General features: G+C 38.2%; 2 protein-coding genes, 1 long non-coding RNA gene and 2 pseudogenes across 8 annotated transcripts; 3 read left to right on the top strand and 2 right to left on the bottom strand.

Annotated features, from left to right (window-relative positions):
* Window positions 1-15496: 15496 nt before the first annotated feature.
* On the top strand, window positions 15497-27365 carry LOC121794973 (annotated as a pseudogene).
* A 7750-nt stretch (window positions 27366-35115) lies between these two features.
* On the top strand, window positions 35116-41996 carry LOC121794062 (annotated as a pseudogene).
* A 558-nt stretch (window positions 41997-42554) lies between these two features.
* LOC121796099 (serine/arginine-rich splicing factor 11-like) lies at window positions 42555-51132 on the bottom strand. Of its 6 annotated transcripts, none has more exons than XR_006049696.1 (6): window positions 50393-51132; window positions 49036-49467; window positions 47246-47762; window positions 44082-45922; window positions 43782-43870; window positions 42555-42972 (listed from the first exon to the last, which is right to left on the bottom strand). XR_006049696.1 is itself a non-coding variant. In XM_042194835.1 (4 exons), exons 1-4 carry the CDS (start codon window positions 50970-50972, stop codon window positions 44953-44955), a joined length of 2499 nt encoding a protein of 832 aa, XP_042050769.1. In that variant the 5' UTR covers window positions 50973-51132; the 3' UTR covers window positions 42555-44952. The 6 variants fall into 6 exon arrangements, 1 of the variants encoding a protein (XP_042050769.1); XR_006049698.1 differs by having other exon boundaries at window positions 42555-43870; window positions 44082-44156; window positions 44577-45922; XR_006049694.1 differs by having other exon boundaries at window positions 43782-45922.
* A 2550-nt stretch (window positions 51133-53682) lies between these two features.
* LOC121797048 (putative disease resistance RPP13-like protein 3) lies at window positions 53683-55522 on the bottom strand. The gene is made up of 2 exons (XM_042195785.1): window positions 55048-55522; window positions 53683-54476 (listed from the first exon to the last, which is right to left on the bottom strand). The coding sequence occupies exons 1-2, from the start codon at window positions 55520-55522 to the stop codon at window positions 53683-53685; spliced, it is 1269 nt and encodes a 422-aa protein (XP_042051719.1).
* A 788-nt stretch (window positions 55523-56310) lies between these two features.
* Window positions 56311-58134, top strand: LOC121793907. The gene is made up of 2 exons (XR_006049192.1): window positions 56311-57051; window positions 57214-58134. It is a non-coding gene; the product is annotated as an uncharacterized LOC121793907 (long non-coding RNA).
* The last annotated feature ends 13955 nt before the right edge of the window (window positions 58135-72089 follow it).

Raw genomic sequence — 72089 nt, 5'->3', positions numbered from 1 at the left:
TGATACATGGCTCATTACTACTCTACCACCAGACAAGATTCCTATATCTTGTAAATGGGTCTACAAGATAAAATTCAAAGCAGATGCAACAATGGAGAGATATAAGGCACGGCTAGTTGCTAAAGGGTTCACACAACAGGCAGGGGTGGACTTCCATGACACATTCTCACATGTTGCTAAACTCACTATAGTTAAAATGCTGCTAGCTTTAGCTGCTGTGAATTGTTGGCATCTTGCTCATCTGGATATTAATAATGCTTTTTTATATGGTGAGCTTGATGAGGAGATATATATGATATTGCCTCCTGGATTAGAAGTTCAACAACCAACCCCAGAATCTGGAAGACTTGTCTGCCGCTTAAAGAAATCACTTTATGGCTTGAAGCAAGCCTCTGGACAGTGGTATTTGAAGTTCTCTCAGGTGTTATCTGGTTTTGGTTTGTCACAATCCGCATCAGACCATTCTTACTTCTTCAAAAAATCTAAAGATGGGAATTTTTTGGAGTAGTGATTTATGTGGATGACATCCTTATTGCTAGCAGTGACACCACACTCATTAACAGCTTTAAGGAGTTCCTTGCAGCTCATTTTAAGCTCAAGGATCTTGGTCATCCTAAATATTTTTTGGGGATCGAGATTGCAAGAAATAAGAGTGGTATATTCATTTCACAGCATAAATATGCTCTTGATCTTGTCACTGATGCTGGTCTACTTGGATGCAAACCTTCCACTACACATATGGATTCAAGTAAACAACTGCAACAAGAAGATGGTGAGCCTCTTGCTGATCCAACCGCTTACAGAAGACTGATAGGCCGTCTTGTGTATTTGTGTATAACTCGGCCACACATTACCTTTGCGGTTAACAAACTTAGTCAATTCCTATCCAAACCTCACACTGGACATATGCTTGTTGGTGAACAAGTCCTAAAATATTTGAAAGGAACCATTGGTCATGGTCATTATTACTCGGCTAAATCTGATGTATCTGTGAGCATTTTCACTGATGCTGATTGGGCTGCTTGCCCAGATACTAGAAGAAGCATATCTGGTTTTTGCTTGTTTCTAGGAACTCCACTCATATCTTAGCGCTCTAAGAAACAACACACTGTGTCCAGGTCCTCGGCAGAAGCTGAGTATAGAGCCATGGCTCTTGCTTGTTGTGAGGTTGTGTGGATAGTGGCTTTACTTAAGGATTTTGGCATAGAAGTGAAACAACCGGCGCCTCTTTACTGTGATAATCAGGCTGCCGTTTACATTAGCTCCAACCCTGTTTTCCACGAACGCACCAAACACATTGAAATTGATTACCATACTGTTAGAGAGAAGCTTGCCGAAGGAGTGATCAAGCCCTTACATGTGCGCAATGATCTTCAACTTGAAGACATTTTCACAAAGCCTTTGGCAACAAGACCCTTCCGTGACATGTTGTTCAAGATGGACTTCAAATCCGTTTATATTCCATCTTGAAGGGGGGCTATTAGAGAAGAAGACTGAAGCTGACTCAAGCTGCATCAACTAGCTCGCCTAGCTCGAGCCAAGCTGACTCAAGCTGCATCAACTAGCTCGCCTAGCTCGAGCCACCTATACAACCGTCACTGAGCTGTAACTAGCCGTTAGTTACCATTGGTTTGTTAGTTAGGAAGTTGAGTTAGTTAGTTAGTTGCATAGAGTTATTATCATGTGTTCCGGTTGTACATACACCACCATTGTCATAGTATATAGACGAAACATTTTTTTTGGTCCACGAACTTTGCCAAAGTATCATTTTAGGTCTGTGAACTTTGAAAATATCATTTGAGGTCCACCAACTATAGATTAATATCATTTGAAGTACTTTTTACTATTTTCAAGTTTTTTTGGATGAAAATACCCTCAATACCTTAAAGTGTATATATTTTTAATAAATTTATCATATACTCATATTTTTTTTATAAATATCTTTACAATATATTTTTGACAAATTTTCTAAATATAATTTGACCTTATATATTATCACTTAATTTTGTGACATGCAAGTAAAATTGCTACTTCAATTTTTTATATTAATTTTTTATAAATTGAATAAAGAACTTTTCTTTAATAATAAAAAATGGAATAAAGATCTTTTCTTGCATGTCATAAAATTAAATGATAATATTGAAGGTCAAATTATATTTAGAAAATTTGTCAAAAATATATTGTAAAGATATTTATAAAAAAATATGAGTATATGATAAATTTATTTAAAATATACACCTTTTAAGGTATTGAGGGTATTTTCGTCCAAAACAATTTGAAAATAGTAAAAAGCACTTCAAATGATATTAACTCATAGTTGGTGAACCATAAATGATATTTTCAAAGTTCACGGACCTAAAATGATACTTTGGTAAAGTTCGTGGACCCAAAAAGACGTTCCCTCTAGTATATAAGGTGGTGATCTTGGCTGTAATCATTCAATTCAATCAACAAGAAAAGATCCAAAATTCTCCCAAAATATCTTCTTCTTTTTCAAACGCAGCAATGCTGCATTTATAAGTTTCTCAGTAAAACAGATCGAATTTCAAGATTTATCTTCAATAATATATTTATAAAGTTTATGGATCTAATTAGTATGGCAAATAATTACAACACATAATCTTATTTGATTTTCCCCTTTTCATTTTACATTTAGATCTTATGATTTCTTATAGTCCGAATCAAAGTTGTTTTTCCAAAACAAGTACATTAACGATCTCATTAACTAGTTCTTTGGCTATTTTATAATCAATAAAAGTTCTTTATAGTTGATCTCATTCTTGCCTGAATCAAAGACTTTTGAGTTAATCTAACAAACAAAGTTTTTGTAGTTATTCATCATTGCCTCAATACCTTTTAGTTAAACTAACAAACAAAGTGTTTTGTAGTTAACATCCTTGCTGGCCTCAATCAAAGACTTTTTAATTAATCTCATCCTTGGCATGGTTGAATATAATATTTTGAGAGTGTGACAGCTAAATATATATCATTATTTAAATGTCAAGTTGCGCAAGTCACCACGCAATTTGCACATTCTTCCTTAGTTTGTTACAACGAAAATTTCTTATAGTTTAATGGAGGGAATATTTATAAAACTCTTTAAAAACAGCTAGAATTTTTTTTATCATATGCATGTCGGAGCAGTGAAGTTGACGTTTACGAGTAATTTATTTAACATTTCGATGCATAAGAAATAATTGTATTTAAAAATTATTTCCAGATCTCCTAATTAGTTATCAGTATATAGTGAAAACAAATAATGTGATTTTCAGACTTACCTACCCAGAAGTCCAAATACATATAATTAACCTCTCACTAAATTATTAATTCGAGTTTATGATATTTTTGTGTTTGTCTTTTTGTAGACAGGCCGAAAAGAGGAGTAGCGCATTAAAGGGTCGGCCATTCCAACTTAGGCTAAAGATGTTATTTCAGGTTAAAATATTTGTATTTAAATTTAAAGATGTTGTCACGTTTAACTCGAAATTCAAAAAATTCACTTAATTAAGCTTGAATAACTCGGGAGCCATGAAATATTCGAGAAACAAACCAAGCTTGAATACGAGCGACTTTAACGGAAAATTGTCGTTTAGACACCCGACTTCGGCTATCTCTACATCAATAGAGAAAACAGAAAAGTGACTTTCATATTACTCGTATTCTTTAACACGCCAAGAAAAACTTTAATGAACTTACAACGATGTATTTTAATTAAGAATAATACTTGTGTGATGCATAATATTGATTACAGTTGGATCTATAAGTTATTTTGTCTAGCCTGGTTGTATATCATGTGCGATGACAGCGGTGAGTGGACACCCGTCCGTCCGTGCCAGCGGCGCGGCACCGCCTGCTCGCCGCTGCACTCTTGCCGCTGGCACGGCGCTGCTCGATGCATCGAGCACGTCCGTGCCAGTGAGCAGCTGACGTGACGCGTTCTAATTGGCCAATGACATTTCCTTTAGAAATTCATTTTTTTTAAAAAATCAAAAATAATACCAAAAATTAAAAAAAAAAACAGATTCCCAAAAATATGGCCGTTTTTTTACCGTTTTTTGGAATTTTTTTTGATTTTTTATATTTTTTTATTCCCAAAATCATCTATAAATACACACATTTATAATCCATTTTCACATCAAATCATCTCTCATTCATCTCTCATTCATATTTTTTCCGGATATTTTTAATGCATTTTAATTTTGTGAAAATGTTTTTATTTAAATGGAATAATAGAATGATGGGACCCTTGAGTTTGTCCTTGCAGAAGAGCACGGATGTGAGTGTTGTGCTCTTGCCTAAGGGCATGGAGTAAAAGTGGTATCTCCACTAATTTTCTCCATGAATTAAACTACATAATTTGATACTATTATTCTTCTTATTTATTTTCATAACTTGTTAGGATTTGATTTATAATAAGAAATTTTCATACAAGCAAGAACAACGTCATCACATCAATTGATTATTCAAAATCAAAACCAAAAAAAAACTGAAAGCCACCATTTCCCCAAATGGAAGTTACATTTCAGCTCCAAAGTTTTATGTGTTTATATTTATTTTGTCATTTTAATTTATGATTCAATTAATTCAAATTTGTGGTATTTTTTATTTAAGTTATAAATATTAATTATGATTTCATATGATAATTAATTTTTCTATTACAATAAATCAATATAATAATGAAATTAATGTGCATGATGGTGCCAAGATATAATGATAAGTAAGGGATACTAATAATTTACGTTTTGGGTATAAAGCAATGCTTTGGGCCCTTAAAAGTGTTATTTCTGGTCTAAACGACTTGGGTTTGAAACTTCTTCTGGGCTCCAATTATAATTAACTAGTATCGCATATGAGTATCCTCATAAAATATAAAGAGGGAATATCTTTTTTGGTCCAAGAACTTTGCCAAATTATCATTTTAGGTCCGTGAACTTTGAAATTATCATTTGAGGTCCACCAACTATAGATTAATATCATTTGAAGTACTTTTTTTTAAATATCTTTACAATATATTTTGACAAATTTTCTAAATATAATTTGACCTTAAATATTATCACTTAATTTTGTGACATGCAAGTAAAATTGCTTCTTCAATTTTTATATTAATTTTTTTTAAAATTGAATAAAGAATTTTTCTTTAATAATAAAAAATTGAATAAAGATATTTTCTTGCATGTCACAAAATTAAATGATAATATTGAAGGTCAAATTATATTTAGAAAATTTGTCAAAAATATATTGTAAAGATATTTATAAAAAAAAGAGTATATTATAAATTTATTAAAAATATACACCCTTTAAGGTATTGAGGGTATTTTCGTCTAAAAAAACTTGGAAATAGTAAAAAGTACTTCAAATGATATTTACTCATAGTTGGTGAACCTTAAATGATATTTTCAAAGTTCACGGACCTAAAATGATACTTTGATAAAGTTCGTGGACCAAAAAAAATGTTCCCTCAAATATAAAATACTACCGTATCATGTCTATTGTTTTGACTATGTATATAAATTTCACTGGATTATTTGAAATACTAAGGCTTTGTACCATAAACTTAAGTAGTATGTCTGAGGAATGTTTTGAAAAAAATGTAAAATTACACTCTCTCCGTCCCATCACAAGGGCAATTATATTATTTCTCCTATTTTATTCTTTCTTCACTCACCTACTTTATTATCTCTCCTATTAATTCTTTAAACACTATTTCCTTAAATTAATTGCCTAAAAGAAATGACCCACTCATGAACAGAGCTAGGATATTGAGAAAGGGCAAATGCCCCACCTCATGTCTCTATATAACATACATGTAAACATGTATATTATACGCTACTCAGGGACGGAACTAGAATTCTAAAGAAGCCGATGCTGAATTTAAAAATTATACTATTAAAGTATTTAATTTAAAATTAATACTCCATTCGTTCTATAGTAGTAGAGCCGTTTCTTTTTGACACGCGATTTAAGAAAAATTATATTAAGGGAGTTAAGTAAAAGAGAATAAAGTAGAAAATGAAAAATGTAGAGAGATTAAAGTGAGAATAAAGTAAGAGAGCGTAAAGTAAGTGAGAAGAAATGTGTTGACTTTTACTAAAAAGGGTAGGGGTGAGCAAAAAAACCGGAAACCGAATATCCGAACCGAATCAAACCGAAATTTTGAAATTCGGTTCGGTTTTTTCAGTTTTTCGGTTCGGTTCGGTTCGGTTTTAAAATAAAATTTTTTTTGGTTTTTCGGTTCGGTTCGGGCGAAGAAAAAAACCGAAAAACCAAAAAACCGAATTATATATATATTCTATTAATTTAATATATTATATTATATATAATATATATATTCTTTTAATACATTCTACTATATAATATATATTATATGTATTATTAATTTTATATTATATATAAATATTCTATTAGTATATATATAAAATAAAATAAAATACACATATATAAATATATATTTATATTATATTTATTTTTTTCAGGTTTTTCGATTTTTTTTTTCGGGTTTTTCGGTTTTGTTCGGGTTTTTCGATTTTTTAAGTTCGGTTTTCGGTTTTTCGGTTTCGGTTTTTCGGTTTTTCGGGTTCGGTTCGGTTTGGATTTTGAACTAAATTCAGTTTTTCAGTTTTGGTTCGGTTTTGGCAAAAAACCGAACCGAAACCCGAATGCACACCCTTAAAAAAGAGAAATGACTCCACTACTATGGAACGTACCAAAATGACAAAACGACTCCATTACTATGAAACAAAGGGTGTATTGGTTTTCAGGATACTAAATTATAGTAATTCTATTAGACGGAACATCCTGACTTTAAACTATAAATAATACTCTTGTTATCAATCACAACTTACATTATGACATATAATAATATATATAAAAAGAAGTATATATATAAATATTCATAATATTGAAAAAATAGATGAATATAAAAAAGGGACTATAGAGAAATCCTAAATAATGTATACACTATAATATTAAGAAGAAGATCTTAAATTGAAAATGGTGCGCGGAAACTTGGAATATGATAGAATATTTATTATTGCATCTTCTTAATAATGTGAACCTGTATAAATTAGATTTAATATAGTACAATACTAATTAAGTAATTAGATACTTAGAAATTTGGGCTTCCGCCATCCTACTCACTAAACCTTAATGACCCAAGCCCAACATAACATGAAACTAATAGCCCAGTAAGACTATCTTCTTCCCCAACTCAATTTTCACACACGCATAATTAATGCAGAGCGGCGATGGAGGCCAGGGCAACGATGCTGGGTCCGGCACCGGCTAAGCCCCTGTTGGAGCGGCGGCTTGGCCAGTGCTATCTCCGTCCCTGACGCTACTACTTTAATATATATATATATATATATATATATATATATATATATATATATATATATATATATGAGCGTTATTATCTTATTCATCCCTTTAATCCTTTATTCTTCTTAATATGGGCCATTAGATCTCATTCATCAACGGTCCAGATGATCTGCATTATTACACTATAATGGTGCATTATTAGTCGGTGTGCATTATTCAACTGAAAATCTGCATTATTACACTATAATTATGCATTATTAGTCGGTGTGCATTATTCAACTGAAAATCTGCATTATTAAATGACACGTGACACCAATCTAACTGTCGGATGACAAAAGCGTGGGGTTGAGATTAAAAAGAACAAAGAACAAAAGATACAAAAAGGAAATGAATACATCCCTATATATATATATATATATATATATTTATATGGTTGTGATCAAGATAGAACCATTCTTAAATGTAGAACCAATGCCAAATTTGGATTGAAAACATGATTAGTGGGATGGTTATAACCGATGCATTGTGATTATGTATGAAATTTGATCTTGACCATCCTTTTTCCTCATCCAATGGATGAAATGTAGTTCTAGGTTATACACTTTAGATTGTTTTGTATATAAGACAACCCTATATATATATATATATATATATATAGGTTAGTGATCAAGATATAACTAATCTTAAGTGTATAACTAGAGAACAAATCTCAGCCACACATCTTAATGGAACAAATATTATTTATTTTAAGAATACAAAATAGTCCAAGGGTATTTTTGGAAATTATATTATGAAAAATACCAGAATTAAGCGGCGATTGATAAGTAGGGAGGAGGGCTGTTCTCCGGCGATGACGACGTCCTCCGCCGTCAATTCCACATTATTAATCTCTCTCTCTGCCTCCAATTTCATATTTCTCGGATTTTCAACATTCGAATGCTCTACGGACCCACCACCAATTCATATCTCTGTCTTTTCCAGGTGGGGATATCCATCTTTGTTTTGTTATTTTAATTTATTTTTGTTTATTTCTTGGCATGATCATCGTCTCTTTGATTGGCTATGGCATTGATGTTGGACCAAAAAAGGGGAAATTTGGCTTCTTTGTTTTGGTAATTCATGAATTTGATTGATTTCATGTAGGAAAATTATGTGTTTTGATTGATACAGTTTGAATGTGTTTCTTCCCCTAAAGGCGTCCTCCGTCGGGCTGTTCGCGGCGATGACGGCGGTGGTGAACAAGCTCCAACCCTTGCAGCTCGCTGAAGATATGGAGATGCAATGGAGGGTGATAAATTGAATGGCTGAGTCATTTCGTATGTAAAAACGATAGTTGTTGAATATTTGATAATGAGTTTGGAAATTTATTGTTGAACATTTGAATCAAATTGTATATTGTTGAACACATCACTCTTATCATGATCTTACTTCACTCTTGCTTACAAAACACACCACTCTTAGCATGATTTTACTTCACTCTTGTTTACAAAACACATCACTCTTATTATGATTTTACTTCACTCTTGTTTACAATACACATCACTCTTATTATGATTTTACTTCACTCTTGTTCACAAAACACATCACTTTTATTATGATTTTACTTCACTCTTGTTCACAAAACACATCACTCTTATTATGATTTTACTTCACTCTTGTTCACAAAACGCATCACTCTTATTATGATTTTACTTCACTCTTGTTCACAAAACGCATCACTCTTATTATGATTTTACTTCACTCTTGTTCACAAAACGCATCACTCTTATTATGATTTTACTTCACTCTTGTTCACAAAACGCATCACTCTTATTATGATTTTACTTCACTCTTGTTCACAAAACGCATCACTCTTATTGTGATTTTACTTCACTCTTGTTCATAAAACGCATCACTCTTATTATGATTTTACTTCACTCTTGTTCACAAAACGCATCACTCTTATTATGATTTTACTTCACTCTTGTTAACAAAACACATCACTCTTATTGTGATTTTACTTCACTCTTATTAACAAAACACATCACTCTTATTCTGATTTTACTTCACTCTTGTTAACAAAACACATCACTCTTATTGTGATTTTACTTCACTCTTGTTTACAAAACACATCACTCTTATTGTGATTTTACTTCACTCTTGTTTACAAAACACATCACTCTTATTGTGATTTTACTTCACTCTTGTTTACAAAACACATCACTCTTATTGTGATTTTACTTCACTCTTGTTAACAAAACACATCACTCTTATTCTGATTTTACTTCACTTTTGTTAACAAAACACATCACTCTTATTCTGATTTTACTTCACTCTTGTTTACAAAACACATCACTCTTAGCATGATTTTACTCCACTCTTGTTTACAAAACACATCACTCTTAGCATGATTTTACTTCACTCTTGTTAACAAAACACATCACTCTTATTGTGATTTTACTTCACTCTTGTTTACAAAACACATCACTCTTATTGTGATTTTACTTCACTCTTGTTTACAAAACACATCACTCTTATTCTCATTTTACTTCACTCTTGTTAACAAAACACATCACTCTTATTCTGATTTTACTTCACTCTTGTTAACAAAACACATTACTCTTATTGTGATTTTACTTCACTCTTGTTTACAAAACACATCACTCTTATTCTCATTTTACTTCACTCTTGTTTACAAAACACATCACTCTTATTCTGATTTTACTTCACTCTTGTTAACAAAACACATCACTCTTATTCTGATTTTACTTCACTCTTGTTTAGAAAACACATCACTCTTAGCATGATTTTACTTCACTCTTGTTTACAAAACACATCACTCTTAGCATGATTTTACTCCACTCTTGTTAACAAAACACATCACTCTTATTCTGATTTTACTTCACTCTTGTTAACCTAACACATCACTCTTATTCTGATTTTACTTCACTCTTGTTTACAAAACACATCACTCTTATTGTGATTTTACTTCATTCTTGTTTACAAAACACATCACTCTTATTGTGATTTTATTTCACTCTTGTTTACAAAACACATCACTCTTAGCATGATTTTACTTCACTCTTATTTACAAAATATATCACTATCAGCATGGTATCTGAGAGTATAAAAGTTTTGAAAAATTCAATTAACATTCTGCCATGTAATGCAATCTCAACTAGTAATCACCATTCCAAATTCCCGAAACTTGAATATATGAACTTGCAATAGTATAATAATATAGTCCAAAATTCAACACGGTTGGGCATCAACTCAAAGTCAACTTGCAGTACACAACCATTTTCTCAAAAATCAAATCGGCAGTTGAATTGTATCAATCCCCAACCAACAATAGCGGAATACGTCGTATTCTGTGTAATACGCAGCCTCAGCGAGCTCCTAATATACGAAGCATGCCACATCCCCGAGCTCGGGGGCCGAATCGAGGTGATCCAAATGAAGCTCCGGCAGCTGCAATCCATCCTCGAGATCGCCGACGCCAGGCATGAAATCGACAAAGGAAACCACATCTGGATCGCCGAGACCAGAGAAGTCGCCTACGACATCGAAGATCTCCTCCTCGTAGTCCTCTCCCCGCCTAATTTTGCAAAAGAAGGAAGAGGAGAAGATTAGAAGAACGCAGTTTCTTTTTCAAATGCCAATGACGTAGCCTAATTTTGGATGTGCAATGACCATTATATCCCCGCCTTGTTATTGTAGAGTAAATTTGTGATTGAGGGAACTAATTTCTCCTTAAATTAAAAAATGACATGTATTAATACTAGCCCTTGATTTTTTTGATCTTGTGGCTATGATTTGTTCTCTAGTTATTTGATTAAGGGGCATTTGCTCCAGATCACTACTCTATATATATATATATAGGGTAGTGATCTATGGCAAATACCCCTTAACCAAATAACTAGAGAACAAATCATAACCACAAGATCAAAAAATCAAAGGGCTAGTATTAATTTTCAAATTTAAGGAGATATTAGTTCCTTTAATCACAAATTTACTCTATAATAAAAATGCAGGGTATTATGGTCATTGCATACCAATTGAATTAACTCCAAAATCAGGGTAAGTTCGAAAAATTGAATTCAATTGCAAACCGCGTCTTCAACCGAACGTCTTCAACCGAACATTCTCTCTTCTCTGTTCTAGAAATTCACCTGTTTCAGCTCCAGGTGAAGGTCGGAGGAGATCTCCAGCCACTCGCCAGAGGAGGTGGAGGGGAGCACGCTGTTGGGCGAAGGAATCGGACAATCCGTATCTGGATTTCCGGCAGTCGATGCTGCAGATGATTCTGGAGAAGGAGATTTACGCGAAAGAGGAGTTGAAGCACCTCCTAACTGCTTCCTGCACCTCAATCCCCCTTACTATCACTGCACCATTGTCCGCACCTTCGCCAACATCTGGAACGCCCTCTATTCCCTCTCCGCCTAGTCTCTCTTACTTATGCATTCGCTTTTCACAGCCTTTTTGACATCATCACTTGTGCTCTATCAAATTGTAAATTGTTGCTGCCTTGTCAAAATATTTTTTTTACGCCGTACGCCGCACCTGGGGAACTGCTGCTAAATTTTGTTTACTTATTTATGCTTTCTGGAAATTGGATTAATATAGATTATTGACACGTAAGTGATGTATTTTTATAGGCTTTAATTTATTATACTACTATTGATTAGTGAGAAATAAATTATAATGAAGCATGGTTCAATGGATTTGAATACAATTATACAAGTACCAAACCTTGAGAGAAGCAACGGTCATAATATTACAATATTGAAGTAAAATCATACTAAGAGTGATGTGTTTTGTAAACAACAGTGAAGTAACATCATAATAAGAGTGATGTGTTTTGTAAACAATAGTGAAGTAAAATCATGCTAAGAGTGATGTGTTTTGTTAACACCAATGAAGTAAAATCATGCTAAGAGTGATGTGTTTTGTAAACAACAATGAAGTAAAATCATGCTAATAGTGATGTGTTTTGTAAACAATAGTGAAGTAAAATCATGCTAAGAGTGATGTGTTTTGTTAACACCAATGAAGTAAAATCAGAATAAGAGTGATGTGTTTTGTAAATAAGAGTGAAGTAAAATCAGAATAAGAGTGATGTGTTTTGTAAACAAGAGTGAAGTAAAATGAGAATAAGAGTGATGTGTTTTGTAAACAAGAGTGAAGTAAAATGAGAATAAGAGTGATGTGTTTTGTAAACAAGAGTGAAGTAAAATGCGAATAAGAGTGATGTGTTTTGTAAACAAGAGTGAAGTAAAATGAGAATAAGAGTGATGTGTTTTGTAAAAAGAGTGAAGTAAAATCACAATAAGAGTGATGTACTTTGTAAACAAGAGTGAAGTAAAATCACAATAAGAGTGATGTGTGTAACTAATCCGTTATATTTGGGATTTTTTGGGAGAAAATAACTATGATTGTGGATAATATCAGCCAACTTAAATTAGGACTACGTACCATATTTGTGACAATTAGCTATATTAAACATGACATAATCATTTTTTGTAAAAATAGAATAAGTAGAGATGTAACTTTATTTCAAGCAAATAAATCAATTTAAATTCTACTAAAATTATTCGCTAATTGTTATTAATAATACATGTGTGTACAATGTACTCATTTGATTAAGGTAAATGCGCATCACACGTGGGTTGATCTAGCCGTCAGCCTTCAACAAACCCTCCGCCCCGCTCTTCTCACTGGTTCCGCCGAGCAGCTCCTACGCCTTCTTCGCGTAGTCCCCATCCTCGCCGCTCTCCTCCGGCTTCTTCACGTCGTTGTGATATGGGCAGAGGGGATCTGACTTTCAACAGTCAATATATGCTAATGCAACAGTAAATAAAATTGCTCTTGAAATATCCGAAACAACATAAATTTCTCCGGGGAAATATTCAAACTGAAAAATTCAAACATGATAACCGACTCAGCCGACTACTATAAAAGGGATTCCATGTCTATGACTGCTTTCAATCTCACTCAAATCACCTCTTTCAACACAATCCAACAACCATGCAATCTCTAGCATCAATTCTCCTCTTAATCTCTCTTCTTTACTGTATCTGTAGATTATTTTATGTTATATATCCTTATAACATTTGGGTTGATCTAGCCGGCAGCCTTCAACAAACCCTCCGCCCCGCACTTCTCACCGGTTCCGCCGAGCAGCTCCCATGCCTTCTTCGCGTAGTCCCCAACCTCGCAGCTCTCCTCCGCCTTCTTCACGTCGCCGCTCGAAGGAATTTCGGTCTCGGCCGCGGGTTTGTCCTCAGCGGCGGTGGCGGGGTGGATTTGGGATTAGCCCTCAGCTTGGTCGACGTACTTGCCGACGCCCTGGGTGGAGTCGAGCTTTCCGTACTCGGAGGCAGCGCCGAGGAGGTCGGCGGAGGAGCTGGCGGCCTGGGCCTTGTCGCACTTCTCCTGCTCGTTGCTGATAGGGCTGCATAATTTGATTTAAATTTGATAATGTAATTTCCAAAAGTACCCTTTGCATATTTTATATTATTAAAATAATCAATATTTGTTCCATTAAGATGTGTGGCTGAGATTTGTTCTCTAGTTATACCTTTAATATTAGTTATATCTTGATCACTATCCTATATATATATATATATATATATATATATATAGGATTGTGAATATATTCAACTAATTTGCCCCCTCCATTTAGGAAAAAAAATACTGCCTCTGCCCCTAAAAAATAGACAACATTTAAAATAGTACGAGTTTTAATGTAAAATAATACTCCCTCCGCCCCACATCTTCTAGACTACGAAATGTATGAATATGAAACCTCTCATCCCACTACTACCGTGTAGTTGATTCCATCTCTCAGGCACTAGTGTAAGACCTTGGGGGATGGGCTTCTGGTAGCCACTGGCTTAAGGCTTCCCCCTTAACGGGCTATTGCATACCCTGATTAAATCCCCTCACATAATGTCGGATCAGAGTGTGGGGGCTGACAAGGTGACAGAATCACCTTTTTGCTGCAATGAAACCTCTCACAAAAGCCAAACTCGGAAAAAGACAAGCATGGTCTGATAAGTATTGAAAGCAATACACCGTGGAAATATTGCATGCATAAAAACAATACGCTGTGGAAATATTGAAAGGATAAGACGTTGAAAGATGCTAACTAATCACTGAGTGATTTTAATTTTCACCCTTAACACGCGTTATTAAAAATATCGCCGATGAATCAATGATATATTTATCCTTTCTTTTATGTGGTAGTAGTACTAAATGGAGTAGTATTTTTGGATAGTTAAAATATATAGTTAGCTATCAATTATATGTTCTCAATGCATAAATAATTTTTTTGACTCCAAAAAATATAAATAATCTTAATTTAACTCATCAATTTTCACCTTATATCCCTGTATATATTTAAATTTAGGACTTAATTTCTCTCTCTCTCTCTCTCTCAACATTGCTAAATAGTAGTAGTACTTAGTTGATTCTCTTATATGTTCTCTCTTATAACAAAGTCAGCGGAAAATTAGAATTTAAAGCTTAATATCCGTACAGACCAAAAATTACGAGACCCCCTCCTTTGTGACTGAGGGAGCATATCATTCAATCAAGAGCATTGGGAAATTAGAGTAGAAATATAGAATTATTAGAGAATGAAATGAAATTTATGGAACATTAAAAAGAAAAATGATCGCTCGGAGTATATATTAACCAGGTACATTTTTGCCCATAAAAAATCGACTATATTTTATTGAAATTAAGTTAGTAGGTATACTAACTATTAATGCTTGCAATATTGCGTCTTCTTTTATTATAAGTAACTATTGATAATCAGTTTATAACAACTTATACTACTACAGTATTATTTTTTAAAATCTGTGGTTAATGGAACTGGCTAAAAATCAGATAATCAAATCTTATATATAATGCGAAATAATTGTTTAACTAACAGTGCTCAACCCGCATAATCATCTATGCTATGAAACGATTGAATGTGAGACCTCTCAAATCGGAAAATGTTCCACAAAAACGCCAAGCTCAGAAAGGACACATATCATCAAATTGAAGTATATGTCCACTGACTTAGAAAAGTATAAGTCATTGATTGATTATTCTGCATATATAATTGATCATTATCGTCTTCTATAAAAAGGTGACGATGAATTCATAAATGAGACAACAAAATTTAAACATGACACTCCTATCTTCTACAATCATTACTGTTTTCTTATTATGCATGACTAGCCTGCCCAAATTTGCATCTCAAATACCAAACAAAAACAGTCTACAAACCTACATTGTTCATGTTGAGGCACCTGATGCACAGGTCACTTCTGAATCGGAAGATCTGGAGAGCTGGTACCGCTCTTTTTCTACCGGCCACCACAGCAAGCTCGAGGGAAGAAGAGGCGCATCTCGTTTACTCATACCGCCACGTGTTCAAGGGATTTGCTGCTAGGCTTTTGATGAATCTGCGAATTTTTGATGGTGATGAATGCTCGTAAAAATAAAGGAAGATCAACACACAGAGATTTACGTGGTTCGATTTACTGAGGTAAATCTACGTCCACGGGAAGAAAAGAGGGCAGAGTTGTATTGCTTGATCCGTTTTCTACAGCTAACAATACAGACTTGCTATTTGCTATTTTCTCTCTAGAGAGCTTAACAGAAGTTAACAGAAGGACCTTATCTATCTGACCTAGGTTCTATTTATACATTGAACCAAGATCGTGGCATGCAGCATTTATTAGGTAGTGGATGTCGTGGAGGTCGTGGCGACCTTGCATGGGTCCACTATCCTGCATGAGTTAATGACTGCTTGACACCACTAAATAGATCGTCGGTGTAGCGGAGGTGGAAATCTTGCATGAGTCCACTATTTCCTAGTTCGGTCGAATACTGAGACCGGACTGCTGAATTATTGCCGAGCAGCTTTTGCCGATCTGAGAGTAGAGCTTGATGCCGACCAGAGAGCAGAGTTTGATTGGTTGGCTTTTACCGAGCTGTAGGCTGGGGCCGAACTCTGTGGTTGTGCCGAACTGAACTCTTGAGTCATGCCGGACTGATACTCTTTAGCCATGCCGAACTGATACTCTTTCTTGGGCTTTACTGCTGTTGGGCTTGTTTAGTATTTGTTTAGTACGTACTCCATCACTACCCCCCCCGAAAAGTGAAGTGAATCACTTCGGCATTCTGGATAAAGGTACGGGGTAAGTTGATGTTTGTCCTCGGTCTGATGAAGTGAACTCTTCTTTGACCGGACTTGGTTTGTGTCCTAATTTGGCGAGTTTTATCGCTCGGATCGAACTTTCCGTTGTCCTAATTTGGGGATCGGACTTTCCCTTGTCCTAATTCGGCGAGTTTTATCGCGTGGATCGGACTTTCCCTAGTCCTAATTCAGGCAAGTTTTATCGCGAGAATCAGACTTTTGTTGCAGTTCGTTTCAGACGAAGTGCTTGATTCTTAAGCTGAATTGTGGTCTTGTATCCTCTTTAGAAGCTTGGACTTCACAATCGTTGGCTTATTGCAGTTCGTTTCAGACGAACTGCTTGTTTAAGCTGAATTGTGGTCTTGTATCTTCTGTAGAAGCTTTGACTCACAATCGTTGGCTTGTTGCAGCTCGTTTCAGACGAACTGCTTGTTTAAGCTGAATTGTGGTCTTGTATCTTCTGTAGAAGCTTTGACTCACAATCGTGTGCTTGTATATGTTCTAAGAAGGGGATCAGCCTTCGAAGAACAAGATACCTCAGTAACATTTGTAAGAGACGACACACACAGAGACAGACAAAACACACAGACAAAACGCACAGAGACAAATAAAGACCAAGCAAACAAAATAAAGCACATTGAGCAAACAGGACTCAAGACTGACTGACCGGACTGTCTCTTACAAATGGAACTTTTTGAGGTTGGAAATGTGCCATGTTCGGGGTACCTGTTCTCCTGACATGTGAGCCAATTTGTAAGACCCTTTGCCGAGAACTTCTGACACCCGATACGGACCTTCCCATGTGGGTTCGAGCTTGCCCAGCTTTTCTGCTCGGCTTACTTCGTTGTTTCTCAGGACGAGATCTCCCACTTGAAATTGCAGCTTCTTCACCCTTTGGTTGTAATACCGGGCTACTTGCTCCTTGTACTTGGCTGCTTTTATGCATGCCAATTCTCTTCTTTCTTCGGCAAGATCTAGCTCAGCTCTCAGTCCGTCGTCATTCATTTCTGAGGAGAAATTTAGAGTTCGGGGACTGGGTACGCCGATCTCCACCGGAATCACGGCTTCAGTGCCGTATACCAGACTGTACGGAGTTTCACCGTTGGAGGTTGTGGGTGTAGTTCGGTAGGACCATAGGACTTGAGGGAGATTTTCTACCCATTGTCCTTTGGCTTGTTCTAACCGAGCTTTTAACCCTTTCACCAGGATACGATTTGTTACCTCCGTTTGTCCGTTTGCTTGTGGATGAGAGACCGAAGTGAACCGCTGTTGAATATTCAGCTCTTGGCACCAATTCTTGAACGTCTTGTCGGTGAACTGAGTCCCGTTATCCGAGATGAGGATGTGGGGTATGCCAAATCGGCACACTATGTTCTTCCAGACGAAATCCAATGCCTTCGAGCTCGTTATCGTAGCTAATGGTTCAGCTTCCACCCACTTCGTAAAGTAGTCCACGGCAACGATTAGGAATTTCATTTGCCGAGGAGCTTGAGGAAGTGGTCCCACTATGTCTATGCCCCATTGCATGAAAGGCCAAGGGCTCTGCATAGTGGATAGATCGGTTTGCGGCATCCTTGGGATATTTGCATGGATTTGGCACTTCGGGCAGGTCTTGACGAGCTGCACTGCTTCTTGTACCAAGGTTGGCCAATAATATCCCCATCTTAGAACTTTTTTAGCTAAAGCTCTAGCTCCGATGTGGCTGCCGCACGATCCTTCATGAACTTCTCTGAGGATGTAGTCCGTCTCTTCTGGTCCTACGCACCGCAAAAACGGCTGGAGGTAAGACTTTCTAAAGAGGACTCCTTCATGAAGTTCGTACCGAAGTGCTCGGCACGTGATCTTCCGAGCTTCTCTCTTATCCTCGGGCAATTGTCCTTGATCCAGATACTGCAAGATCGGCGTCATCCAGTTCGGCGAGCTGGATACTGAATGTACCTCGGCTTCATCAATGCTTCGATGCATTAATTCTTCCGCCTTTGAGCTCGGATCTGAGGCCAACTTACTTAAGGTATCTGCTCGGCTATTTTCCGCTCTGGGAACGCGGATTATCCGAAAATAGGAGAAACTTCGGCTGATGCTTTGCGCTTTGTCCAAATACTTCTTCATTCTCTCGTCACGAGCTTCACTTGTACCCAACATGTGATTTACTATGACTTGTGAATCACAATGGACTTTGAGAGATTTGACGAGCAGACTTTGCGCTAACTGGAGTCCGGCCAGGAGGGCTTCGTACTCGGCTTCATTATTAGTAGTGGGGAATAGGAACCGAAGTGAGTAGGTTACCTCGTGTCCGTCGGGAGCGACGAGTAAAATACCAGCTCCACTTCCCATCTTGTTTGAAGCTCCATCTACGAATCCGCTCCAGCAGTCTGGCGGCTCTACTTCGGATTCCAAGGGCTGTGCTAGTTCGGCATTGGCAGACTTTTTCTGTTCGGCAATGACAGGGATTGCTTGATCGAACTTGGCCTCTGTAAGAAAATCTGCCAAGGCTTGTCCCTTGATGGCTTTCCGAGGTAGGTACTCGATTGAGTGTTCTCCCAGCTCTATGGCCCATTTGGCGATTCTGCCTGATGCTTCTGGCTTGGTCAAAACTTGCCGAAGAGGCAGATCGGTTAAGACGCATACCTTGTGAGCATAGAAGTATGGCCGCAGTCTCCTTGCTGCATTTACTAACGCCAGAGCAATTTTTTCCAGAGGTTGATACCTTGTTTCTGGACCTCTTAACGCTCGGCTTGTAAAGTAGATGGGAAACTGCTTTAGGCCTTCTTCTCGTACAAGCACCGCGCTGATGGTTTGATCTGATGCCGCTAAGTATAAGAATATTACTTCGGCTTCGGTTGGAGCAGAGAGAATAGGAAGCTCGGCTAGATAACTTTTGAGCTCGTCAAAGGCCTTTTTCTGCTCGGCTCCCCACTCGAACTTGGGTGCCTTTTTCAACACCTTGAAGAACGGCAGTTGCTTTTCGGCTGCTTGGGAAAGGAATCGATTCAGTGCGGCTAGACATCCGGTTAGCCTTTGCACGTCATGTATGGACTTCGGCATTGCCATGTGCTGAACGACTTGAACTTTTGAGGGATTTGCCTTGAGTCCGTCCTTTGAAACCCAACAACCCAGAAATTTTCCTGAATCTACCAAAAAGGTACATTTTTGGGGGTTGAGTTTGAGGTTGGCTTTTCGGAGCACGTCGAGAGTGGATTTGAGGTTGCCTTCGTACTCCGAAGTGCTTTTGCTTTTGACAACTATGTCGTCGACATACACTTCAACCTGTTTCCCGATTAGGTGCCGAAAAAGCTTGTCTACCATCCTTTGATAAGTGGCTCCGGCATTCTTTAAACCGAATGGCATCTTTTTATAAGCGAAAATGCCGAAATCGGTAATGAAAGCTGTTTTCGGAGCGTCACTCTCATCCATCAACACTTGGTGATATCCTTTGTATAAATCAAGAAAACAGAAAATTTCGAAGCCGATCAAAGCTTCTACTTTTTTATCTATATTCGGAAGGGGATAGCAATCTTTTGGACAGTGCTTGTTTAGATCGGTAAAATCTATGCACATCCGCCATCCTCCTCCTTTTTTCTTGATCATCACAGGATTGGCCACCCAAGAAGGATATTTCACCTCGAATAGTACATCCGCTTTTAGTAATTGGCGGACTTCGTCATGGATGACTTGGCTTCTTTCTGCCGCAAAGAGTCTTTGCTTCTGTTTTACTGGCCGGATTGAAGGATCAATATTTAACCGATGAGTGATTACCTCGGGGGGCACTCCGGTCATGTCCAACGGAGACCATGCAAAGACATCTTTGTACTCCTTGAGGAGCTGAATGGTCTTTTCCCGGAGTAGAGGCGTTCCTGCGAAGCCGACCTTGACCGTTCTGGATGGATCATCTTCGTATAACTGAACGGTCATTGAGTTCGGCTCTGAAGTGACTTCGGTCATCTCGCTTGCCTCTGACTCCGGTTGCTGTGATTGCTATGCTTGATGGTGCCGAACTGATTGCTCGGCACTTTTAAGCGCAATCTGCAGACATTCTTTTGCTCTCTTTTGATCACCTCGGATGACCGCTATCCCACCTTTAGTGGGGATCTTGATGGTGAGGTGATAAGTAGAGCAAACGGCCCGAACTGTGTTGAGCCAGTCTCTCCCCAGGATGATGTTGTACGGAGACCGAGCTTTTACCACAAAGAACTCGATCATCGTATTGGAACTTGTAGGCGCCTTTCCCACCGTGATCGGAAGGCTGATAATACCTTCAGGGCGGGTGTCCTCCTGGGCGAAACTTTTCAGAGGAAGTGGAGCCGGACTGAGCCGAGCTGGATCCACTTCCATTTTATCGAAACATTCTTTAAAAAGAATGCTGACTGACGCTCCTGTATCCACAAATACTCTGTGGATCAGTTTGTTTGCCACTCCGGCTTGAATGACAATAGCGTCTTGGTGAGGAGAGATGGCTGGGACGGGATCGGCATCTGAAAATGTAATCACTTCGTCTTTCTTCAGCCTTTTATGTGTTGGCTCCTCTTGATTGGAACCTCTGCGTTCTGCTTTTAGGGACGACTTAGTCTTCCCGGCAGGGAGAGCATCAATAGTCAGGATTACTCCATCGTATTGCGGCTCGTCGTCGTCTTCGGGATCCTCATGCCTTTTCGGATCCTGAGGATTGCAGTTCGCACCTCTCTGCCTTTTGTTCTTTTTCGGCTGCTTGCTTTGATATTTTTTTAACGTTCCTGTTTTCACAAGAACATCAATACCTGCAGCCAAATCTCGGCACTCCTCGGTATCGTGTCCGTGGGCTTGATGGAAGGAGCAATATTGATCCTGAGGTCGCCGCGCGGCCGATTTCGTCATCCGCCTTGGTTTTTCGAACATATCGGAATGTAGTTCGAAAATTTCCGCTCTTGACTTGTTTAAGGGTACGAACTGAGCGGGCGGCTTCTCAGGATTGAGACGTGGTCCCAATCTGCCTTGTACCGGTGCCCTTTGAATTCTTTCAAAAGGAGTTCGGCGAGGAAGCCTCTGATCGCTATGATCGGGCTTCTTTTCGTCTCCTCGGGATGAGCTGTCTAAAGACCGTTTTCGACGGTCTGCCTCATCCGCACGGGAAAACTGGTCCGCAATGTCCCACATTTCTTGAGCTGTTTGCGGACCGCACTCCACGAGCTTTCTGTAGAGAGCTCCGGGCAGGATTCCATTTTGGAATGCCGAAATGACAAGTAGATCATTGAGATTATCTACTTGTAGGCATTCCTTATGGAATCTCGTCAAGAAATCGCTGATCTTTTCGTCGCGACCTTGACGTATAGAAAGCAGCTGAGCCGAAGTGATCCGGGCTTCCGCTTTCTGAAAGAACCTCCTGTGGAAAGCATCCATTAGATCTCGGTAGGATCTAATGCTGCCTTGAGGAAGGCTGTCGAACCACCTTCTGGCGTTCCCGATGAGCAGCTCGGGGAACAGCTTGCACATATGGACCTCATTGAGACCCTGGTTCGCCATATTATATTGATAGCGTCCCAAGAAGTCATGAGGATCCTCTAGCCCGTCATAAGTCATTGACGGTGTCCGGTAGTTCCGCGGCAAAGGAGTTCGGGTGATGTCGTCCGAGAACGGAGTCTTTAATGCTCCGTACATGGCGAACCCGACATCTCTTCGGTACGGAGGAGATGGAGTTCTCCTGTGGTTCCGGTACCGAGGAGGAACAGGAACATGTCGGGGTTGAGGATTCTTTCTCCTGGAAGACACGTCACTACTGCGGGTAGTGACTTTCATGTCTGGATGAGGAGGGAGAATCCGCCGTTGTCTTCTCCGGCTGTTGGCTCTTCTGCAGGAAGGTTAAGAACTCCTCCTGCTTCTCGGCCAAGAACAGCTTGACAGCTTCATTTAAATCGGGCTGCTGGGAAGACTCGGTGCGATGACTCCTGGAGTGGCTTGTTCCTTCTTCGTGAGAACCGGAGGTAGATGTCTCCCGAGGCCGTTTTTCAGACCTGCGAGCTGGACTAGCTTCCTCACGGTTATCACGAATAGTATTATGGGTGGTGTGTGATCTGGTATGCATTTTTTTTTTTTTTTTTTTTTTTTTTGGGGTGGAAAAAGGGTCAAAAATTCGCTTTATCACAAATTTGGTTCTCTGTTTCCCACAGACGGCGCCAGTGATGAATCTGCGAATTTTTGATGGTGATGAATGCTCGTAAAAATAAAGGAAGATCAACACACAGAGATTTACGTGGTTCGATTTACTGAGGTAAATCTACGTCCACGGGAAGAAAAGAGGGCAGAGTTGTATTGCTTGATCCGTTTTCTACAGCTAACAATACAGACTTGCTATTTGCTATTTTCTCTCTAGAGAGCTTAACAGAAGTAAACAGAAGGACCTTATCTATCTGACCTAGGTTCTATTTATACATTGAACCAAGATCGTGGCATGCAGCATTTATTAGGTAGTGGATGTCGTGGAGGTCGTGGCGACCTTGCATGGGTCCACTATCCTGCATGAGTTAATGACTGCTTGACACCACTAAATAGATCGTCGGTGTAGCGGAGGTGGAAATCTTGCATGAGTCCACTATTTCCTAGTTCGGTCGAATACTGAGACCGGACTGCTGAATTATTGCCGAGCAGCTTTTGCCGATCTGAGAGTAGAGCTTGATGCCGACCAGAGAGCAGAGTTTGATTGGTTGGCTTTTACCGAGCTGTAGGCTGGGGCCGAACTCTGTGGTTGTGCCGAACTGAACTCTTGAGTCATGCCGGACTGATACTCTTTAGCCATGCCGAACTGATACTCTTTCTTGGGCTTTACTGCTGTTGGGCTTGTTTAGTATTTGTTTAGTACGTACTCCATCAGCTTTCACCCGACCATGTGAAAGAAATGGAGAACAAGAAGAAGGGATTCATCTCTGCACGGCCTCAGATATCGATGTCCCTGCATACAACACATTCTCCCAATTTCTTGGGGTTGCACCAGAATATGGGGTTGTGGGAAGACTCTAATTATGGTAAAGGTGTGATTATTGGCGTGCTGGACACCGGAGTGTTGCCTGAGCATCCTTCATTCAGCGAAGAAGGAATGCCACCTCCACCCGCTAAGTGGAAGGGCAAGTGTCAATTCAACCACACAACCTGCAACTACAAAATCATTGGAGCATGGTACTTTAATGCCAAGGACCAGAGCCCCCTCGACGATAATGGCCATGGAACTCACACCGCGGGCACTGCTGCTGGACGCTTTGTGCAAGGCGCAAATCTTTTTGGCAGCACCAACGGCTCTGCTGCTGGCATTGCACCACTTGCTCATCTAGCCATCTACAAAGTGCTCTCGACTTTTGGAACGGATTCAAAAAAAATTGCTGAGATTTATGTCCTTGCTGGAATGGATGCAGCAATTGAAGATGGAGTTGACGTGTTGTCGATGTCTATAGGCTATCGAACACAAAAAGAAAACAACGATGGTCCTCATCCCTTGTCTCTGAGAAACGTGGCACCTTGGGTTCTCACGGTTGGAGCAAGCACAATGGACAGAAAATTAAGTGCAAAAGCAGTGCTAGGAAACAACCAACCACTCGATGGTGAATCAGTTTTTCAACTGACTAAATTTCCAAAAAAGCTCTTCCCACTTGTCTACGCAGGTTACACACCTGACTGCTTGCACTCGCTCAGCCGAAGTGACATCCGAGGTAAGATAGCGGTGTGTGAGGTACGTAGATTAACAGAAACTCAAACGGGAGCAGCAGCACTGAAAAGTGGTGGTGGCACCGCTGGTGCTGCCGGCATGATTTTCATAAACGATGAGACAGAAGGAAACACCATTATAGTTGCAGCCATCGGTTTGCCAACAACACACTTCAGCTATGCTGCGGGATTGAAGTGTTGGAATAAGGAAATCAAATAATTGGAGAACAAGAAGGCAAGGGATGAAGTGAGCATCTCCAATGGCGGACGTCCGGTCGGACATCCGGTCGGACGTCGCGACGGGCGACTGGGACGTCCGCCATTGTGGCGTTTAGGGTCGGATACGGACGTCCCGTGAGGACGTCGGGTGTCCTCGGACGTCGGCGCGACGAGCGGGTGGACGTCCGCCATTGTGGCGTCCAGTCGGACGTCCCGTTTTTAAATTTTTTTTTTAAAACTCTATATATACGGCTCGTTGAATTTTATTTCATGTGTGTCTTTTCCGATGAAGTTGTTAATTTTTCCCGTTCGTATTCTCGGTCAAATTTAATTTCCGTAAATGTTAATTGTTTTATTTGTAAATGTATGAATTTTTTTTAATTGCGGGATGTCCTAGTGGGAAGGGCGATGAGAAGGGCGGATTGTGCAGGGGATGTCCTAGTGACGTGGCAGTGGGATGGGAAGTCCTAGTGACGTGGCAGGAGGTGTTTTTGGGATGTCCTAGTGGATGTCCTAGTGGGATGTCCGCCCAATGGAGATGCTCTTATGGCAAGAATAAAGAAGGAAAGCAATTAAAGATTATGGAAAATCAAATACAAAGGGTATTAGTATAATTAGAATATATTTTCCGTGTATAGCTAGAATTACAGCCTATAAAAGGTTGTGTAACCATTGAGATAATCAATTCAAGTAATTCACAATGTAGTCTTTGAAGTTCTCCGCGTCTTTTACTTTTTGCAATAGTCTTTTATTTTCCTCATTGTATTTTCTAACATGGTATCAGAGCAGCTAACGATCCTGCGTTAGTTTGTTCAAAAAAACACAAAAAAAGCCCTCATCATCGTCCCTTTCCCAAAACTAGCCAAAACAACCACCAAATTACGCCGCCGCAGCGCCGCCAAATGAGCAACCAGAACACACGGCGGAAGAAGCAGAAACAGACGCCGGAGTCGCAGTTCCGGTGTACACTGGATCAGTGTTCCAAATCGAAGGACCTCTCCGCCGCCATCACTCCGCCGGAGTCGCAGTTCCGGTGTACACTGGAACGTGCCCTGCCTGCAGTGAACAGTTAGTTTGCGTTGATACCAATAGGGCAGAGACTGACAAGTTTGCTCAGTCAATTGCTTCTTTAGCCATGGAAAGAGAACATCTGCCAAATTTTAAGGAGTTCAAGGAGTGGCTGGAGCAACATTCTGAATATAAAACTCTGGTAGACAGAGCAAATATTGGGCTATACCAGCAAAACTTTGCACATGGTGGCTCCTGGATACGAGCAAAACTGTCAGAATTAGTTCCTCGACATGAGTCAAAACTGTCTGAATGAGCTCCTCGACACGAGTAAAAACTGTCAATCAGAAAAAACTATCTAAGATGGCTCCTGGATACGAGCAAAAACTATCTAAGATGGCTCCTGGATACGAGCTAAGATGACTCCTTGACACGAGTTAAAACTGTCAACCAAAAATTGAAGCTCCTTGACACGAGTTAAAACTGCCAACAAAAAATTGAAGCACTCCTTGACACGAGTTAAAACCGTCAAAAAAAATTGAAGAACTCCTTGAAACGAGTTTAAACTTTCAATGATGAATGAAGAGCTCCTTGAAACGAGTCTAAACTTTCAATGAAGAAAAAATAACTCTTTGATACAAGTATAAACTATCAATGATGAATTGAAGAAGCTCTATGATAGGAGCATAAACTATCAATAGAAATTGAAGAATTCTTAAATACGAGTATAAACTATTTATCAAACTAAAGATCGTGCAAGTTAAGTGTCGAAAAACTCGATACTTAACTTGAGGGGGAGTGTTGGAATAAGGAAATCAATTAATTGGAGAACAAGAAGGCGAGGGATGAAGTTATGGCAAGAATAGAGAAGGAAAACAATTAAAGATTATGAAAAATCAAATACAAAGGATATTAGTATAATTATAATATATTTTCCATGTATAGCTAGAATTAGAGCCTATAAAAGGTTGTGTAACCATTGAGATAATTAATTCAAGTCATTCACAACGTAGTTTTTGAAGTTCTCCCCGTCTTTTACTTTTTGCAATAGTCTTTTATTTTCCGCATTGTATTTTCTAACATGAAGATCAAAGCTTACATAAATTCTACGGAAAATCCCACAGCCATTATTTCTTTCCAAGGTACCGTGATCGGTGATGAGCGTGCACCAGTCGTCGCTTCATTTTCTTCCAAGGGACCTAGCATACCAACCCTTGGAATCTTGAAACCCGACATTTTAGGCCCTGGAGTTAATATTCTTGCAGCATGGCCCACTTCCGTCGAAGGCAACACCAACACAAAATCCACATTCAACATAATTTCTGGTACCTCAATGTCGTGCCTGCACCTGAGCGGCCTGGCGGCTCTGCTCAAGAGCGTGCATCCCGATTGGTCTCAATCTGCAATCAAGTCGGCCATCATGACCACTGCAGACGACATGAACCTCGCTGGTAATCCAATTGAGGACCAGAGGTTCCTCCCTGCCGACATCTTTGCCACGGGATCAGGCCATGTGAATCCATCAAGAGCTAAATATCCAGGACTCGTCTACGACATCCAGTCCCAAGACTACCTTCCTTACTTGTGCGGTCTCAACTACACGAATCACCAAGTGGGGATGATTCTACGTCGGAGGGTGAATTGCTCAGTCGAATCAAGGATAGCGGAAGTAGAGCTAAACTATCCTTCATTCTCTATCAGTTTCAGCGGTAAATCAACTGCCTAGGCTTACACCAGAATCGTCACAAACGTAGGCGACCCTGATGCATCATATGAGGTGGAGATTTCCACACCTCGCGGAGTTGATGTTCTTGTGGAGCCCACCACGCTCAAGTTCTCGGAGATAAAACAGAAACTGCAGTACAACGTTACGTTCACTCGACTCACATCTGCTCTGAATACAACATTTTCCCAAGGATTCTTGAAATGGACGTCGGCCAGACGTTCCGTTGGGAGCCCTATTGCAGTTATACTGCTTTGAATATTGTTGGAACCTGCAACTATGTGTGAAACTAGCATGCTAATAGTTTCATATCGTAGTAATTCATCCACATGCAGCTTCCGGCATGACCATCGGCCTGGCCATGGTAACCGCTTGATCACGTCACCAAGTCACTTGCCCCAGCTATCTCCAAGATTCCGTATGAGTCCAATCAAGTCCTTATTTTATTAGCTTTATTTTAATTAATTGTCTTGTATCTAGCCAAGCTTAATTGTATGTCTCGTTTCGGGTTTTCTTTGTTAGTTCTTTCCCGGAATTTAAAAATAAGTCCAAACCGCATGTGATTTAGATTATTATAAATAGGGGTATTGTATTTTCAAATTACTCATGATATAATATAATAGTAGTTGAATATTTCTTATCCAAACCCTAAATATTTCCCCTCTCTCAAATTAGGGTTTTAAAAATACTAGTTCTCCTCCAATCGTCGCGCCACCCTCAATAACATCAACACCTATCATTTGGTGATTATATTCCTCATCTCATGCCCCTACGCCAACTCCTCCTCTAGGGGGATGCTACCGACTATTGATGACGATGATGACTCCGCCATGACCCGTTTCCACATATAATTTAGATTGATATCGTAGATTTGGATTAGGGGGTGAATTACATAAAATTCATAAGCCAAGAACTTGTCATTATATCCTCTGATGTTTCAGTTTTCATATAGATCAACCTATGACCAATGTAACTGTAGGGATCAGACTAAGATCGGATTCACTAATTACCAAGACCTCTTTGTTCTTTATTAGAGAGCTCAGTCAAACTCTAACCATACGACTGATTTTACAATTCAAGGTTACAAAAACTTGAATATAAAGTAACAATCTAGCTATTACACAAGATTAAGATCCCTTTCGAAACTCTAGTTTCTCCACCTGCACACTTAACAAACGCGTCAGTAACACAAGGAATAGATCCTCACGGATCTGAAACAGTTACACAAGTAAACACAAAATATGCAGTAAACACAAAAGAAATCAATGCTTCGGCTCAGACACCCGCCGATAGCACAAGCCTATTCTCAAGAATTCAGATCCAAGGGAGCACAACTGAATCTACCAGTGATTGACCTCACACTCCAGATTCCAGCACCAACAGACTCCTCCACACAAGATCTAACACCTCCGAGAACAAACTCACACAGAAACACTCGCACAAAACCCTAGTTTTCACCAACACACATCAGCAACCGAAGTGGTTGCCTTCTCTGGAACTGTAGCAAGACCTCCTACACTTTCAACCGTGAGAGATCACAAAGAAATCGCCGGAGAACTGTCAGAGAAGAAAGCAAAAAGAGAGAGAAAGAGCTTCTGAGAGTTTCGAGAGAGAGTGTGAGAAAGAGATAGATTGAATGAGGAAAGGAAAGGACTCACCTCTCACATAACAAGCACACACCACAATCCAACGGCTGAGAGCCTGGATCCGGGTGGGAGTACACGTGGCTGCATCTGGAGTGTTAGGATTTAGTTTTGGGCCAAGCCCAAATCAGCATCACACGGGCCAAAGGAAAAAACCAGCCCAAATGAAAGTCCATCACCAAAATATTCAACAGTAACAACTTTCTCCACTGATTTTCTCTATGAATCTAAACTATTAACGGTATAATTTAATACTATTATTCTTCTTATTTATTTTCATAACTTGTTAGGATTTGATTTGTTTTATTGGTTAGGATTTGATTTACAATAAGAAATCTTTTCGTACAAGCAAGAACAAGGAGGAGGATCCCCTGCTCTGGCAATAACACACCAGGGCATGCGGGTGCTTGCTTAAAACGCATGAATTTGTTAACTAAACGCAATAGTCATGCTAACATTTTCTATGTTTAATTCACACCTTTTTAAACATATTTTTATTCTATTAAATTGTAAAATACACTAAAAAATACAATTACATATTAGAGTATTTTATTATATATGTTGACTTTGATAGTTACTTTTATTAATATTTTTAATTGATGTTTTAGCTATTACCAGTGAATTTAAATGCAAGAATTATAGTCGATTTTTTTTTCTATTCACATTTTTTAAATACCACTTATTATTTTAAATTCTGCAATACTTTGCACTTGGAAATATTTGTATATGATTTCTTTAATAATTATGTTCTTTTTAATAGTAATTTTTTTAATATTAATGATTTCAGACGAGCAAGACTTACTAGTATAATTTAGTTTAAGTTATTTGGTACCTATTCCTTTTATTTGAGGAATAATGGCCAAAAGATGTGCCAAAATACTCAACAATTAAACATATATGATTCAATTATAATTCATAAATGTAGGAACTCTATATATAAGTGAAAGTACTAAAATAAATAATTAACTATTATTCCTAAAATAAAAGGATTATGCAAAATAATTAAAGGTAAACTATATACTAATTCCTATTAACCACCGCAAACATCAATTAAAAAAATATTAATTAGAATAACTATCAAAGTCAATATATATAACAAAATACTTTAAGCTATATACTAGTTCCTATTAACCGCCGCAAACATCAATTAAAAAAAATTAATTAGAATAACTATCAAAGTCAACATATATAATAAAATACGTTAAGGATGATCAATTGCTAACTTAACGATCCAAAATTAAGATCTAATCTTAACCATTAGATTAAAAAATCTAGTGAGTGATATAATGATAAGTGGATTATATTTAAAATTTAAATAATTATTAAATAATATTAAAGAGTATTAATGTCAATTCTCTCTTGTTAAAATTATCTTAAAACTTTAAATTTATATAACTCACTCGATTTAAATTATTTTTTCTCAAAAAATATATCAAATTAAATGTAATTTTATAAGGATTCTAACGATATCTCAATTGCATATGTTCCGTCGACGTTCAGATGATGAAATTTGATAATTTTTATTTCAGTTTTCGTATATGTTGATAAATAGATTTATATCAATAAATGCATAAAAATCTCAATATAATGCATGGAAAATCTCAATAAAACTGAGTTGATATTTTCTAGCACTTGTATTGAGATTCTCATGTCACTGTATTGATATTTGTAATACACTATGTTGATATAAAAAAATCACGAAAATTTATTGAAATTCGTAAAATTTAATCTCGTGCACTCATTTTAAAATCTAAGGGTGTAGATTTGGTCTTAATTTTGGATTATGGTGCTATAAGCAATAGAAGAAGATCCAATACTCTAATATGCAAATACATTTTTTAGTGCGTTTTACATTTAATAGAATAAAAATGTGATTAAAATGGTGTGAATTAAACATAAAAAAAAAAAGTTAGCATGACTATTGCGTTAAGTTAACAAATTCATGCGTTTTAAGAGCATCTCCAATGGCAGACGTCCGGTCGGACATCCGCGACGGGCGATCGGGACGTCCGCCATTGTGGCGTTTCAACTCGGATACGGACGTCCCATAAGGACGTCGGATGTCCTCGGACGTGCGGGCGACGGGCGGGCGGACGTCCGTTATTGTGGCGTGGGTCGGACGTCCGGTATTTAATTTTTTTTTAAAACTCTATATATACAGCTCGTTGAACTTCATTTCATTCGCACCACTTGTGTTAACAAGTTTCTCTCTTCTTTTACTACAAATTTCATTTCTACTTAATGGAGAACGACAGGAACTCCCCCGCCACGAGCGAGTCGCAGACTTCGACGTTTCCCGCCGAACTGGAGGGAAACTCTAGCGGAAATGCGACAACGGTTCTGGCAATGTCGGGGATGGGTGGAATGGGTAGGATGGGTGGTATGGGTGGGATGGGTGGGATGAGTGGTATGATGTCCCCTTACTGCAATATGTACAATTGGATGGGTGGGATGGGTGGTATGGGTGGTATGATGCCTAGGGAAGCGGGGATGGGGGCATGACCCCAAATATGATGGGGATGGATGGGATGATGTAGGGGATGATGCAGACCATGCCTGGGGGAGGGGGTGGCAGGAGCCCTGAACCACTAGCGGACGATGTCTATCGGCCGGTTATCGATATGTTGTCTACTGATACCCCCTCCAGTTTTGTTCCGGAGAATCAGTTCACCGGCGTGGATACTTTCTCTTTTGAGGAGTTGGGCTATCTCCAGTCAGGGAGACTCCCGATAATGTGGGGACAGGGGCAAGGGGCAGGGGCAAGGGCCGTGGCAGGGGCAAGGGCAAGGGGAAAGCCACGGGCTCTTCCTCGTGAACGGTGGCTGAGGAGGAGGATGATGAGGAGACGGGAAAGAGGACGGTCTGGAGCGTGTGGGAAAACGTCGCGCTTTCGAAGGCTTGGGTTTCAATAGTCGAGGATCCCTATGTCGGTGCTAACCAGCATATTGACAGACTATGGCATCGCGTCGCTGAAGCCTACCTCACACACAAACCGGCTGGGGCGAAGTGTCGCGTGCCCGGACAATGCCGGAAACAGTAGGAGCGGTTGAGGCCTAAGCTTAGTCGATTTGCCGTATTATGTTATTTTTATTATGTAATTTTTTTTCTTTTTTATTATGTAATTGTTTTTCTTTTTTTATGTAAATTTTTTTAATGAAGCATTCGCAATTTTTCCGTATTCCGTGTCAAAATTATAATTCTGTTACGTTTCTAAATAATTGTGATTTTTTTATTGAGAGAAGTTCTAGTGGGAAGGGCGGATTGTGAAGGGGATGTCCTAGTGACGTGGCAGTGGAACGAGAAATTCTAGTGACGTGGCAAGAGGTGTTTTTGAGAAGTCTCTAACCACCGCATGCCCTGCTGTGGCAATGCCATCACAGCTGGGGATCCTCCTCCCAAGAACAACGTCATCACATCAGTTGATTATTCAAAATCTTCGCAAAAAGTTGCAATGGGGAGAGATAAATGGAAAAAAAAAATTGAAAGCCACCATTTTCTCAAATGGAAGTTACATTTCAGCTTCAAAGTTTTATCTGTTTATATTTATTTTCTCACTTTAATTTATAATTCAATTAATTCAAATTTGTGGTATTTTTAATTTAAGTTATACATATTAATTATGATTTCATATAATAATTAATTTTTATATTACAATAAATCTATAAAATAATGAAATTAATGTGTATGATGGTGCCAAGATAATGATTAGTAAGAGTATCTTCATCCGTGTTCTTGCCAACGAGCAAGGATGTGGGTCCGGACCACTTTTACTCCTTGTCCTTAGGCAATAACACAACACCCACATCCGTGTTTTTCCGCAAGGACAAGCTCAAGGTCCCACCATTCTATTATTCAATTTAAATAAAAACATTTCCACAAAATTAAAATGCATTAAAAATATGTGGAATACTTTTACAAATTACAAAAAAATTAAAAATTACATAATTAAAATCCTCAAAATTAAAAATTACATAATTAAATTCATAAAATTAAAAAAACCATTACTTGTGGGCGAATTTCACCCAAATGGATGATGAATGTGTGTATTTATAAATAATTTTGGGATTAATTTTTTTTAAAAAAATTCAAAAAAAATTCAAAAAATGGTAATAAAATATGTATATTTTTGGGAATCCGAAAATATATTTTTTAATTTTTTGTATTATTTTTTATTTTTTTAAAAAAAAGAAAAAAGAAAATGTCAACGGCCAATAGAAACGTGCAATGTCGCCCTGCTCAGCGGCACGGACGTGCTCTATGTATCGAGCAGAGCCGTGCCAGTGGCAAGAGCGCAGCTGCGGACAGGGGTGTGCCGTGCCAGCGGCACGGACGGATGGACAGACGGACATGCCGCTGCGGATGCTCTAAGGGATACTAATGATTTACGTTTTAGGTATAAAGCGATGCTTTGGGCCCTTAACGACTTGGGTTTGAAACTTCTTTTGGGCTCCAGTAATAACTAGTATCGCATATAAAATGGAAAAAAAAATACTATTACTGTATCTAAGGATGTCAATTGGGTCGGCCCGTCGGGTTTCGGGCCAACCCTACTCGGGTTGCGGGTCAATCGGGTGTGTGCTAACCGGGTTGTGATTTCTTTCGGGTTGTAAAAGTTCAATCCTAACCGTAAAAGCTCGGGTTTCGGGCTAGCCCAACAGGTTAATCGGGTTGCTACAGATAATATTAACATGCGATCAATCCAATAAATAATTATTAAAATTAGTTATATTCATACAATGTAAAACATTTAATTATTATATATGAGATATATGTTTAAACTCAATCATAAACATGATCAAATACTAATATTTGAGATATTTCACGGAATTTTAATGCATGGTTTAGAAATTTAAATATTTTTTTAGTGAATTTGAAGTTTTTAATTTATTTATAAATTATTATATTAATAAAAATTCAATATATAGTTTGTATATTTAATATAAAATTGAAAAATATTTTTTTAGTTATCTATATTATAAAATTAATTAATGAAGTGTCGAATTAGGAGTAAAAAAATAGAATAAGAAATTTTATCGGGTTTTCGGGCCAGCCCATCGGGTTTTCGGGTTTGGTCCTAACTGGTTGCGGGTTTATCGGGTGTGGGCTAACCGGGTTTTGATTTTATCGGGCTAGAAATTTCCAGCCCTCACCCTATAAATTTGGCGGGCTATTTGGGCCAGCCCACGGGTTACGGGCTACACTGACATCCCTAACTGTATCATGTTTATTGGTTTGACTATGTATATAAATTTCACTTGATTATTTGAAAGACTAAGGGTGCGTTCGGTATCATGGGATTGAGGCTTTGGAGCCTCCAATTCCAAATTCACTGTTCGGTATCACAAAAATATTTGGATTTTGAATTGAATTGCAATTCCAAATCTTTCAATTCCACAATTTGAATTCCATATCAAAAGTAGAAAATTGTGATTCCAAAATCTAAATAATCATAAAATTTCCAATACACACTACACACATTTCACATACTACACACATTTCACACACACTACACACATTTCACACACTACATAAATTTCACACACACTACAAACACTACTCACATTTCACACATTTCAAGCATCCTATTTTTGAATTTGATGTCAACTTTTTGATTTTTTTTTAACCAAACCAAACCGAATCGAAAAACTGAAATTTTTCAAAAGTTTAAATTGAATCAAATTGAAAAACTGAACTAAATTTAAAATTTTAGTTTGTGTGAAGTGTGTGTGCAATGTGTGCAATGTGTATATTTCGTGTAAAATTTGTAAGTGTGTGTAATGTGTGTACAATGTGTATGTTTTGGGTATAATGTATGTTGTGTATAGTGTGTGAAGTGTGTAAAATGTGTGTAGTGTGTGAATGCGTGTAGTGTGTGAAATGTGTGAAATGTGGATCGCCATTTAATGATTCAACGTTTTACTACAACGAAAGCAATGTAGGCCAATAAGTTAACATGCCAACGACCATCTCAAAACAAAGCCCACAAAAGTCATAGAAACACAACTATATAGTCATTTAATTTTTTCTATGAATCTAAAATATATTATATCTGGTATAAACATCTTCGGCTTGAAACATCTTTTAGGCTCCAAATAAAATTGTTTGATCATAAAATGTAAAATATCAAATTCTACTAATCATCTTTAGTGGAAATACCAAGGCTTAATTATTTGGACTACAGAAATAAGTAGGTATATCTGTGGAATGTTAAGGAAAAAATATGTAAAACTGTAGTGATTTATAAACTTGCAAAAGTACGAGTATACAAAACAGTTAATCAGGTCGTTTTTGTAGGAGTCTACAAAAAAGACAAGCAAGGTCGGAAACGATAGAAATGAGCACATGTTGCTTCTGAATCGGAAGATCTGGAGACCTGGTACCGCTCTTTTCTACCGTCTACCACAGCAAGCTCGAGTGAAGATGAGGCACATCTCGTTTACTCGTACCGCCACGTGTTCAAGGGATTTGCTGCCAGGCTTTCACCCCACCAGGTGAAAGATATGGAGAAGAAGAAAGGATTCATCTCAGCACAGCCCCAGAAATTGGTGTCCGTGCAAACAACACATTCCCCCAACTTCTTGGGGTTGAACCAGACTATGGGGTTGTGGATGGAAAGACTCTAATTATGGTAAAGGTGTGATTATTGGCGTGCTGGACACCGGAGTGATGCCTCAGCATCCTTCCTTCAGCGATGAAGGAATGCCACCTCTACCAGCTAAGTGGAAGAGCGAGTGTGAATTCAGCCGCACAACCTGCAACAACAAAATCATTGGAGCAAGGTTCTTTAACGACGAGGACCAGAGCCCCCTTGACGATAATGGCCATGGAACTCACACTGCTGCTGGACGCTTTGTGCAAGGCGCAAATCTTTTTGGCAGCGCTAACGGCACTGCTGCTCATTTAGCCATATACAAAGTGCTAAAGGATAATTCTAGAGGAGAAGCAGCTTTCCTTGCTGGAATGGATGCAGCAATTGAAGATGGAGTCGACGTGCTGTCGATATCTATAGGCTATACAGATGCAACACAAATAAAAACCTTGTATCAAGATTATTTTGCAATTGGTGCATTCAGTGCGATGGAGAAGGGTATCATCGTTAGCTTCGCAGCTGGAAACAGCGGTCCTCTTCCCTCATCTGTGGGTTCTGACGGTTGGAGCAAGCACGTTGGACAGAAAATTGAGTGCAAAAGCAGTGCTAGGAAAGAATCAAGAGGTGGATGGTGAATCAATTTATGAAGCTACTGAGCTCTTCCCGCTTGTCTATGCGCCTTACTGCTTCCACAACTTGCCCAGTGCAAGCGACATCCGAGGTGTTAACACTTTGGAATTCAAATGTTGAAGAACACTAATTGAAAAACGAGAGAAAATTTCATTGAGCTGAGAATTGGGAAAAAATCACTGAATCTACAAAAAAAAACTTTCTACTTAACCGAGAAGAAAACAAGAAACAAACTAACAAACAAACGGCTCTATCTCATCTAACGGTTGAGAATCAAACTAACTAAAACATAAGATCGGACGGCTCAGATTTAACTAGCCGTTAAATCTTGATTCCCTTGTTTGCTTTCCAGAATGCGAACCCTGTATGGACGACTCGGTTCACTGAGCTTGACTGAGCTGCTTGAGTGATCATATGACTGAGCCACAAATCTCCACCTTCACTCAACCAGCTTCATCATCAGCCTTCAACTTTATCAGCCTCCTACAAAGCTCTACTTTCTCTCTAGGCAAAGCCTTTGTGAGCATATCAGCCGGATTCACCTTTGTGCATACCTTGAACACCTTCACTTCTCCTTCCTCGATCTTCTCTCTGATGAAGTGCAAGCGCACATCTATGTGCTTACTGCGTTCATGATAGACTTGATGTCTAGCAAGTGCAATCGCACTACTACTATCACAACCAACTGCAACACACCTCTGAATTACTCCCAACTCTGCTGCAAGCCCCTTCAACCAGAAACTCTCTTTGATAGCTGCTGCAAGTGCCAAGTATTCAGCTTCAGTTGTGGACAATGCCACCACATTTTGTTGGCTTGATTTCCAACTTATTGCAGACCCATACATTGTAAACACATAGCCTGATTGTGACCTCCGATTGTCCACATCCCCAGCATAATCAGAGTCACAAAAACCAAGTAAAGCTTCATCACCTGAAGTCTGATATTTTCCATAAAGAATTCCCAGTTTTGCAGTAGCTTTCATGTACCTCAGTAGCCATTTTAGGGCCAACCAATGTTCTCTACCATGATCCGCCATGAACCTACTTGTAGTACTAACAGCTTGTGCAATATCTGGTCTTGTGCAGACCATTGCATACATCACACTGCCAATAATATTGGCATAAGGGATCATTTTCATTTCCCTCCTTTCTTCTTCATTTTGAGGCTTCTGATCTGCAGACAGCCTGAAGTGCTGAGCCAAGGGAGTTGCGCTCTCTTTCAAGTTATCAACCTTGAACCTTCTTAACATTTTTAGTATATAATCAGATTGGCCCAGCCATATGGTTCCTTGCCTTCTGTTTCTCACTATGTTCATGCCCAGAATCTTTCTTGCAGGCCCTAGATCCTTCATATCGAATCCAGACCTCAGATCCTCCTTCACCAGCTCCACTTCCCTCATATTTGAACCAGCAATGAGCATATCGTCCACATATAATAATAGATAAGCCACTGCTGCTCCACCTTTCTTCTTGAAGTAAACACAGGAGTCAAATCTTGATCTTGTAAACCCACAACTCAACATGTGAGAGTTAAACTTCTTATGCCACTGCCTGCTTGCTTGCTTAAGACCGTAGATGCTCTTGATCAACTTACACACCTTCCCTTCCTGTCCTAAAGCAACAAAGCCCTCAGGTTGTGTCATATATATAGACTCCTCCAACTCCCCATTGAGAAAGGTCGTTTTCACATCCATTTGCTCAAGTTCCCATCCATTCTTTGCAACAACTGACAAGAGCATTCTGATGGAGCTGTGCTTTACAACAGGGGAAAAAACCTCATTATAATCAATGCCATACTCTTGTGTAAATCCCCTTGCTACTAGCCTAGCTTTAAATCTTATTGAACCATCAACCTCAATTTTCTGTTTGAAGATCCACTTGCAAGTTACCAGCTTTCTGTTTTCAATCTTGTCTACAAGGATCCAAGTCTTGTTTCTAGTCAGTGAGTCCATTTCCTCTTTCATAGCCAGCAACCATTTTTCTCTATCCTTGCTTGCCATAGCCTCTTTATATGTGAGAGGCTCCTCAGCTTCTATCTCTTCTGCAGTAAGAAGAGCATAAAACACTGTCTCATACTCAGAAAATCGGTTTGGTAACTTGCTCACCCTTCTGACTCTGTCTCTGGCCAACTGATAACCACTTAGATCATTACCACCATCATGAGCAGTCTCAGTCCCATGAGCAGAAGTTCCAGTTACTTCAGAAGCTGGTTCTCCAGCCTCTGCATCAGATTCACTGTCATCTTGGATCTGATCTCCCTTCTCTGCAGGCTCCACCTCAAACTCAGCACCATCACCACCAACTATCCTCACTCCATCACCATCAGCATTCCCTCTATTCAGAAAAGGCATATCCCTCTCCAAGAAAGTAACATCTCTGCTAATGATCACCTTGTGGTTCCCTGGCTCTATGCACCACAATCTGCCCCTTGACTCCCTTTTGATATCCTAGCATCACACACATTAATGCCCTAGGATCCAATTTTCCTTGCTTCACATGAGCAAACACCTTACAGCCAAAAGTCTTCAAATTTTCATACCTTGCATTCTTGCCATACCACCTATAATCTGGAGTGTCTCCATTGATGCTGCTAGATGGACATTTATTCATCAAATATACTGCAGTAGAAGCTGCTTCACCCCAGAATTTCTTCCCCAAACCTGATGAGAACAACATACACCTTACTCTCTCAACAATGGTTCGGTTAGCCCTCTCAGCCACTCCATTTTGTTGAGGATTCATGGGGACTGTTCTATGTCTTTTAATACCCCTTTGCCTGCAGAACTCATCAAAAGCCTTGGACACATACTCGAGTCCATTATCTGTTCTGAGGCACTTCACCTTACACCATTTCTCAAGCTCAACTTCATCACATCACTCTTTGAACTTAGCTAATGCCTCAGATTTCTCTTTCAATATATATATCCAGGTTTTTCTAGAGAAATCATCAATTAATGACATGTAATATTTTCCTCCCCCAATGGTGTTGACTGAAGCCGGCCCCCAAAGATCACTATGTACATAATTCAATGGAGATGTAGAGGTATGCTTACCAGTGGGATAAGGCAACTTCTTAGCTTTACCTCGGATGCAATCTTGACATGGTGAAATATCCTCTGACTCATCAGCAGAGATCACCTGTTTCTTGATCAATTCTTTTATACATCCTATTGCAGGATGTCCCAGCCTTTCATGCCAAACTCTCAAGCTTGGAAGCTTCACCAGATTCAGCTCATCACTATCCCTCTGAACCTTAATCACAGAAGCATAAAGATAGTACAAACTTCCTCTTCTTTCAGCTGTCATGATCACATTCTCACCCTTCTTGACCTGCATTCTGCCATCCCTGGACAAGAATGAGCACCCCTTTTGCTCTAGTGATCCCAGTGATATCAAGTTTCTTTTCACTTCAGGTATGAACCTGACATCACTGAGAATTTTGATTGAGTGATCCTGTAGCTTGAGCCTTATTGAGCCTCTGCCCTTCACTCTGCATATTTGATTGTTTCCCAGAGTCACTGTGCCATCACAGTCGGATAGAGTCTCAAACCAGTCTTGATTTGGGCATATGTGGAAGCTACAACCACTATCCATGATCCAAGAAGCTCCATCAACGGTTTCCATCACATTCAATACCTCTACTGCATCATTTGACTCAACACAGTCAGAGGTATTCACACCTTGATTACCTTGTGTGGACTGTTTCTTTTTCCAACCGAAACAGTCTTTCTTGAGATGACCGGGCTTGTTGCACCAATAGCACACCCTACTCTCTTTCTTGTCATTCCAAGATTGCTTGTTTGGTTCAAACTTCTTCTTGAACGGTCTCTTTCCCTTTGATGCTCTGATATTAAGACTCTCGGATGCAGAATCAATGAGCCTAACCCCAGAAGAATGCATCTCCTTAGCTTTCAGAGCAGATTGGACTTCCAAGAGTGTGATGGATCCTTCCCTTCCATACATGATAGCATCCCTCAATTGGTCATATGATTTCGGAAGAGCGTTCAGAAGAAGTATTGCCTTATCTTCATCGCTAATCGTCACATCGATGTTTTCAAGGTCATCGATCGCTTTATTGAAATCCTCTAGCTGCTCCATCACTGCCTTCTCCTCCAAGAACCTGTAGGAGTATAGTCTTTGCTTCATGTACAGCCGATTCGCGAGAGATTTCACCAGGTATAGATCCTCCAATTTCTTTAGTATTCCGGCCACCGTCTTCTCCTTCGCGACCTCCCTGAGCACTTTATCACTCAGACACAGAACCACCACGCTGTGAGCTCTGGCTAGAACATCAGCTCGTTTAACGGCCGCCTTCTCATCCAGATCGGCTCCCTCTTCCGGCTTCTCTTCCTCAAGCGCCGCCGATAGCCCTTGTTGAATGAGCATCGCGCGCATCTTCATCCTCCACAGACCGAAGTCGTTTTTTCCGGTGAACTTTTCCGCCTCCAACCTCGCCGCCATTTCCACCGCGGATTCGATTCCAAAGAACAAGCTGCAATTCGATTCAATTGCTTGTGCTTCCCACAGACGGCGCCAATTGTTAACACTTTGGAATTCAAATGTTGAAGAACACTAATTGAAAAACGAGAGAAAATTTCATTGAGCTGAGAATTGGGAAAAAATCACTGAATCTACAAAAAAAAACTTTCTACTTAACCGAGAAGAAAACAAGAAACAAACTAACAAACAAACGGCTCTATCTCATCTAACGGTTGAGAATCAAACTAACTAAAACATAAGATCGGACGGCTCAGATTTAACTAGCCGTTAAATCTTGATTCCCTTGTTTGCTTTCCAGAATGCGAACCCTGTATGGACGGCTCGGTTCACTGAGCTTGACTGAGCTGCTTGAGTGATCATATGACTGAGCCACACGAGGTAAGATAGTGGTGTGTGAGAACGACAGAACAAAAGGAATTCCAAGTGGCGCTGCCGGCGTGATTCTCATAAGCAATGAGACAGATGGAAACACCATTCAAGTTGCAGCCCACGGTTTGCCATCAACACATTTCAGCTATGCCGCGGGATTGAAGATCAAAGCTTACATAAATTCAACGGCAACACCCACCGCCACTATTTCTTCCCAAGGTACCGTGATTGGTGATGATCGTCGCTTCATTTTCTTCCAGGGGTCCTAGCATACCAACCCCTGGATTCTTGAAACCCGACATTTTATGCCCCGGAGTCAATATTCTGGCAGCATCACACACTTCCATGGAATGGAAAATAGATTCTGGTACCTCAATGGCGTGCCCGCACCTGAGCGGTGTGGCGGCTCTGCTCAAGAGCGTGCATCCCAATTGGTCCCCTGCTGCAATCAAGTCCCCCATTATGACCACTGCAGACGATGTCAACCTAGCTGGTAATCCAATTGAGGACGAGAGGTTTCTCCCGGCCGACATCTTTGCCACGGGATCAGGTCATGTGAATCCATCAAGAGCTAAAGATCCCGGACTTGTCTACGACATCCAGCCCCAAGACTACCTACCTTTCTTACTTGTGTGGTCTCCACTACACGGACCGCCAAGTGGAGGTGTTTGTACATAGGAGGGTGAACTGAACAGTCGAATCGAAGATAGTGGAAGCATAGTTAAACTATCCTTCATTCTCTATCATTTTCAGTGGCAAATCAACTTCCCAGGTTTACACCAGGACCGTCACAAACGTAGGCGACCCTGACTCATCATACGAGGTCGAGATTTCCCCACCTAGCGGAGTTGATGTTCGTGTGGAGCCCACCACGCTCAACTTCTCGGAGACAGAACAGAAACTGCAGTACAAGGTTACATTTAGCCGACTCACTTCTGCTCCGGATACCAATTTCGTCCAAGGATTCTTGAAATGTATCTCTCCCACTCATTCTGTTCGGAGCCCTATTGTGGTTCGTTTGTCTTGAATAACCAACTATGGATGCTAATAATTTCAAATTTATACTACTAGTATAAATTTGATTCACATGCAGGCATCGAGTCCTTATTTTAATTACTTATCATGTATCGAGTCCAGCTGAATTATCAGCTTCATCTTTGTTGCTTCTTTCCTGGAATGCATATTATTATAAATAAGAGAGTCGAGTCGATTCGATTATTATAAATATTTTCACATTACATATGAAATATAAATATTTATAAGTTGATTATTTCTTCTCCCAATCATAAACAAACTATGGTTATCATAACTGGTTATTGTATTAATTGACAAAATTATCCTCAAACATAACAAATAAAATTTTGTTGCCACAACATCAATCGCACTCATTTAATATGGCAATCATAATATTGATATTTAGTCTTAGTTATGCATGAAGACGCAGTTAATATTTAGTCTTACAAATAGAGCTTTGAGTTTTGACTTAGCTGTTGTTTACTTCGAAAGATATTGATAATTTAATTAAACATATATGATTAAATAGTTAAAAGATAAAATGCACGTGGATTAACTAATTAGAGTATTATTTTTCAATCAATCCATCATATCATAAAAATAAACAGCAGGGCTGGAAAAGCCTGATTTGGAGCTTGATTCGACAGTAAAGAATGCATGAAATGCTGCTGCTGCTTTATATAACAAAAGCAATGCAGGCAATGCATGAAATTAAAATGCCCATAAACATTTCCAAACAAAATCCACAGTAGTCAATAGAAATACGTCAACATGCATGCAAACAAACAACAGCTTCACTTGTTCATTTATGACTTCCAACTTTCCTATTAAAAGACTACAAAACGATACAGACAACCATGAAATCACATAGAATATATACCCAAAACCCTCAACTGAGAGCTCTTATGAGATAACAAAAGAGAAGCAGAAGTTGCGCATCGACCATGGTGATTGAAAATTCTCAAATTAGCCGCAAGCAAGAACAGTATTAGATGATTGTTGAAAACCATCTTTGCAGAAACTTGAAATGGGGAGAGAAACGAAAATATAAAAAGAAATCCACCACTCCCCCAAATGGAAGTACATTTCAGCTCCCAAGCCACTAAATATCCAGCATCACCTAGTAAAGAAAATAAAAAGAAAAAAAAAAGAGAAGAGGAAGAAGAAAGAAAAGAGAAATACAAAATATGCAGAAATATATGTTACTGATAATGTAGCAAATATCAACTCTAGTGTATATGGCCAAATATTACTAGAAAAGTAAAGCAAAGCAGAAAACAATCTTTCTAAGTCAACACACTAGCCATGTAACCTTAAGCAAGAGAACATCACAACGGATGGGTTAAAGCAAACCAAAAGTGGTCCCTTTGAAAACATCCAAACGGTAGGACTCCAATATGTAAAGAGTAGGCCAAAGATTCAATCACTACCTCTCTCACTCCCTGAGGATCATGAATGATAAGTTATGCACATCCACAAGTTAGGATCCAACCAAATTTCAACAAGAGCTGGTTACTTTACTACCAACCAATCAATCCTACTCAGGAAACACAAAAACACACTACTTGGAGTTACATAGCTGTGCATCGAGTGCTTATTTGATGGTGGGAACAATTCCAAGAAAAATGACTAATGGACTAAAAAAAGATAAGCCAAACAACATAGGGCTGAAAATGCAGCACTGGTATGCAACCTCGATATCAGCACAAATAATCTCTAGGCAGAACAATTTATTAACATTGATCAAAATCGGACGAAATTGTCAACTGCCCTATTGGAAATAGGATCGACTAGCAATAACGAAGAAATATAGAAACAAGGAGTACCATCGAGAATAACAAGTATAATTGCACTAACCAAAGTAGAGAAACCTAGAAAGACATTATTTGTGGAAAGATTCAAACAAAACCAATAACCATTAGTAATTACCTGTAAGAAAAGAACAAATGACTTGATCAAGGAACTAACCAACCAAATCAGCAACATCTGATGTGGAATCAGCTTTAAGAGAACCTTGCCTAACCAAACAATTTTAAAGATAGGAAAAAGAATGGGTAGGAGAAAAGGAAAAGGAAAAATGGAAAAGAAAAAGAGGGGAAAAAGATGAGAAGAAACATAAGGAAGGGCAATAGGATATCAGCTCTACAGCATCAAGTTAAAATATTAACTTTTAATGTCAAATATATTAAGTTAGAGCAGTTTCTCAATTGACTTTATATTGCACCATACCTTATGTATATAATCAGATACGTAAACCATGCCAAATTCATCTGATAGAGCACCAAGAAATTGCAGCCAGATAACCTGCAGCTTTATGAATGTAACAGTCTCACAAGACAGCAAATTCAAATTAAAAGCAAAACTTATTGCTGGTTAAATCCATCAAGCCAGCCAGTAATTCACCAGCTCATTACAAAAAAAGAGAACACAACAACAAAGATAAATCTGAAGTTAGTTTACACTCTAATCATACTAGTATACAGAGTCTAAACAATGCATGCCCCTATTCACACAAAGAGCACTAGTTAAACAACACAAAAGAGCTGGATTCTCTTACTAAGGAGCTTTCCAAACAAACAACCAAAAGATATGCCAGAGACAGAAGGAATGCATATAGTATAGATAGCATCTCTAGCAAAGGAGAGTGAGTAACTCGCGTGATTGTTGAACATTCACAAAAAATTAGTCAAACATAATATCGGGATTAAAAAAGAAGTCAACTACCTATATATAGAGGTTATGATCCATAATATATCAATTAAAAAGTTATGTGAAAAACATTGTCATGGTTGGATCTGAGGGCAGTTACACTTCTTGAACTGCGCTGACCAAATCAAGCACAACTCCAGACACCAGTGAAATGTATTTGGCCACAAACCTGCAATAGAAACAAAGTACATTTATCACAAGAGGGCTGAGAACACCTAACTAAGCTGAACCTGAAACCAGAAGCCCAGTTAAGAAGCTCTGGCAAGCAGAAACATGCTAGATACATATTTTCTAGGCTTTGTTCAATCATCCTCTTCATTAGTTTCATCACTTCAGACATTACTTTTTAAGAGCTACAGTCACTTCCAACACCATCACCCTTCATATGCCCCTACTCAGCCAAACTATCCATATGAATATCATCAGGTGTGACAGATTTGTCATTCCCATCCTCTAATGCTTTAACAGGAACATCAATTTGCCCATCCTTGTTTTTGACTAAAATTTCAATTGAGTTTGAACGAGACCGCTTCCTGTGCTTTGATTTATGCCCACTTGAATGTCGCGGAGATGTCTTACTGCCTCTCCTACGCTTTTCAGCTGACCTGGACCTGGATCGCCTTTTACCTCGGTTCCTTGATTTATCCTCTTTGCTCCTATCATATTTCTCACTCACTTGATGTTTATCTTCCTGAGATCTGGATCTTGAACGTCTTCGATGTCCGGCCCTGCTTTCCTCCAACACACTTGGGGAAGATCTTCGCACATGTTTTCGACCATCAGCAGAAACTGACCTAGAGCGTCTCCTACTCCGACTCTTTGGTTTTTCTTCCCTTCTGTTGTCTTTCTTATCGCTAGAGTGATGTACAATTTCATCAGATCTTGACAATGAGCGCTTTCGAGGTTTAGATTTAGTTGTTTCATCCCCTGATGATAAAGACCTTCTCCTATGACGATGAGGAGATCTTGAATCAGGACGTGATGGTTTTCTTGTTCTTTCAGGACTTTCTCGGCGATGCCTTGGCGATCCAACATCATCCCGATATGATTTCCTAGCCCGGGGGCTTGCACTCCTGCTTCTCTTTCTCCGGGAAAGAGGTGAATCGTTATCACGTGATCTTCCCCAATCCCGTCTACTACTTCTATCGCTGACATCCCTACCATCCTTATAAGACCTATGGTCCTTCTCATAACTTGAGTAATGGCGAGATCTCACAGGTGATCTGGATCGATAATCTCGTCGGTGACGAGCAGGAGGTGAGAACGAACGTGACTTCCCTCTTGACCGATAATTTATAGGGGAAGTAGACTTTGACCTTGAACTTGACCTAAATTTGGACTTGGCACGGCCATTTGGTGACCTGAAACATCACCAATACAGTTTTGAGCTGGTTTATGGAGAAATTGATGAAGAAGCATATAATTGTGCCTTTTCTTCTGAAATTATAAAAAAGAATTAAAAAATTATAGAAAAGCATGGAAAAGAAATCGGCCAACAAGATGTTGAGGAAGGGACAAGAAAACCTCTTATGCGTGTTGCAAAATAAGGAAATCCCAACTGCTAAAAATCCCACAAAAAAATTTGGAACAATTTTTCTGCTCCCTAAACTATTACAAAATAAATAATCCCTCCGTTTCCTAAAAATAGGAACTTTTGAAACGGCTCGGGTTTTAATGCAAAATTAGTAAAGTAAGAGAAAGATAGAAAGAAAAGGTTTGTTAGTGGAAAATGGGTCTCACCTCATTAGAGAGAAATAATTTTCCTAAAATGGAAAGTTTCTATTTTTAAGAAATGGACCAAAAAGGAAAGAGTAATTATTTTTAATAAACGGAGGGAGTATAATTGAAGAATACAGTCTCATATTTAGGCTGACAATCGAGAAATCATCAAGGCCTCTCCAATAAGTGTACACCAATACTAGAAAGAAGATCAAGCATAAAACTCTTAACAAATACACTTTATAACTAGAGCAAAGAAAAACTATCAACATATTATTTCCATAAATTGTAGCCTTATACTGCCATGAGTGCAGTGAAGGCATATTTTTCCAAAACAACAAGTATGACTACAAATTCCAAAAATGAAGATATAGCAAGGAATAAAAAGCTGCATGAATATTTTCAAAGAAAATTCTATTTTTGGATCACTAGAATTTCAATTTAAAAGCTATATATACCATTTTGTACTTGTTCTATTTATCAATGTTATCAATCTCGTATGGCAGCTTATGGCGGTTTGCCTAAAAACCGCCACAAGGATATGGCGTATTAGTATGGCGGATATGGCGGTAAAAAATTAAATAAATAAAATAATATTTATATATTTATATATAATTCAAAAATTAAAAAATATTAAAAATATAACATCTAAAACACTTTAAACAATTAATAAAGCATAATATACCACTCTAACAACCATGTTTCTTGCATAATGCCCTATTCCTAAATGCAGTACACACGCAATGTTGTCAAATGTCGGATATGGCGGTGCTATGGCAGCGACATGGTGCTATGGCGTTTCCACCACCGAACGCCATGCCATAGCGCCATGGCGCCGCCATATCCGCTATTTGATAACATTGCTATTTATCATAAAAAAAACTTCGTTACAGAGAATACAAGTCAACGGCATTTATTATACAGTATAACACTTCTAAAAGATCCAACAAAGTATTTAGAAATACCTGGATTTTCTTTCAGGTTCTTTAACCTCAATGACCAGACCATCAGCTTGCAACTTCTTACTTATTTCTGCAGCTCTAGCTGCAGCTAATTCTGTTGCAGACTTCATAGTTGCTGCACGATTAGCTGCTTGTTGCGCTGTCAATGTTTGCTGCATCAGAAGAGCCTGCTGAAACTGCATTTGTTGCATGGCAACAGCTTGCTGCATAACCATCGGCAGGGATGATGAACCCATTGCCGAATTCAAAGCAGGTTTCAGTGGGAGTGATTTGGCCATTTCAACATTTAATGGACGGCCACCAACATCCATGTTATTCAATGCCAAAGCAGAAGAAGCTTCTTCTGCTTTTGAGTATTCAATATATGCAAAATGCTTAGACTCAGTTATCGTACAATCAACAACTGTCCCACAAAAACCAAAAAGCTGCTTCAACTGGTCCACTGTCAGAAGAGGGCTAAGGTTACTGACTTGTACAGTTTTCTTAAGAGAACCAGCCTTCTTCTCACTGTCATCTGAACCTAATAGACGACAATCGCAAGAAAATAAGAACACTCGGAAGACGTTAAGGATGCAAGAAACTAAGAAAATAAATTCAAGTAGTGTAATCTAAAAAATATCATCATTAACTTTAAAGATAAGGCACTTCGGTACCATTAAGTACTAAGTAGGCAATATTACATATACTTGAGTTTGAAACAAAAAAAAATACACAGAAGTGGCACATAGCATAACAGCATAAGAAGTCAAAATGGGAAAGGAAATTTAACAGAGAACCGCTTCATTTATACACAGAAAACCATCTCACTGTTTTAGAGAAAGCAGCCTGTAGCACAAACTCCATTGAATATCCTTGAACCCCCATCCTTATTCTCTACACTTGGCTGTCAGAAGGCGGCACAGCAACCAGCCATGGACACATTCTTCCCCCAGTCAAATTCTGTATTTAATACTCACTCCATCCCGGCTAAGATAGACACATTTCTTAGTATGCCCAGGATTTTAGGAGTTGTTGGTTTTTGTTGTTAATTGGAGAGAGAAAGAGCGGGTGTAAGTATTAAATGGAGAGAGAAAGAGAGTTGAATATTTAATTTCATAGAGAAAAAAGTGGTTGAGTCTATTAATTGGAGAGAGAAAGTTACCAAAACTAGAAATGTGTCATCTTGGTTGGGACAAACTAAAAAGGAAAGTGTGTCATCATAGTTGGGACGGAGGGAGTATTAAGTATGAACCCTGGCCCTTGTGCCCACCCCTCCTAATCAGCAGGAAGCAACCTTCCATCAAGGCTGCCTTGCCGTACACCAATGTCCCCGAGGCAACTCTCTCAGTCATAGATAATACAGACTATTGTCCTTAACTGTAATAATATAGCCTATTGGGCTTAACCGGCATCCATCCATACGTACACTCATTACCATAACCTTTACAACCGGTTTTCTGCCACCCGCCTACTCCATCAATCCTTGTTTGAGTTGACTTTCCAGACCTCAATCATAAGCAGACCCACACCCTGTTTGCACACATAAGCAAGCACAAACACACAAGCACTAGCACGAATAAAAAGAATGAGAGAGAGATGTTCATATCAGTGCTCACAGCGATTGGTTATAGAAATTAGGGTTGGAACTTGTATAGAAGAGTTAAGGCTGGTTGGAAATGGAATAGGTTACATGCATTAATAAAAAAAAAATCTAGTCAAAAAGTGAAGTTGTAAGGAAAAATGGGTTTGTGTAATGAAATGGGATTGTGGATAGAGGCTCAAAATGTAAAAGAAACTGGATTGCCTGATCTTACCAGATGAGTCTTTGCTGGACTGAGCTTGAGCTGCAGCATGGGCTTGAAGGGCTTGGGCAGCAACAATTGCCTGAGCAGCCGCCATCGCAGCAGCAGAAGGTGCCATTGGCACTTGACTTAGAGTTCCCATTGTAGTAGAGGCAGCTAAGGCAGTCATGAGCAGATTATGAGGAGGGTGATTAAACTTACAACTAGTATTTGCACAGCGCCCATTAAGGTACTCTCGACACATTTCTCCCAGGGAAGATCCCATTCCGGGTAAAACCACTCCACCCGAGGCCCCAGAGACAACACCAGGTATCATACCCAGCAAGCCCGGAAAAGCACCAGATACAGAGCCAGAGTAATTTGGCATATTGGGCATGGTCTGGTTTACTAAATTGGGATAAGAAGCAGCTGGAGCCACCCCAAGAAGCCCTCCATTGGGGGTCCCTGAACCAGAGAAATATGATGATGATTACGACATTATTATGTAAAGGCGCTAGTAAATGATGCATATGCATCATCATGAATACAAGCATTACTGAGCATCCACTATTTTTTTTAATTCATTTCTCATCAGGAATCAATCAAACACAATAATATAAGTGCGCAAAACCCTACAATGAAATAAAATAGTAAAAATAGATATACAAACCATATGCTATAATCAATATATTTCCCAAAGGAAGAGAGAGCTGAATGAGAGTAGAACAAATTGTTTATAGGGGCAAGATACAGTTTTATTGGAGTTCCAGTTCTTATGAATAAGGTTTCAATTGTCAGATGAAAAGCACTCAAAACCAGTCAAGACAGGAATGTCAATCATCACATGCTGCAATGTCATTTTGAGTAAGACCATGCTGGCACCCAACATGCGATCATAGCATCACGAGCTAAGTTACCTCAAATCCATCATCCATGCGTTTTTTTACCAATTGTTTTCTATATTCTCCTCATTCTTCAAGAGTCTAAGGGGAAAATATCACTACAAGCCTAGCAATATCATACTATGATATCTCCTACATTTGCATCGAACATCCAATTTATGTACCTACCGTAGAAGGTTGACACTGACATATTTGAAAGAATAACTAATACTTACTAGAGTGGGCAAGCAATGACTAGATACCAAAAAACTGCTATGTCGTTTGCAAATACTAAATCACTTCAACTAAACAACCAAGAGATCCTCATTACCAACTCATATGCAGACGCTACTACTCCGCAACGAGAAACTACTATAAAGATACATAATCAATGTGTATCAATAAACGAGTATTAACTCATCTCCGCAAAAGAATGTACACATAACAGTAGCAGTAAACAAATGTCGTTTAGAAAATTATAAAATTAAAAAACAAGAGAAAGAATTAACCTTGGCTGAAGAAAACAGGGAATGGACTTCCCATAATTGGCTTCCCATTGCACTCCACATTGACCATATAATTCCCTCTCTTAGGCACCACATAAGTCACGCTATAGCTCCCATCCTCCATATCCTTCACTATCCCGTCCTGCTCGTTTCCCCCAACTCCGACTCCCGGCGAAACCCTAACTTTCACCTGAGCCCCGCCGCGCGCTACCTTCCTCCCCTCAGAGTCCTTCGTCACCACCGCAAACGTGGCCCCCACGCACGCCGTGCCGCCAGCAATCCCCGCGCCCTGCGCCGTGCACCTCGAGGGGTCCACAGGCCCCACAGAGGAGTCCTTCTCGGACGACTCATTGTCGTCGTCGGAATCCGAAGAAGAGGACGGCGCGGCGGAAGGGGATTGGGGCAGCTGGGGCTGGGACTTGCTATTGAAGGTGGCTTCGAATGCGGCTTTAGCGGCGGCGGCCTTCTCGGCTTCGCTCTTCAACTTGGCTTCCTCCGCTTGCTTCATCCATATGGTCTTCGGCACCGCAGAGACCGCTGTAACTTGATTGTTGATGTTAGGTGTAGTGTTGTTCCCGGCCATTTGTCAGGGAAGCTTTGCACTAATGGCCGAACCCTAATTCCGAATTGCTGTATATTTGACCTAACTTTGGGATAGACGGGAAAGCGTGTTGTTAAGATTTGGGGATTGAGTGGATATTGCAATTTAGACAAACAAGGGATTAATTATTTTAATTTCTCTACAACAAGTGGGTGAAGATAAAATTAAGCCATTTTCGATGAAATAAAACACGCTGAATTGAATTTACTAGGGAAAAAAGGATATATCGTATTCTGGTTTCATTGATTCTAATATCAACCATAGAGATTCACAGGTTCTAATTAATATTTGAGACGATGCTACATGAAATACGAAAGTGTTAATTTAGGTAATGTTCATCGAATTTAATCTGATTTTAAGATCAGATATATACTCCCTCCGTCCCGGAATAGGAATCTTATTTAGTTATGACACAAATTTTAAGAAATGTATAGAAAAATGAGTTGAATAAATTAGTGGAATGTGAATCTCACTTATACAAATTAATTTTATGTGAAAAAGCTTGATTTTATGTCTGTCTTCTTACTGTTATAGGTTGATGACATGCTTATTATGGGTCCCTGTTTGAAAACTATAAAGGTTGTGCAAACTGCTTTAAGTGAAAATTTTGATATAAGGACTTTGGTGATGCTAAGAAAATATTGGGAATCAATATTTTCAGGAACAGAAAGGAATATATGCTTGTGTTGCATCAGGAACCTTATGTGTACAAAATTCTGAAAAAATTTAACATGTTTGATGCTAAACCTCCTATGTGCCTTTAGCTGCTCATTTAATGTTGAGTAAAGATTTGTGCCATAAAACTAAATCTGATATTGATGCCATGAGAAAAGTTCTTTCTCTATGCAAATGCTATTGGGTCAGTGATGTATTTAATGGTGAGTACCAGACCACATTGCCTATGTTGTGTCATGCCTGAGCAGGTATATGGCCAATCCTAGTCCTGTTAATTGGGAAGCTTTGAAATGGCTTCTGAGATATCTGAAACATACTGCTAAGTATGGGTTGTGCTATTCTAAATGTGATGATGGTGTGTCACTAACTGGTTTTGTTGATTGTAATTATGCTAATGACAGGGATAAGAGGAAGTCCACCACTTCCTATGTGTTTACAGTTTGCAGGTCCTGTATTATCTGGAAGTCTCAGCTGCAGCACATAGTGGCTCTGTCCACTACTGAGTCAGAATATATTGTCATTACAGAGGCAATAAAAGAAGTTGTGTGATTAAAGAGAGTGCTTTTTGAACTAAAGTTTGTAAAGACTTCTCCTACTATGTTTTCTTATTCCCAGTCTGCTATTCAGTTGTGTAAAAACCTTGTATTTCATGATAGAACAAAACACATAGATGTAAGGTTTCATTACATTAGAGACATTGTAGAAAAAAGGTGAAGTTTTTCTTAAAAAAGTGCATACTGATAGAAATCCTGCTGACATGGTAACTAAAAGCTTACCACTTGAAAAACTTATTTTCTGCATAAAGTTTTTGCATTTTGATCTAGGATAGGTTGCATGTTCTGGGGGAAAGACCTTAGTCACCTTATCAGTTGTGGTGAGGGTGTCAGGTGACTAGAGGCATGAAGTCCTTTAGACTAATGGGTGTCAGGCATCTGGTGTCTAAAGGCAGTCTAGTGGCTTCCCTAATGCTGGTGAACTTTAGTTCTTTGGACACACTGATTCCGCGTTCAAAACCCTCAACCCGCTATACTATGAATTAGTACAGGGAAGCATGGATCGATCCCACGAAGATGGACGCGTAAGAAAGCATTTAGAAGACCTTGGAAATGGTGAATGGCTGCTGCCACGCAAATTTGGGTTGAGGTAAAACTACTACTAGACCTAGGAACGAATTAAATACTAGACCTAGGCAACTGAAAACATCATGCTGACATCGAACTTCCTCATAACTGCGAGATATTAAACTAACTTCTTAGACCGAGCAAATAGCTTCCTAATCTAGCTAGACAGAAAGTGAGTAAACAGCAGGGACCATCGTCTAGAAACAGCAAGTACGGAATAAAAGCTGCAAATAACAAACTAAGGATTTAACTAACAACTACCTGCATTTCATTACCTGAATCACACGCGAACATGAAGAAAACAGAGCACATTTCCAGATTCAAACAGAATGTAAAAGTGTGAACGTCGGAAACTTGCTATTAGCCGGAAATAAAACAGATCTACATATACTAGACGGAATGAAACGAAAACACGTAAACTAGGCATCAACCACGATCAACTCTGTTTCAGATCCAGACGTCGGATGCTCAATCCACTCCGAATCCAAGCATTCCGAACCCAACAACCTAATATGTAGATGTAGAAACTTTAGTGAGCAGAATTCATTTCCTTCTGTAGCCTCCCACTCTTCCTCTGCCTCGGCCTCTCCCACTCTTTCAAAAACACATTCAGATATTTTAAGCACTTCAAGATACGGTAGTGCACATAGAGTTGTCAACAAACTCTCAAATACTACACATTCAAAAAGAGAAAACTTTCTAAGATGAAATGGTAATCTGAGATTGCGCAAAAAACGGCTACCATCTTTATTCAAATCAGGTCTGCAACTTAACTTTTCAAGTTTGCGGAGATGGCTAAGATCAATTTTAAATTTTGGTGAGTCTTAATAGATTCCCAACCTTATGATATTTGGAATTCTTTTTAAAAAGCCACTACTAATCACCTTTGGAGTAACTCACGCGTGGAAAAGCGTATGCATCTTCTTAATATCAAATTGTATCTCCTGGATTTCGATTACTGCCATCACCAACCTAATGTGTCTTAGCTCAGACATCCCCCCTAATTCAGAAGTCACATATGGTATACGGTGTGGACAAATCAAGGTTTGCAAATTGTTCAATCTTGATATTCCTTTAGGTAAACCTAAGGAGCAGTTTATAGCTAAGTAGCGTAGGTTGACAAGTTGTAATATTTCTTCTGGAAACTCCTCCAATAACATACCCATTACATCCAACACTCTAACCAATTTTAATATGCAAAAAATAGGAGATATAATCCTATCATTAGTGCATATAAAAGATCGAGCAAGTGACATTAATTGTGGTGAAGCACACACATCGTTCATTTCATCTGATGACTCAACACTTACACGCCGCATGGAATCCTTAACGTGTATAAACTTCTCCTCATTAGCTTTCCTTATGCATAAATCCCTCAAAAGATCATGGATAGAGTAACTCAATGCTTTCCCATTGGACTTTTCTCGTCTAACCAAAAGTAGATTCCTCTCCAAGAGGAGTTTCAAGTAATCCATAGCCTCTTCCTCCAAACTCTTACCACCATTAGATTTCACAAATCCCTCAGCTATCCATAGACTTATAAGTCTCGATCCATTAATCTTATAATCTTCTGGAAAAGCTCCCATGTATAAGAAACATAGTTCCAAGTAAATGGGTAAGTGGTTATAACTCAAGGAAAGTATATTGGAGCACTGCTCTTCAGATTCAACAATGGAAGCTTTTACATTTGCTGAAAAATGCTCCCACACATCTTTTGATCATTCAACCTTTGACAACAATCCTCCAATCACATGAATAGCAAGAGGAAGTCCACCACAATCACTCAAAATCTTATTTCCCATCTCTTGTAAATCAAGAGAGCAATCTTCTTCTCCAAACACAATTTGGCGAAGTAGATCCCAACTTGCAAAGTTTTTAAGCAATTGCATGTCATGATGCATACTCTTAGAGTTTGCAACATATTGGGCCACATGAGATTCCCAGGTGGTGATCATAATCTGACTCTCATTATTATTGTTTGGAAAATACATCCTTATCTTATCCCAGAAATTGGTACTCCATATATCATCTAATATAATTATATATCTACACCCAAACAACCTCTTATGCAATATATCTTTCAACTCACCATCATTACATTCATTTAGTTCATCGTTGATCTTTTCGTTTGGGGCGAAGAAGAAGACTTAATAGAATATCTCGCATATTGAGGAGTTGTGAAATTGTGGCCCAACCACGATAATCAAAGTGAGTAGTAATGAGTGGATCGTCATAAAGATTTCGAGCAAGAGTGGTCTTACCTATGCCACTCATCCCAGTAATGGGGATGATCTCCAGCTTGCTCTGCATATTTGTAAGACGATCCTTCAACTGCAACAGATCTGCATCAACTCCAACCAAATCATTCTTGGAGGTCGATAAATCCGGCATCTTCTTTTCCTCCCCTTCCACAAGGTTTACAGATTCAAGTTGTTGCACTTCACCATGCGAGAAAGAAGCACCACTTAACATCGTCTTCTTCCCCTCCATGAGCTTCACCACTTGTTCCATTGCAGAATCCAACTCTTGAGTTACTTGCTGCAGATCTGGTGTTGGAAAGGCCAAGCTCACGCGGTTGGAAACCACTTGCTCAAACTTAGAACGCCGGTCTTGCATGAGTTTTGAAGAAACCATGCGTGATTCAATAATGTCTTTAGCTTTATATGAAACATCTCTGATTCGGCTCTCCAAATTACTTGGTATATTGGTGAGTGAAGACTTTTCAAGAATGTGCATCAGAGATTCAGCTCAAGTGAGGCACTCCAAATCGGACGTTATTTTACAAAAATGATAATAAATAGTCACAGTAGAGATAAAGTAAAGTAAATAAGGTAATAATGTATATACGACTCTCTTCTACTCCCTTCGTCCCATCTCAAGTGATTGATTTCTTTTTGGTCGTTGTTTTGCGAAGATGATAATAAGTAGTTAAAGTGAAGAGAAAGTAAAGTAAGAGAGAGAATATTATAGAAGAGAGTCGTATCTATATTATTCTCTTACTTACTTTATTTTCTCCCCACTTTAACTATTTATTAAGTATCATTTTCCACAAACACTTGCCGAAAATCAGTCAATCACTTGAGATGGGACAAATAGAGTATATTATTCTCTTTCTTACTTTACTTGCTCTCCACTTTAACTATTTATTATCATATTCGCAAAATAACGGCTAAAAAGAAACGCCTCATTTGTAGTGGGACAGATGGACTAGTACTTTTGTTTGAATAAATATCTAATACCGTACATTTGGACTTTTAAACGTGCGTGTTTTAAATCAATAATTGAACACACTTGCCGACACCCCATCACTTTTTCTAAGAACTTTTTTATAGTACAATAACTTTTTTGTGTCCCTCCATTTTAGTATAAATATGAAAAAATAATTGAAAAATTAATACTAGAATATAAAATTAAACGTTTTTATTAATATAATAAAATATAAATAAATGAGTTACATGGAACATGTGGTCTCTATCAAAAAATAATAAAAATAAAATGAGACAATTAATAAGGGAGGAATCAAAATGAAAAATTGAGAGACATAATAGAAGATTTGAAGGAGTATAATATTAACTTTGATAATTAAAATTGCATCTTCTTTCTCACGAATACGCACAATAGCCATTGTTTAGAGCATCCGCAATGGCGCCCGTCGGGGCAGAATTCCCACCGGCGTGCGCCATTGTGCATGCTCGCAACGGATACGGAATTCCCCTGAGGACATCGCAGGTCCGCGGCGTTAAGCGGAATTCCGCGGGGAATTCCGCCATTGCGTCGACTCCCGCGGAACCGGTTGAGCACGTTGATACGAATTGGCAATAGATTTATATTATTTATACATATATTAGTTCAATTCCGACTCATGCATATACTCTAGCACAAATTACCAATGGCCATTAAAATTTTGGAGCTCCGCAATCACTCCCACTTTTACACCGCCCTCCCACCGAGACTCTCTATTTCTACCACACTCAAAACTCGAAATCTTATTTTTTGGTGATCATTGTCCCAATGCTCATAAAATCCCTATCCATTGCCCTCAAGTACTACCTCCCATTCACATCCAACGTCATTTTCCCTCTTACCTCCGCTGCTATGCCCGATTCCGTCACACTCACAATCGCCACATCCGATGCCGACTTTTCACAAACTAACCGCCAACCATTCCAAATATATATACGGATTAATTTCGTCTATTCGTCCCTCTAATGCCAACGCCGGTATACTCGTCCGAAGAAGTCAAATTCAAGGCCTCCACTATTCAGGTCACCTTTTTAGTAATTATACTACTTCCTCCATCCCATTAAAATATTACTATTTTCTTATTTTAATCCATTCACCAAAATGTTATCCATTTCAATATAGTACAGTAATATTTATTAAAGTAGTAACATATTACTATTAATTATTAATACTGAATGAATCAGGTGACCTTGTTTCCGAGCAACGGAATCTGCATCGGCATCACAAACCACCACGCCATAGTCGACGCCGCTAGCCTCTTCTCCTTCCACGGCAAATGGGCATCGATCCACCAATCCAACGGTTCCGGAGAATATTCCGCCCACGATTCCCTCCCTTTCTACGGCCGAGATTCTGTTCAAGAATCCGACAAACTCTCCCCCTTTGTTTGGGAGCAAGTGAAGACAAGCGTCCCCATTCCCCCCCCCCCCCCCCCCCATCAAACAATGTCCGATCCACTTTCCTCCTAACCGATGGACAAATCAAGAAACTCAAGCACGGCCGCCGCGGAACGTCGACTTTCGTGGCGGTCTGCGCCCATATCTGGATCTGCCTAGCCTCCTCCGCGGCCGCAGCCGGGGAGGTGGTGCAAGACGACGTGCCGGAGTACCTAACCTCTCCGGTGAACTGCCGGCGGCGGCTCAACCCGCCGCTGCCGGAGAATTACTTCGGAAACTGCTTGGCCTTTATGCGGGCGAGTTGCAGCCACGGGAGGCTGAAGGGGGAAGGGGGGTTTTGCGGCAGCGGTCAAGGAGGCTGTCGGGAACGGGATTTTGGATGGATTCAGGAAGAAACGAGAGAGTTATTTGGAGTGGATAAGTCGGAATCGGGTGATTCCGATATCGGGATCGCCGAGGTTTGATCCAAGCGGTGCGGATTACGGATGGGGAAAAGCGGTTAAGTATGAATGTGTTAATATGAATAATCATGATGGAGCGGTTGATCTTAGTAAGGGAAGAGATGGAGGAGTCGCCACTGCATTGGTTACGACTAACCCTAAAATGGATGCTTTTACAGCTATCTTCAACAGAAATTTATGCATCAATAGCAACCTCTGATTTCGTATGTTGCTCTATTTCATTTCAGATTCTCATAATTCTATTTCATTGCATGGGGTTTTTTTACAAAATTAGTACTCCCTCCCTCCGTCCCAGATAATTTGTCTCACTTTGACCGGACACAAGTTTTAAGAAATGTAATAAAAAGTAAGATGAAAAAGTTAGTGGAATGTGTGTCCTACTTATATATTAGTTTTATAATAAAATGTGAGTAGGAATGAGTTAATGAAATATGAGGTCCACAATAAAAAATAATAAAAAGTAAATGGGACAAATTCCGTGGGACGGACCGAAATGGAAAAATGAGACAAATTATCTGGGACAGAGAGAGTATTTTTTATTAGGAGTACGGAGTATTTTGTTTTATTAGGTTCTTATATTATTGCATTTTGATTTAAGAGATTTTTATACTTATATTCTAAATTTGATTGGATTTTTATTTAGGATTCAGAATTTAACTGATTTAACTTGAGTCTATATTGTGATTCAATTAATTTTTCAAAATAAATAAAATACAAATTTAAATAACACAGAAAAAATTAATTAAATTGTGATGTAAGTTAAATAAAGACCCAATAAAAAAACCTCTTAAATCAAAATACATTAGCATAAGAACCTGTGTGTTTGAATTGGTAGATAGGCACATTTAATGTGTGGTCCAATCTAGTGTTTGATATGTTGGTTAAATTTTCTGTGTGGCCCGTTCAATGGGCAAGGGTCTGTTGAATTAAGGCTGAAAAAGGGTGTTTTATTATCATGGAAAATCGAGTGATAATAATATGTGCAACACTATATCAATCTTAAATTACGTGAAAATTTATTAATATAACCCTCAGCCTTGAAAATATAGAAAAAGTCAGTGGATAGTTTTGAAATTTACTAATATAATTTGACTTTAAATAACAAACTAAACATGTGATATTAAGGACTATAGATAACATACCATCAATTTAAACACCATAAATAGAAATAAAATAACCAAAAAAAAACATTTCTACAAAATGATTGTACTAGTATAAAGGCCTGAAGATGTGTTTTATCAAAAAATATATCGAAAATATGCCGTATTACTTTACAAAGATTATGCTATACTTGCAATTCTTCAAACGCTGGTGGGGATAGTTTTTGCAACTACTTTAAAAGATTGGCCATAATATATAAATTGCCTTATAGTACTTGGTAAATACTATACTAATAATCTTCTGCTTAAAATTAGAGGGAAAACGTATTTTGTTGAATGGATAATACAAATTCAGACCCAGGTTTTGAATTGAAAAACATAATGTAAGATGATCAAATTGAGAAAAGAAAGTTGGTGAATCTGATGAAATAAAGTCATAATAAAGCAAAAAATAGACAGAAAATAATGCACGCGAGAAGGGATCAGATTCACATGTGAATGGTCGAGCCTGTATAAAACGACAACTCTCAAGCCACAAATGAATGATCCAGTCTGTATAAGGTTGCTATTTAATCTCAGTCAGACCTCAGAAGTTAGGGGAAACGACAGCTCTCAAGCCACAAAACGACAGATAAGTGTTCTTCCATTTTCTTTTTCTTTTTCCTTTTGTTTAATTTTTCATTCTATTTTCTTAAAATCCTTAAGAACCAAATCTCTATATCTAGTTTCTACACCTGTGAAAGCTTTAATTTTGTTATCACTCTGAAAAAATGCCAAGGATAAGTCCCACTTTCTTAAATTTAGAATGAAAAATGTAAATAAAAGGAAAAAAGAAAATGGAAGAAGTGGCTTGAGAGTTGTCGTCTTAAGACGGATCCCAACCCGCATGGGTGAGTGATTCATTTAGAATTCCATACCAATTTTTTCGTAATCCAAAAGTCCGATTAGAGTATCCACATCCATGCTCTTGCCAATAGCATGGACGTGGGTCCGAACTCATTTTTATTTATTTTTTACTCTTTGCTATTCCGCAAGAGCATCACACCAATAACATCCATGCTCTTCTGCAAGAGCATGCTCAAAGGTTCTAACATTCTATTATTCAATTTAAATACTTCAATTACTAAAATCATTTTCACAATATTAAAATGCATTAAAAATACTTGAAATACTATTACAAATTATCAAAAAATTTAAAATTACATAATTAAAATCCTAAAACTAAAAAAAATACATAATTAAATTCATAAAATTAAAAACCCACTACTTGTGGCTGAATTTCACCCAAATGTGTTTGATTAGGTCTTCCTGTAGCTCGATGTGGGCTTTGGTATCGCTCATTGTCAATCTTCTTTCATTCTTCTCGCGCACCGTCGTATGCACACCTCGGTGTGGGGGAGACCTTGCGGCTAAGCTTCCGGCTTCATCCTCATCGAAAAAGTTAGCCGGTCTCGGTCCTTCGTAGTCTATAATCATGTCGTGCAAGATAATACACGTGTACATGATGTCGGCAATATTCTTTGTGTACCACATCTGAGACGGGACCTTCACAATGTTGAATCGGGCTTGAAGGACCCAAAAACTCTTTCGACATTTTTCCGAGCGGCCTCTTGATGCAATAAAGAATCTGTTTCGTTTCTTGTGGCATGTTGAGCGTCTTCACGAAAGTCGGCCACCTTGGGTAGATACAATTGACAAGATAGTACCCCATGTGGTGCTACACCATTCAGAAGATCATCGAAGAGGGGTGAAGAATAGAGCACGTTCAAGTCGTTGTTGGATCCGGCCGCACTGAAATATGCATGCCAAATCCATAGGCACGTTCAAGGACCGCTTAAGTGTTGTCCCCTCCAAACATTTGAGCAATTCTTCCACTTCCAATGCATGTAGTTAATGCTGCCAAGTATACTGGGAAATCCATGGACTGTTTCGTGAAGATGAAGCAACCGTTGACAATCTTCGGTGGTGGGTGCCCGAAGGAATTCCTCACTGAAAGTAGAATGAACGCCGACGCAAAAAATTTTAAGGCATAGGATTTCAGTTGACTCCCCCACATGAAAATACTCGTCGAATATATCAGCCGTTTGCCCGGTAGCAAGTTGTCGGATGGCACAAGTACACTTCTGCAACGACGAGAGACTTTTCCAACCGGTTGCGTCTGTACGTGATTGGAAGTATTCAACGTGGGCTGATAATGTGTTGACAATACACAAAAACAAGCGTTTTGACATGCGGAAACGGCGCCGGAAGTAATCTGCCAGAAATCATGGCTCGTCGGAAAAATAGTCGCGAACGAGCCTTTCGTGGGCTCCCTCCCGATCACGAGGGATGTAGCGGCGATTTGATCTCGTAGGTCGAGGAGGAGGGGCGGGGGCAGCGGCGACATAGGCGGCACAATATTGTTGATAGTATTCTTGTTCTTCGCGCTACGCTTCTGCAATGATCTCGTTCGGATCTATTTTTGAATTTAGAGAGTGTTTAAGTGAGAGAGGAAGACGTAGGTTAGAGCAATTCAAAAATATGAGAGATAATTTGATGTAAAAAATGGATGATGAATGTGTGTATTAATAGATGATTTTGGTATAATTTTTTTTAAAAAAAACGATAATAAAACTGCTAGATTTTTGGGAATTCGAAAAAATATAATTTTTAAAAATTTTTAGGATTATTTTCAATTTTTTTTTAAAATTAAAAAATAGAAATTCCAACGGAATTTCCGTTGGCGAATACGTCCGTGCTGTCTGCAAGAGCACATCGGCGAGCACGGTACTCGCCGTGCCGACAGCGAAAGCTCTGGGATAATTGAAATCTAGACCCAATCGAAAAAATTGTCGGCATGGCGAACGCTCTGAGATAATTGAAATCTAGACCCAATCGAAAAAATTGAAGATCCGAATTCGAAATCATACATTTTTAAAACTAACCAAAAACTCCAAAATATTGGGAGTAGTAATTGATTACTCCGACCTCCAACAGACATGGTAACAAGGGGCTCTACCCCCAAAATATTATGAAATTGTATACTTCCTCGGTCTCATTATACATGAGGAGTTTCTTTTAGACACGGTATTTAAAAAAATGATATTTATTGAATTAAGTAGAGATAAGAGAGGAAAAAATATGAGAGATAAATAAATAATAAAGTAAGAAAGATAAAAGTGTTGCTTTTTGTCAGAAAAAAAAAGAGAAATAAATCACTTATGGTGAGACAACCCAAAATGAAGAGTTGATCACTTGTAAAAGCACGAAGGGAGTACATATATTGAGACAACTTCCGTAGTGGTGGTGCAGTGGTAAAACGTGACTTACATGGATTTTGTTCATACGGATTATGATGGAGCTGTGAATCTTTGCAAGGGGAGATATGGAGGAGTTGAGATCGCCATGTCCATGACCAAGATTAAAATGGATGCTTTTGCGCATGTTTTTTCACCACAAATTATACATTAATAGCAACTTGTAATGATTTGTGGTTTTTTTTTTTTTTTAAATTAACTTCATATATTTATATCATATATATGAAGGAGGAAATTACAAATCAACTCCTATAACAAGGAGGAAAGACAAATTACGCCACCTAGGGTTCGAACTCGAGACCTCCAAGATAGACGCGGTATCCAGCACCCTTTACCGCTAGGCCAAGGGGCTTGGATATTTGTGGTTTTCTACTGGACTGCATTTACAATTTTTGCAATTGTTGGTAATGATAAATAATTATAAAACCTTGTTTTATTTTTAACATTTTATGCAATTTTAGCAATTGTTTTTTAGGAATCACATATATATGTGTTGAAGTAGATATCTAAACAATCAAATATTATGACAAAGGTAAAAATTATCTCTCAGTCCCTACAAAGATGACCACTATCTTGGACGTAGTGGTGGATGTACGAATTTTATACTGGTTCCAAACACATAATACAAGAAAAATGAGTGATAAAAAATTAAATGGAACTAACAAAATATTGCACTTGTAAGATTCAAACTCAAGCCAACAAGGACTCAAGATTTTTATCCCAACTACACAGCCACTTGAACTACTACTATTATTCAAAATTTCCCATGTATGTATACATAATATGAAAATTGGTGATGGATCCAGTGACCCCCACCCTAACATGTAGGCCCGCCTCTGCTTGGACGGCACGAGAATTTATGTAACTTAACCCTAATTGAACTAGTTGGACTCCATCAGTGTCAGCGCTATTCCATGCATGGTGGTATCTATAAGCGGCTTTGAAAAATTAGTGGAAAAAAAATATATTGAAAATACGCCATATTTACAATTTCCAAATACTTTACAAATTAAGATAATGCCATACTTGCAATTCTTCAAAAGCTAGTGCGGTTATTTTTGCAACTACCTTGAAAGATCGGCCCATAATTATGTTATAAATAGTCTATATAGTAAATATTAATCGAATGTTTATAGTAGTATTTTATTGAATGAAGTATCCAAATTCAGACTCAGGTTTTGACACAATATAATGTTGGAGGGCTGAACAAAAGAATCTTGATAGAATCTGATGAGATAAAGCTAAAATATACAGATAATAATGCATGAGACGAAGGAATCAGATTCACATGAAGTTAGTTACATGGGACGGTGCCATGGTATAAAGTGGCTTCGTAATCCAAACCGATTCAAAAGTCCAATTTTGAGCCATCTGAATTCCAAACCCAATTAAAATAATTGAAGATCTGAATTCGAAAATATGAAATTTTTATAAATAATCCGAAATCTTTTTACGATTTTTTTTGGGTTTAAAAAACAAATACTCCATCCATTCCATTTATATTGACATGTTTTCATTATTATAATGTCTTATACACTTAGGTGGCGTTCGGTTGCCATGACTAATATCATGAGACTATCCATCTAGGATTAAGTTGTGAGATTATTTTAGTTGGAGGGAAATGCTATGACTAATTATCATGAGACTATCCATCTAGGAATAAGTTGAAGGGTTCAATCTTATGAACCAAACATGATACATATTTAATCATGAGATTTAATCTTGTCAACCGAACACCCCCTAACTGACTATTTTTAAATATAGAATTATCACTACATATTCTTTTACCACGTAATATCACGTGTTAGAATTAATATAAGGGCTTCGTTTTGAATGGAACAAGGAGAATATGATCCAATTTGAAAATCAATGCTGATTACTATAACTTGGTTCGGTTTAGTTATTCAAATTTTGCACATTTACCTTACTCTTATGTCAGATTCGAATCCCACTAAGCACCAATTTTTCAAGTGTGATTATCGTAGACAATATGATTCGGAGGCTATTAGCTGAATAAACACGAGTCGCACTGAAAATAACTCATGCGGGGTTGTAGGAACTCGAATAAAAACAATTAAAGCAAGTCAGCATACTATAATTATTGATGGTTAGATATTTGAGTTTGTTAATTGGTGTAAGGGGGAGATGTTGCCACATATTCCTATGTACAATTCCGACAAACTTAACTTTATTCGAATGCCTTAAAGCTTTGAATTGAGTAACGTGTATCCACCCTATCAAATACTCCATCCATCACTTTTTTTTCCATATGCCTGGACTTAGACTTGGACTGTGAGATACTAATCCTCCATCACTATTGTTAGCATTTTTTTTATGTTGTTGGACATGCTCACATGGTTTATGTCAAGCTCTCATGCCTATTTTCAACAAGGAACAAATTTGAATGGCAAACAAAGTCCAAGCATATATACCTTGTCATGGATCTAAATTTGTTTATTATTATGGGTTTATGTGATGGAGCAGTCCGAGAATGTTTCATGATCAGAATAGAAAGGAAAATGGTGCAATCACTTTCAATTAATCATTAGAATCTTGTGTTGTGTGTTTCTATGCTATTGTGTTTGTGCAGGTCGAGTTTAAGAAATGGCTGTCATTCTAACATTAATTTGATTTGGAAAATTAAATATTATAATACAAATGACACGTATTTTTAATTAAAAAAATTAGTAAACTATGTGAAAGAAAAGAGAAAAGTTCTTGAAATAGTTTTTAGTTAAATTTAAAATTATAAGTTTGAAATAAGTAGATTTATAGAGATATAATATGCGAGCAATTTTTCATAAATACGTAGCTAATATTGGTATTAGAGCCAAAATGGAAACATAATTATTTTTCGTAAATCGAAGGAGTATTATAAATGAACTGGGGATAAAAGTCATTGCAATGCCATGATGTACGATATATTTTGGCCACCATATATAGTCTAAAGGGTGAAATAGTATTTTTATTATTTTTTGACTTTATTTTTAAATACTATTACTATTTCAGTAGGACTTGGAGTGATCAATTGTTAACTCAATCTTTAATTGCTAACTACAATTAATTTAAAACCATAAGATATGTTGAGATCTAATGGTCTATAAATTGTCATATGTAATTTATTTTATTATTATTTAAATTTAAAAAATTAGAAAACTACTAAAATTAGGGTTTTGGATCAAAATGTCAATATAGTGTTAAACATATCAATACAATTCATTGAATATGTGAACATAATTTATCATTGACATTTTATATGTATTATATTGATATATTATGCTAGCTATATTGACATAAAACTTTTACTTGAAAAATATGAAAATTAAAAAAAAAAAATTAAATTTTGACATCTGAACATATATGCAAGTGAGATTTCGTTAGAATCCTTACAAAATTATCTTTAATTTGAAATATGTTGTGTAAAAAATTAATTTAAATTGAGATAGTTACACTCTGATAAGTCGTATTCTAGGCCTTGGTTACTGGTCAGTATGATGTGCATAATTGAATTATATCTGCAAAACAGTTGCTTAAGTGTGCAGGTTGAGTGTTCTAGCCAGTAGGCAAAGCTTCGGATACTTCAGGCGAAAAGGGCGCCAGGAGGGTGCAATACTGGTCAGGATGCATGCAAATAAAGGTTCGAGATGGAGAGGAAGGATAGCTGGGACTGGTCAACCGCAATTAAGGGCAGAGAAGTCATTTCGCAATGAGGTTTTACCCTAAAATCAAGGGCAAGCCTCCCTATAAAAGGAAGCCACTTGGAGAGATAAATGGGAGATCTAGACACCATCATCACTCTTAGGTAGAAATCTCTCGGTAGTTCGGTTCTTAGCCCAGTCCAAATTCTCATTCCTCACCACAACCATGATTACCTGAGTTTCAGAAGTTCGCCGGAGTTCCAATTGTTCTTATTTCAGCCAGTGTGATCGTAGTTTAGCTGTTTCATCGCCTGGAGTGGCAAACAATCTTTAATCGCTTTCGTAGTTTATTTTCACTTGCTTTTCTTAAGTTGGATCTGTGAAATTTTCTCTATTTTCTGACTTGAAGTATTTTGGTTGTGATCCAAACGTTTAATTGCTATGAATTTGCTCTTGATGTTTTCTTGCGTTTGATTTCCTTTCCTCCTGCCTAGATAACTTAGATTCAGCTGCATTAGTAATTTTCAAGTGTTACAAGCATGTTTTCATTCCCGATTGGTAGATCTGAGTTTATAAGTCTAGATAACTTTTAGATTTTGGTTCTGAAATGGTTAAGTGTGGAAATCTAGTTTACGTGAGTTTCGCCACCTTGCATGTCAACCAGTAAGCATGATTTACAGTTTCACTAGTGTAATTTTTGGATTTGATGTTTAAATCGGTGGATCTGAGTTGTGATTTGTTGAATCTGAAGTTGTTCATAGAGTCTGGATTGTTGTTTGATTTTCGATCATGTTGTTTGGAGAAGATGATGTCCACATACTAGTTTTGGGACCACTTTTACTTTTTGGGTTACTTTATTCTTTTTAGCTTGTACCTTACAGATCTGTCAGCCCAGTCACCACAACTACCACTTATTCTCTGATTTTCCGTTTAGTCTTTTATTGAAACCCAGTACTTTCCGCATATTTTTCTGTTACACCCCATAAACCAATTTCCACGTACACAACCACATGTCGACCACCCTTCACCCTTCCTAGTCAGTAGAGTACCATCTTAATTTCCCGTCTAGGTAGGAACTCAACCCAAGCGTGGTAGCTAAACAACCCTTCCAGAATATCACCACAATCACTCCAAATCGTTACCATCTCTGTGGGATTCGACCCCTACCTTCACTATACTACCCAATAGAAGAGGGTTGAGGATTTATTGATACCAGGTTCAGGCTTAGCCAGGGATTCCATACTGATCAGTAGGATATACCTTCGCTTTAACGACACCTGACCGAAACCTGCTCTTTCACACTCATTTAAAGTTTTGAGATATTTTTTAAAAGTTAGTTATAACTAACTTTTTGTTAATTAACATTAATACCTCTAATTAATATTTTTTTACGCCGCATTGATATCCATGGCTAAATAATCATATGGCTTGATTTAATAATCTAAAGTATATCATTTAATTGTAATTAGCAATTTAAGAATTAGTTAATAATATAACATAACTCTCAGTAGGATTCCGTCCGTGTCAGAGATTGTGAGCCCATGAAATTGGGAATGCCTAAAAGGTAGTGGAATTGAAGCTTCCCCTAAACTTTTTTTAAAAAATTATGCAAAATTCTTAGATTGAGCTTCTATATAAAAGGGTGTCAAACCACTAGACTCTTAACTCAACTTACTCAACAAAAACTACACATTTCCACACATAAACCAAATGGCAGCAGCTAAGCAAGATCTCTCTACAATAGGCAAGGATGCCTTTTTCTTACTAGAAAGTTTCATCAACATCAAAGGAAAGAAACCTTGCCCTCCGCAAAGGCAAGGACCGCAGCGTGGTATTAATCTCCGTCCCTTTCAGCCTGACCAGAATCCCCTGCATCTGATCAAGCCGAAGCCCTCTGCAGCCGAAAAGATTAGCACGTTCGATGTGGTGAAGTTTCGTGCTGAGGCTTCGACTGCAGAGTTTAGCATCAAGAACTCTGCACGTATGTATGTTTAACTAGCTCTAGACTATGTAATAGACGAACCACCTCGGTCTAGCACGTGTCTCGTGTTAGTTAATGAGGTTAGGTTGTTCGTCTTGATGTAATAATCCTATGATGTTGAAGTTACTTGTATGTATGTGTTGCAATGTAATGCTTTAATGGAAGAATTAATTCTTCTTTTGCAACAATATTGTTGTTGGCCTAGTGGTTTCTTTCATTGTCTACAGAGTTTACAACAAATTATATCCTATTTTGTTACAATTAGTAAACTATAATTATAGGCCTAAGGAATCAACACTATTGTTGTTTTTGCTCAACAAAATTTGGCAACTTTTCCAAGAAAAACTACTATTATTTCTTGCAAATGTATTTAGTATTTTCTTGCACACATACTAAACAAATGTAACCCATAATGCGAAGCTATTGCTGCCTAAATTTTCTTGAGTCAATAGACCAGGAAAAGTCTTTTTAAAAAACAGAATCTACTATATGGAAAAAATCACAAAGTTGATACATCTTTGGAGTCTATGATTTCTCACCTGCATTTTCCTACACAATACCTATCCAAAAAGAATAATCAACACTTGTATCCAAGCAAGAGGCCACACTTAGATTTTTTATTTTTCAATTTTCCTACAAAATTACTAGCTTCTCTCCCTTAACTAGACCTTCATATTTTACCTATAAAATGGCCCTCTCCCTCGTCTGGCTTTCGATCAACAAACACTTCTCCCTCTCATATCTCTTGCTTTTAAGCCTAGAATTTTCTTGCTCATACATATACTAAAAAATGGCATCTAGGGAAGGTCTTGTTAGAATAGGCAAGGAAGGGTTTGACATAATTGATCAACTCTACGAAAACAAGGGGAGGAAAGGCGGCGCTTCTGCAAGAAAACCTCCTCCTCATGCTTTGCCAAAGGGTAGGGAAGCTTGTCTGTATCAGTACCAGCCTCATCAGAGCCATGTTTACATGGTGAATCCGTACGAGAAGACGAAGATGCACGATGTGGTGCAGTTTCATGATGGTGTGACAGATATGGACTATACTAAGAGGAATTTTGCACCTAAGTTTTATTAGCATATATGAAAAGGTGTGTTTAGTTGGATGAAATAGGCAACTCCTATTCTATTAGTTAAGGGCCTTTGTTATTATAGTATGATAATGACTACTTGTATATGCAAATGTAACATAACAATAAAAGCAGCTTCTTGGTTGTAAGATCATTGAATTTTGCCTTACACACATGTATGCACAGTTAGTAAAGTATGTGAAAAAAAGAGAAAAGTGACTAAATAGTGTTAGTTTAACTTAAAGTGCTGACTCATCATGTATGCACACTTAGGAAATACACCTTACCTTCCGCAAAGGCAAGGTCCGGAGCGTGGCACCAGACGTGCTAGTATTCATCCGTATAAGCCCGAACAGAATCCTCTGCATCTGATCAACCCGAAGGCCTCTGCAGTCGAAAAGACTATAGCACGTTATGTGGTGAAGTTTTGTGCTGAGGCTTCGACTGCAGAGTTTAGCATCAAGAACTTTCCACATATGCATGTTTAACTAGCAAGACTATGTAATAGACGAACCAACCTTGGCCTAGCACGTGCTTTGTGTTAGTTAATTAGGTTAGGCGTGTTCGCCTTGATGTAATTAATGATCCTAGGTTGTTGAAGTTACTTGTATGTGTGTTGCAATGTAATGCTTTAATGGAAAAATTAATTCTTCATGCAACAAAATTGTTGTTGGCTTGGTTGTTTTCTTTCAGTCTCTACTTAGTTTAGAACAAATTATACCATAATTTGTTAGAATCTTTGTTTCACCGAAAGATGTGGATATATTTTTACTAAGGATATCCACCGGCGCCAATGACTATTCCCCGTGCTGATTTGTAGGCACTTCGAGAGTTATGCATATGCTGAAAGAAGAACTAATAGAATCCGATGCACATTTTAAAAAGAAGAAGAAGCCCTTACTAGTACAAATCAAACAGTTTCTAATGAGCATATGATGAGTAATTCAAATTTCAGTTAAATAGTACGTGAAACAATATGCATTGAAGACAAACGCCTTTCTATAAATATATTTCTTCTATGCAAATAGAGAAAAATCCTAAAAAGAAAATAAAAATGAGCTAAGACATTAAAAGGGCCCTTAAATATGAATTAACAGCTTATTCCATATGCATGCATGTAGGAGTAGTATAAAAAGGATCAGCATAATTAAGAAAAAATATTCTCTTCAAACATGTGTTTGGCATTAAAGCTAGCTTCTTGATACCTACCAATTTTTGACTCAAATTTACTAGGAAAGTGCTTTTTATAGAAAACAGAATCTATTGTGTGAAAAAATCACTAACTCTTGACCAAATATTTGGAGACCATGATTTCTCACTGTATTTACTACTATATCAAGCAACCCCAGTTAATACCTATCTAAGAGGAATCAACACTTGTAGTCAAGATAGAAGCCCATTTAGATCAACAATATTTGGTAACTTTTCTGAGAAAACTACTAATTTCTTGTATTTCTTTTTAGTATTTTCTTGCACACATACTAAACAAATGTGATCCATAATGTGAAGTTATTGCTGCCTAAATCTTCTTGAGTCAATAGACTTGAAAAAGTGTTTCTAGAAAACAGAATCTACTATGGGGAAAAATTCTTAAAGTGGAGACTATGATTTCTCACCTGCATTTTCCTACACAATACATATCCGAAAAGAATAATCAACACTTGTATCCAAGCAAGAGGCCACAGTTAACATGACCATAAACTTTTACCTATAAAAGGGTCCTCACCCTCTTAGGCTTTCAATCAAGTAACACTTCTCCTTCTCACATCTCTTGCTACAAAGCCTAGAATTTTCTTGCACATACATACACTTAAATATGGCATCTAGATCTAGGGAAGATCTTGTTAGGGTAGGCAAGGAAGGGTTTGACATTATTGATCAACTCTACGAAAACAAGGGGAGGAAAGGCGGTGCTTCTGCAAGAAAACATCCTCAAGCTTTGCCAAAGGGTAGGGAAGCTTGTTTGTATCAATACCAGCCTCATCAGAGCCATGTTTACATGGTGAATCCGTACGAGAAGATGAAGACGCACGAAGTGATGCACTTTCATGATGGTGTCACAGATGTGGACTATACTAAGTGGAATTCTGCACCTAAATTTTATTATTAGCATATATGAAAAGGTGTGTTTAGTTGGGTGAAATAGGCAAGTCCTTTTGTAATAGTGAAGGGCCTTTGTTATCATAGTAGTATGATATAACAACTTGTACATGCAACTAAATATAGAAGTATGTCTCTGTATCATAATATGTAAATGTAACATATGAATAAAAGCAGCTTCTTGGTTGTAAGATCCTTGGCTTACATACATGTTGTTGGGAGGGGGCTTCAGCCCCCACCAATTCAATCTTTCGTGTTGATTTTTATAGGTTTTTAAAAATTATTCAAAATTTGTGAAAAAATGTCATGTAAAGCTCCCATCAATACTGAATTGTCTCATTAATGCATGATTAGAGAAAATTTAGAAAATATTTTTCCAACAAAAGTTAGTTATTAGATGTGTGGAAAACATCTCAAGAATAGTTAGAAAGAAAAAAAAAACCTAGGCAATCATGTTCACAAGAGTTATCAATTAAACTATTCATTGATATTGAGATGCTAGTGAAAAATGATTAATTTTTTTAAAGTAATGTAAGTATGTAATGAAACGTTAACTTGAATTTGCAATTTTTATACAAAGGGTTGTGATTATTCCAATAAAATAAGATGGGTCTAGTTTGTGTGTGTAATCAGTAAAATGTATAACCAATTAAAGAGTGTGGCCTTTAGACTATATTGCAAAAGCTTAAAATATTTACAAACAGCTTTTTCACCAAAAGAAACTATCTCAAAATTTATTCGACACGTTTCATATAAAAGGAAAACAAATAATTGCTTTGGAATCCAAATTATGTGGAGAATATTTGTAAGTACTAAAATATAAGGCTTTCTTATCCTGCCTCCTCCTTAAGTAATAATTGCCATTTTTTTGGATAGAAATGAATTCTAGTATATCTTGTAACTAGATTGATTGTGTGCTTTTTGCATTAGTTAATAAAAAACAATAAATGCACATTTTTATAGGTATTTTAGTTAGAGCCTGATTTTATTTATTTTTTAATGAGATCTCTTTTGGAA

The sequence above is a fragment of the Salvia splendens genome, chromosome 3 (assembly GCF_004379255.2).
Source record: "Salvia splendens isolate huo1 chromosome 3, SspV2, whole genome shotgun sequence".
NCBI classification, from domain to species: Eukaryota; Viridiplantae; Streptophyta; class Magnoliopsida; order Lamiales; family Lamiaceae; genus Salvia; species Salvia splendens.
This window is presented reverse-complemented; position numbering and strand designations above follow the sequence as displayed.

Excerpts from the sequence above, each read along its gene's own strand:
- LOC121796099 (XM_042194835.1), bottom strand. The coding sequence starts at position 50,972 with ATGGCCGGGAACAACACTACACCTAACATCAACAATCAAGTTACAGCG. Across the intron at positions 49,468-50,392 it reads CCCTGTTTTCTTCAGCCAAG|GGACCCCCAATGGAGGGCTT; the intron begins GTTAATTCTTTC and ends TCTCTGGTTCAG. Across the intron at positions 45,923-47,245 it reads GAACCTGAAAGAAAATCCAG|GTCACCAAATGGCCGTGCCA; the intron begins GTATTTCTAAAT and ends GTGATGTTTCAG.
- LOC121797048 (XM_042195785.1), bottom strand. The coding sequence starts at position 55,522 with ATGCACATTCTTGAAAAGTCTTCACTCACCAATATACCAAGTAATTTG. Across the intron at positions 54,477-55,047 it reads TACTGGGATGAGTGGCATAG|CAAATGTAAAAGCTTCCATT; the intron begins GTAAGACCACTC and ends AGCATTTTTCAG.